The following is a 69,675-nucleotide window of genomic DNA, read 5'->3' on the forward strand; positions in this document are numbered from 1 at the left end:
AATTTAACCAAATTAATATTGAGCTGGCATCTGGAATCTGTGCATGCATGTGCATGGGTTTGTGAGGAGCAGTGATGAAACATAAGTTGCTCTAAACCTGCTGTGTGGCTTATCCTCTATACTAATTCAATATCAGCAGAACACACACGCACACACACATCTCTGTCTGTCCCATCATGACTCATCCGGCTTGTCTCTCTTCTCCTCCACGTTACCATGATGATGACACGTGCAACTTCCTCAATGGAGCACCTCAGCTGACTTTGCCTCTCTGCTCAGAACTGTCAGAGGAAACTGATGGCCCGAACTCACAGCAGCCTCTTTTAGAAACTAGTCCCGTATCCCAGCAGACAGAAGACAACACAGAGACGGATGGAATTTGAGATTCGGGTGGGAATGCCCCTCTGTCTGGCTTTTAAAGATTTTCTGTGTTGCCTTTTCTCTGTCTGCTTCCCTCCTCAACTGCCACCTGCTCACTCACACTGCCATGAAAACGTATTCGAAACAGGATGGAGAATGTAAACCATTATATATAAATATAAACAATTATAGCACAGACACAATGAACTGAATTTAAACAAGTGCTGTGATCAATCATTCCAGGTTGACGTTATCCCTGTATCTTACTTTGGTTCCTTGATTTTAGACATAAAAGAAAAAAGCAACTGAAATAACCAGCTTTCAAGGCTCAGCAGCCAGAGGTTGCTGGTTTACTAAACTGACATTAGCAAACAGAGATAATCAAAAATTGCGTGTCTTTTGTCATGTATTTTCTAGTTTTAAAGGAGGATTTTTGAAAGGACATTAAATATGCACTCTCTGCTAAAAGTTTACCATCCACGAAGTATCCATGCAGTTATTATAGTGCACTTTAGATTTTGCATTTTCAACACGCGATAACGAAAGATGTCAAGTCAAACCGTCATTTTGTTTGAATACAGTAGCGCTGCAAACAGGGAGCTACTATATGAGAGTTACCTCCTGAATAAATATCAGATGTGTTTGGGCAGACGAAACATTATCCAAGGCCAACGCTGAAGGGGAGAGAGGGGAGAGGTGTTAATGTAAGTCTAAACTTGCCACCAAGTCAATTTGCTAGCTGTGAATGGAGATTTGTTTTCTTTTCTCCTTAAGCTGCCTCACAACAGATTCTGCGCTGATACAGGTATCAAGGTAGTTAGCACTGTCTGCTCTGTTAAAGCAGATAAATATGCTGTTCAGTTAGACAGAGATCCTCGGTCTTGTTCAGGTTGCTAAAATCGCGAGTGGCTAATAGTTGTTTGCTTAATTAATGAGCTCGAGCTCAGGTTTCGAAGCAAACAGATACACTTTTGTACATTATATAATAAAATGTAATTAAATAATTCCTACCGAGGAATATGCCTGGTGATTCTGTTTGTGTTTTCTGCTCCAGAGTTATGAATTTTGAAAATGCTGGTAATGGGTCTAAACAACCCCCACGCAAAAATATAACCCAAATGCTCTTTTTAAACCGAAATTAGCAGGAGTGTGCAGGTTTTTTTAAATACACCAAACAAGGTGATGAATACCCTTTTCATCACCAACTGAGCTTGCCTTTCTGTTCAAACACAGGACACACATGTGCCGCTGCAGCGCGCACACACAGGGGAGAAAGAGTGAGCTGTTGGCTGCCGTGCAGACTCTTGTCCCAGGGTTTGACGTCGTGTCAGTGTTGAAGCCTCAGTGTGAGGTGCTTCGAGAGGTGATTGCTTGTTTTTCAAACTTCTTTCAGCCCTTCAGCTCACTCTTGCTGGCCCGGGGGCAGTGTAGCAGCACTGGTTTGTGTGTTCTGAAAGATGGAAAAGCGCAGAATCCCCTGCAATCACCCGGTTGTTGTGTTTGCATCAATGCCAATGAGAACTACTTTGACTGCTGAGTCACTTGGGGGTGAATAGAGACTGTATCCTTCTCTACTGCCAACAAGAGCCCAAAGTCAGCAGGTATCAGCAGGAAAGGGCGAAAGAAAAGAAAATTCTAGCTTTCCACCAAAAAATCAGGCTTCACAAAATTTTCTTTCAAACTACATTTATTTATTTTTTCTGTTAGCTTTGACTCTTTAGATCATTTTCAAAATGATTATTATAACTTCTCCATATTGACTGCTCTTCATTTAGTGGTGTTTTGCCTGTTTTTCTCCTTTTCACAGAGAAATGTTGTCATATAACAATTTTTTCACAAAAGACAAAACAACAAATATCGCTTTCCTCATATTTCCTGGTCCCTTTTCTCTGATTTCTCCCCTTACCTGCCCCTTTTTCTCCCCAATCTGTAAACCCCTCGGCACAGTGTTGTGCTTGGGCACACAGATCACGTTTGCCTTAAAAAAAAAAAAAAAAAAACCAATGCAGTGTGTTGGTTGAAAGTAAAATTACCTAAAATTACCAAAAAAGCTGGTGTGAATGGAATGCGGAGAAGAAAGCTGTGGAATTAAAATTCCCAGCAAACTAACAGGGCGAGTTGTGCTGCCCACACTAATGAGGCCTGTATGGGCAAAAAAAGGAGACAGAAAGACGCTGCAGGTGGGATTTCACCAAGGAAACAGCGTCATCCTTTGAACCTCTCTGACTGGGAGGTTTTTGGTGGTCGTTTAAATTCAGTCAAGCAGAGGTTTTTTAGGAATTGCAGGTGCATCTCTCTAAAGTCTGGAGAGTTGAGCTGGCTGCAATTAGTGTCAGCGCTACTGTAAGGTTTCTTTGATCAGCGTTTCACTGTAATTCATGGATAATGTTCTCTGTGTTTTATGGCTATGAATTCCTAAAATGAGTGAAAAAGGCGCTTGCTGTGGAAATCAAGCGTGAGAGCAAAGCGTGCAGGGACAACGATGTATAAGTAATTCTGTCCATTATCTGTGACATTAAGAAAATGGAGCTCATTATGTCTCATTAGCATACACAGGTGTAGAACTTCTCATTAGCTGCTGTTTAATTGTTCATCTCATATCACGGCACAGCTTGAGACGCCTCTTTGTCTAAGATGTATGAAAAGATGATGGTAGGATTTGCTTTCCCCTTCACAACATATAGCATACATGTCTGTGATGTGCATTGCCATCTTGTGGATTTAAACTGCAAATGCATAATCTCCTGAGAATTGGACGAGGAATACAGAAAACTCTCCTCCTTGTGATGGATAAAATGAGCCAGACAGAAACAGAGCATGAATGTTCCCTCCGTTTTCATATTTTATGTAGTTTCGATCAATCTTGCAACTTTTTTTTTTTTTTTTTTTTTACAAATTAGAAGTTGTTCCTCGTCTTTCTATTTTTATTATCCAGAGAGGGGCTTTAAAAAAAAAAAATGAAATTTACAGATACAAAAATTGACTTTTATTCTTACAACATGCAGCGCAGCAATAAGAGCAAGCGCACTCGTCTCAAGTTTGTGGTCAGTGAGAACAAAACGTTAAACCACATGATGGCAGTGCTGGGCCTGTCCACAAGACTCAACATACTCTGGAGGGGGCGCGCTCACCATTCATAATGAGAACTATTCAGTGTGGGCCGAACAAAGACACTGCAAATAAAGATATCTGACTCTGTGCTTTGTAAGAAACCCCAATTTTCCAACCATGTGAATTACACGTGAAATAGTTTTACCCTGGGTTGAAATAGAGTTGTGTTACTTTTTTCATGTTTTTTTATTTGATTTCAGCGGGGAGTGTAACTTTTTGTTCCTCATTATGTTTTTTACACATTTACTTTGACTGAGGCAGGATTGTTGACTGTTGTGTCTGAGGGACTGAAACTGCTCATCCTCTAGGATAGTTTCTACTCCAACACAGTGTGATCTCAGTGTGAACAGTTGAGTGAGCTAATGCGACAACTGCCAGACTGGCTGAACCTGACAAAGAAGTATCTGTAACTCCTGCCCCTTTTACCACTTTTAACCAATTACCATTTTTAGTTTCTAAGCCTTGAAAATCCAGAGTTTGACTTTGGTCTATGAGTTATTTATCTCCCAGAAAATCTAAGGGTTATCTCTCCTCGAAGTTTCCCAGTTTCATTCATAAAGGTTTTTGGGTCCCAAAAGCAAAGTCCAGGTAGTTACAATGTATTATCCTTATCTTGAAAACTTGAAATATATCTGAAATTGTAGTACGCTTGCAGTTCGTTAAAAAGCTAACAGTAACTTTTCATTCGATGTTTGAATTTGTTTTGTCGTCACTTTTGGAATCTGTTCTGGGATGAAACTTCAGTGATTCGATATTGCATTTAATGGATGTGAAGCAGTCGGGAGACAGATTTAAAATGGGTAAAAGATGATGCAGCAGGAGGAGGAGTGTTGGTCCCCGTCCAAAAACATTGTAGGCTACCTCACAATTCCCATAATGCAACCACAAGCATCTTTTCAACTGGCAGAGTTGTCAAAGTACTATTTAAAATGTCAAGAATGCTCAATAAAACTGAGTACTTTCACCAAAACCGTGTTTCCTACAAAAATGTAATGTTCAGGGAATGAAAAGTCTCCCTGCCTCATAAAGGGAAAGAACACGGACAGAAACACACACACACTAGTGTATACCAGCAAGATATGAGTTACCAACACACACTGACACAGTCAACTTTCTTATTGCAATATCCATTTATTGTTCTCATCACACTAATCTATACAAAACAGAGGGTTTGCTGCAAGAGGATCAAAGGAAAACGTGCTTTCTCTCTCAGAGCTGCAGATCTGAAGGAGATTGGTTCTTTTCACTGACGTGTCAGTCAGCTGCGGCATGTTTGCGCTTTGATTTAAAACACCAGTTAGTGTTAGTTGACTTTAAAGGAAAGTGAAGCTATGGTGCTGACGGTTGAACCATAGGAGAGCTTACGCTGATCTGAGGAGGATCTGGCTTTTTCTCAGAGGGTGCTTTGCTGTTGGTGATTATTTGTTTGTGTCCCCATTCATGAGTTTCTTGCGCTGCAGCAGTTCGTACACAGTGAACAGCGATCCAGATGCCGACTGACTGCACTGCTGAAGAGTTACTGAAATTTTTTCATAAATGAGAAACTTGAACTTGGACTTTTAATTACAAGCTGTCATTGTTTTTTTTTTAACCTTTTTCAATTAAGATAATTTGAACCATTTCTACTTATCCTAGACGGAATACAAAGCAATGAGGGACAAAGAGTGATCATGCAGTACAGGCCGAATTAACATCTTTGTAGGTATGTGGTACAGCAAGTGTCCTGACCCTCCAAGCTACAGTGAAATCAAACTTTCTCACATGAGATAACAGAGTTCAGCATCCACTGGATAAGAAATCAGGATAAAACAGCACGTACCCTCCATGACTATCCTGCAGAAGTACTATAGTCACATGGTTGTGGGGTGTAGGCCATATTAAAAAAGTCAACAGCTTCCAGCTTTGTAGATTTCTATAGAGTTTTAAAAGATGGAATTTTAGATTTTTTTTATTTTTTTTATTTCATATTCAGATTTTTGAAGAAATAGTGGATGTGAATACAATTCCCTTCCTTATTTGTTGCCAAATCTACAGACACACTGGGAGCCTTCCTTCACACAGCTTTGAAGTGAAACTAACAAAAACAGAACACGAGCCATAACTGCCATAAAACAAATCAAACGCAACACACAAGGTAAGATGGTGGAGTTTGTGATCAACTGGAGGTCACCGGCCCGGTGAACTTCCTAACTTCCTAAGGTTAAGACCAGATCACACACACGTGTCAGATCTAAGGTACAATCATTTAGGGCACTGGACACATCATTTTGTTCCTCTATTTTCTCAAATTTGACCTAACACATTGGCCAAAGTATTAGCCCTCATGTGTCTAACAGTTGCACATTAGATGATCATGCAGAGAAATCAGTATTTTCAGTTCCTCTGCATGATGAATCCAAAGCGAAAGCTAATCTTGCTCTCTCTCCCCACGGGTCATCACACTGTGTCAGGCAAAGTTTAAACTAGTCACTCACTGGTTAGCAGTGACTAATATGTCACTGTTCACAGCTTGTTCTGCAGCCCTATAGAAACAAACAAACAAAAATAATGAACCACGTAACTGTGCTTTAACATCTACATCTGTGCTTTAACAACATTTGATGTATGTATTATCCAACATTTCAGGAGACTGTAGTTTTGACAACAAAAAGAGAATTGGATCCATGTCCACTATTTATGGTAATTTGTGAACTAAAGACTGACAGATCTTTTCCAGGCCATTAAGTTTTGAACACACAGTATCTGCAGTGGGAGTAAACGGCTCTCCCGGTATCACCTTGGTCCGGTGATGAAATACAGCAGTTTGATACAAAGAGTTAGTCATGTGGACGTTTTCCAGATGATCCAGTGTTGGTTCAGAGCAGGCCAGCAGTTTCACACACACTGCTCTCTCATCGCCGTAAATACTAGATTTCGCCCCTTCTCCACACTTTGAGTGTTGGTGATGATTGTGTAAAAATCACACTCTCAATACAAAAAGAGCTATGTACAATATAATACAAACAAGTTTCATTGTTAGAAAGTGAAGGGGGAGGGATGTACAGTAACAACCAGGGTCAGGGTGTGGATGTGATTGTACATGTGTGTGCTTTTGAATTCTATATGTGTGCTCTTTCTTCTTGTCTGTGTGTGTGTGTCTGTGTGTTTGTCTGTGTGTGTCTGTGTGGTCCAGCAGAGGGAAACATTTCACAGCACAGTGATAGTCAAGATACCAACGCCACAGAAGAGAAAAAAGTCAAAACAGAAGTTGTAAAAAGGATGTTTGGCGACAAAGAAGAAGGAAGGGCGAGTAAAAAAAACACTGGTGGGAGTGTGCAAATCAAAAATCAGCAAAACTGTCACGCCACGAGTAGCGCTTATGGCAACCATGTTGTATGTACATGTCAGTAGATAAAGCTTTGAATAAAATCCCAGCAAATAAACACAATAAATACATAAATATAGGAAATCTTTTTCAGATTCGGTGAGAAAGAAATTACAGTCCATGGTAAGTGATTTCATGGTGAGTTGTTCCAGCATGAAATAAAGCAACCAACCACAAAAAAGTCTGTTGGTGTCACAGAGAGTGTTTTGTATGATGGCTCCTTGTCTCAAAAACAATACAATTAACAAATATTTGCTCCTGAATGTGATGCGCTCTATTTGGCTAACTGTTGTGCCACCTGCAGTTGGGACCTCGGCTTTTGTCTTATCAAATGTACTTGTATTTCACATCAGGTTTTTGTGAAGCCGCAACAGTCTGAGAGAGAAAAAAAAAAACAAAACAAAACAAAACAAAACAAAAAAAAAAAAAACATGGAGAAGATAGCCAAGTGAAGATGTCTGCACTTTTATCCTGTTTGCTTTTGTCTGGTGCTTCTGCTGAGGGTTATGAAATGAATACTTTGATCTGAGTAAACCTCATGTGGAGCTGACTGCTACTGATTACGTGTCTGGTTGTATGTTGCTAAAAGGAAGTTTTTGTGGCGAAACCTCAGCAGCGCACATATCCATCAGCAGACTTCTTTGGTCCAGCATGGCGCCCTCCCGACAACTGACATCAAAGCCGAGTTCAGTGGGGCGGACAGCCTCCTTCTGGGTGAAAACTCATTCATATAGTTGTGAATAACCTGGTGGACATTTTCAGTGGCTGCAGTTTCATGTCATGTCACACCACTGAAGATGGAGGTGAGAGTCAGATGACAGTTTTTACAAAAAAAAGTCTTGAATTAAAATATTCAAAATGGAAAAAAAATAAGTACCTGACTCTGTACTGAATGTTCAGCATTTTACTTTACTGGGTGTCCAGCAAAGAGAAAGTCTTTGAAGTGTTTGCCTATCGGTTCCCCAGGGTTTAGGAGGGCAAGAGGATCGTGTGTGTGTGTGTGTGTGTGTGCACATGTTTGTGTGTGTTTGTGCTGGTGTTGTGAGTGTAAGGAGAGGTCTAGACTTGTGTGGAATAGGAGCGGTGCAGCGTTGTGTACCGCCCAGCCGGATGGGCTGCACAGTGCGGCAAGTGCTGCTCCGGCCGGTCTAGACTTCGCTGGAAATGGAGCGAGACGGTATGAGGACATCTGGGGTGGTGGGGAACCGATAGGGCTGATGGTCATGTGATCTCGGTGAACAGAGATCCCCGCGGAGTCTGCAGGGGAAAGAGAGGAGTGAGAAAGAGAGAGGACGGGGCAGAGAGAGAGAGAAGGCCAAGGAAAAGAGGAAAGTGAAGAAAAGAATAATCAAGAGCAATGCACGGGGATGAGGGGCGAGAGGGAGGAGGAGAGCAAAAAACAGAAATAAGGCAACGGATGACGGAGGTAGTGTGGAGGGACAATGACGAGCAGGAAAGGATTCAAAGTTGCTCAGAATGGTCGGACGTAGGTGTTGTAAAGTGGGGAGGAGGAGGTGAGTGCGGGATGCTGGAGGACAGTGAGGGACAAGGGAGCAGATTGAGAGGAGAGAGGCAAGGTGGGAGACAGAGGAGAAGAGGCAATCAGGTGAGGGTTAGTGACAGCGACGGACCGCAGAGGACATAAGACACTTTCCTAGATACTTGGACGTGGACTCGTGCTCTGGCCCATGCAGCACTGAAGACATTATTCGAGAGGACCTCCGCGATCACTTTGACTTTTTATTGTCATTTTAAAGCTGCAGCTGAGCTCATGGATTTCCTCCAGCCATCTGTTTTGCTTTATATCCAAATAGTAAATTACACTTTAAGAGTGCCAACCAGACTGCTGACTCACCTCAGAGAGATTAAGTAACTCTCTAAATCCCCGATAACAAGGGAGTGTTTAGCATGGGAATATTTAGGAGTGGGGTTATGCCTCTTTGTAAAGCAAAACACTCACATTAGACTTCGGTCCTCTGGGTGGAATATAACCATTGGCCATTTTACGACACTACAACAAATCTCGGCTGCGTTGTTATCGACCTATATCCAGCCCTGTGTGCGCTGAGATTCTAAAGGAAACACCGGGGAGCTTTTGGTGGGGTTGCGGGTGGACGCAGGATCATGCATGTTTGAAGGTTTGTTCTTTTTGTGGAGGACAACAACAGACTCGGGTAAGAGACAAGGGGGTGTGTATCTCTGTTCTTCCTTTATGAGTGCAGCTCCGCCTTGTACGACCCCCCCCCCCCACCTGCCCCCCCGCCCCTTACCTGAGGACCACTTAACTTTTCGAGTGGACTCTCCACACAGGGAAGCGTCACCATGGGCATGCCCAGCATGGACTCAGGTCGCTGGGATTTTGGCGGGGGAATACTGGGCTGCAACTGCTGGAAATTATTGATCACACAAGTCACCTGCGAGTAGAGACCAGGAGAAATTAGAGAGTAGCTGACATTCACCCAACATGCTCATCAAGTTCATCAGAGTTCAGAGTTAAGTTCAGGGTTATTTATCGTTTTATGCTTCAGACTTCTTGTGTTCCCTCACCAAAAAGACGGCGATGGCTCCCCCCGTAAAGAACCCTGCCAGCACATCAGCCCAGTGGTTGCGGTACTCGGCCACCCTGACTACGCCCACCAGCATGGCCAGACAGAGCAAGGTGAGGCTGATGGTGGGTTTGGTCAGCCGCGTGCCCTTGGTCTTGAACACCAGCGTCACGTACATCTGCACACAGGCAAAGAAGAAGACACGCACAGTAGGGTGTGACAAATACAGGGACCACAGGACACACAGGACAAAAGAACATGCAGGCGTCGTGACTACCTGACGAGCGTTTTCAGATAGCACACAGAAAATCTCGTATAAATTATCAAATGATGCAGGTGGAGAAATGTGCATTTCATCTAGGGACCAACAATTGAGACGAGGAAGCATGTATGTAAGATTCCATTGGTAAAAAGTTAATCATCCTGAAGCTTTATAAATAATAATTCATAGATAATCATAGATAATAATTAGGAAATAAAGAGGAGGGAAAGGTTTGGGGGGATGCGACTAACAAATATGGAGGTCCTGCTCAAATAGAGATACTGCTTCAGCACCAATCTGTGATGGATAAGTGGAATGTTTTACCAAATGAATTGAACAACAACAACAACAAAAAAAAAATCTTCTCTCAGTTCGCTTGTATTAAACACTCAAGACAAGGCATTTTGGGAAATAAGCCTAAGAAGTTTCTGCTGGTTAACGCAGACAGCTAAAGTGGCTCTGTCACTACTTAACAATATCGTCCGAGCAAAAAACTGTTTACCACATCGCATCTTTTTCAATTCACTCAGTTTTTGTGGCAGTTAAGCAAACAAGCTTTGACGTGTTATTTTGTGACTTTTAGCTGACAGTTATTACCTCCTAGCTTCCACTTCCTGTTTCCAGGTGTGGCGCTGAGCTAAGCCCGATGCTGGTGGTATATTTACTGAACATGACAGTGATGTCAAACTTCTTCTCTAACTTTTGGTAAGAAAGGACATTTGCATATTTCCTCAACAATTGTACTTGAAAAAGTAATGATTCGAGGAAAAATAAACATGACTTCAGGTGGCAGCATGCGTTTACAGAAGTACAGTATGAAGTATGTAGTCCAGCATGCCCCAGCCTACCACTGTGTACACCGCAGAGTAGACGCTGAGTGCTGCGTCCTTGGACGGGAAGGATTTGCGTGCAGACATGACAATCAGCAGGTTGCCAGTGCAGGCACGGCGCTCTGTGATGTACTGCATGGTGGACTGGCAGCCTAACGCCGTGTAGTTTGGCCGGCAGGCAGACAGGAAGTGAGGCGTCTGGTTTCCCGTCACTACCTGGCCAGCGTTGGCAAAGATGGTTGTGGTAAAGAGGCCAAAGGCATAGACACCTGAGGTAGGCACAGTTATGAAGGAGAGCTGGTTAGTTGAGGGTGAGAGATTGCGGGAAAGGTGTGAAATAAATAAATAAGAAGTAGAAGTAAGAGTTAGAAGAGAGAGAAAAGTTCAAGCGTGTGTCAGAGCATGAAGCAAAGCATATAACGTGTAACAGAGAGCAATTTCAAAGGAAGTTAGTCGGCCATGATACTAAACAGGTTTTCCTTTTAAACACTTTATTAACACCAGAGGTTTGCAGTCGCAACCTCAGCTGATTCAGCATAATGTGCAAATAAGACTTCTCCATTATTTTTAAGTGACTTCCTGTCATGATCACCTCAAGGATTATATTGCAGTTTATTATCTAATCAACAGCTCCATGTATAAACTGAAGTATAATAGATCATGTTCTTATGAATTGAACTATCCATTCATTTTTTTGAACCTTATTTTATTTTGCCTTTCATTTTTCCTGGCAACACAGCACACACGCCCTTTGACCAGCCTGTGTATGCAGAGAGGCTGAATGACACCGCCCAGCTGTGTGCTCACCTAGGAAGCGTATTATGCGTCTCAGCAGGGGGTTGAAATAGCAGCAGTCTGCAGTAACAATAGTCTTCTCCTGGGTTCCCTCTGCCTTGGTGAAGAAGGCACACAGCTCTCCAACAAGAATCTAAACACACAAAGCAAACACATCCATTGCATGTTAACATCGGGTAGGCTGATTTTTTTCCTGTTGTATTAGCAGCTCTACTAGGATTATGCTCCCACCAGCAAAGACACGCCAACACATCCAGTGGTTTCATTAACCACAGATGTAAACAGATGGTGAAGGTCCCAGTTTGTCCTGACGGGGCAGATTTTGGTGACTTTTTCCTGCATTCTTTGCCCAAGCACCAATGTTTTAGGAATTGCAATGTTAGTTTTCTGGTCCAAATCGAGACTTAATTGTTGCAACATTCAAACGAAGCATATATATATACTTATGCACACAGAATTCAGTATTAGATATTCATTTATTATTAGTTGACCGATTAAAACATTTCCTTTAGATGAGCCTCTGCCCTCTGAGCCTCAGGGGTGAACTCCAGTCATCAGAGAGTCTCTGCTGTTATCGTCCTTCATTGGTCTGACCTTGGGCTGGATTGTAACAAAAAGTACTTTGAGAGATTAAGTCTTGCTCAGAGCTATCAGCATGACTAATGATGTCAGGGCTCACAGTGCAAATCAATCTAATGAGACATTTTGATGGTCTGTTTTAGTAATCGTGGACTCCCTGTCAGTGGTTGGATAGAGATGTATGCTTAGTATAGCCTGTGATCAGAAATCGCAGCTATTGTTCCCGGGTGCTCACAGTAATATTGTTTTCTTTGTGAGGAGTGTCAGGCCTCTGGCAGGGGTTCCAATCATGTGAGTGTGCTTGGTTTACTCCCTGTGAGGCTGAACAGCGGTGCCTCTCCATGCCGATGATCTCTTAATGGAGCTGGTACTGACTAAAACTCCCCCACTGAATAAAAACCTATGACAGAGATATTTTTAAGTTGAAATCATCCTGATAATTTCAGGCTCTGCTGTGACAGAAGTGGAACACCAGTCAACACTGACCACGCTCCTCAAACCATTCAACTTCATCATTATCCCGCTCACATTTAACACAGTCTGTCCTGTGCGACAATGCTGTCTGACATCTGAGGAGAGAGAATCAACAGGAAATGAAAGCACGACAGAGTGAAAACCGAGTGAAACAAAGAAAGTCGAGAGAGGCAAAGATGAGAGACCTGACTGAAACATGATCCTGATCATGTTTCAGTAAAGTCTCTCACCTTTTTGCACTTCCAAGTGGGTCCAGCTAAGTCAAATGAGTTAATAACATGCAAGGGCCCAGTCAGTGAAACGGTGCTGTGAAGTGCATGGCCAGCTGAGAGCGTTCTTCCATTAGTGAAACAGGATTAAACACTAATATGAGCATGAAATCAAAGCTGAGGGGGCTTAATCAGTGGCTTCAAATCAGAGACATTAGGGGCACCGTCACACTGTTGGCAACCATTTCTGGGGCAATTAAAAGACACATAGTGGCAGTTTCCATGGGGGTTGCTGGTGTGTTGAGGGTGTGAGCCTGTGCTAGACCCAAAATGTGAGATAATGCTGCTCTGCATTCATTCATTGTCATTCACAGACAAGTGCTCTTCAACACTTTGCCTCAGGCAAATCTGTAAGGCTGTGGGTGGTAGGCCTATTTGGAAATGTACAATACTGCCCTTTTGTAGACTATTCTTATGAATGCTTCATCTGTATCTATGATAGGACTCTTCAGAGTGAGTCCCCCAAACTGTTCAGAATCAACTGACCCACATTCTCCACTTTTATAGCTTCAGTTTGATTTACAGTCATTGTCCTCCCATTTCCAACCACAGTAATCAACATGACAGAGGCTGTGCAGCAGGTCAAATTGACCTGCTCACATAGGCAGCTTTAACTTGTCATCAGTTTTGTTGCAGAGACAAACAAGCTGTTCCCTCTCTCTACAGCCTTTGTACTATTCTAAGCTAACCAACTGCTTTGTATTTATATTGGGGAGTTGTATCAATCATCTTATCTATCTCAACTTATCTCAAGAATCCTACAACAATATTTGCAAATAAAAGTTATTTCTTTAACTTATGTTATAGGGGAAAAGTGCATAAGAAGTGGGTGGGATAACTGTGTTTCTAACAATTTAACTTGATAATCGATCATGAGCATTCATTAATTAAATTTCATCTGTCCATTATCCAGACTGAATCATTTATGCTTATTTGATTAGAAAAAATGAGTTGGTTGACTGATGATGAATTTTAACAATGTAAAAGAGTCGACAGGCAGTGATGTCTGACAGTAGTTGGATGAGAAAGCGGAGCTGAGGAGGAGCGAGGTCTGGATCTCGTTTGCTCTCTAATCTGTCCTCATAGGGTGGCACAGTCTGTCAGTCACAATGTAGCAACTCATCCCCACATCATGTTGTGGTGAAGACTTGAAACTACGGACTGTGAGCATAAACCCGTTTGGAAAACATTTACTGAGCTAGAAAATCACGAGAGGAGAAGCGACATCTTCACATAGACTTCAATAAAGTCTGCTCACCTACTGATGGTCATGAAATTGAATATAGGTTTAGCTCACTTGTGTTGAAGTATGAGAACAGTCTGTCAGAACAACCTCGTTCTTGTCTTGAAGTGCCGATGATTTATTTATTAGTTTCCATCTGTAATCCCGATGATTCTTAAAGTGTGCTTTCACCTTTGACTGCGGCTGGGACGAACGCTCTGCAGACAGCACAACACAAATTTACAGCTCCATTCTGCCCTTGGTCATAATCGAAGGAGGTTTTATGAGGGACTAAGTGCAAAAGTGTGAGAGAGCGTGAAGAGTATGGAACCAAAAGAGAGAGAGTATGGGCAAGGTAGAACGGTTATTGTAATACTGCAGGAGTGAATTATTCATGCACGGACGGCATGCACGTGAATTATATAGCGCATTATTTGAACCAGCATTTCTAAATGATCTCTCTCCGCTGCAGTGCGATGTGCTCAGGCTCAATGCCTCCGCCCTGGCTGGCCCCTCAAGGATTCACTGTTAAATGTGATGAGGTTGTCGCTGCAGTTTAGGGACGAGCAGATTATAATCCCTCCAAATTAAACCGCACGCTCACGTCTACAGACACTGATGATGCACAGGCATCCAGAAACATGTCACCACAGGACATACAATGATTTCTGCTGTAATGCCGTGTCCCTGGAGGACGAGTGTAGACCAGGAGAATGCATTACATGCAGACTTACATGTGTGATATTTGTGGAGAGCACCAGAGGAGTGAAAGGACGAAACATTAATACAAGCATGAGATATGATTAACTCTTCCTCTTTTTGTCCGCACAAAGATTCTGCTCTGCGTGTGTAAGTAATGAGAGCTCCATTTGTGTCAGCTAGTATTAGTCAAATGTTAGTGTGCATTCGGACTGCCCCTCTTATGAATGCATGTCCACTGGAAGACAATGAGATGAATGAGGAAACTCGGAGAGATGACAGACGAGTGATGGGAGTTGGGGAAAGAAAAGAGTACTAACTATTAGAGGAACACCATTAAAGAGGACAAAGAGAAAGAAATAAACAATTTTTGATTAAATAAATACATGTATTATCCATTGTAACATTTAAATTGAACAAATGAAGCATTACAGTGGAATGCGCAAATTGAGGCACTGGAAAAAAGAGAAATGGCAGCATGAAACCAGCTTCACTGGTGTTTCCCATAATTGTTCAAAAGACAGGAGATGGTGCAGGAGACAAACAAGCTGTCGTGTCATCGTCATGTGGTAACGATGTCAATAACACCATGAGAGACAAATCAGGCTTCTTGGAATTAGCCTGAGCGATAGCTCTGCAGCAGAGCAGCAAGATGCAGATTGTTGCCATTAGTGTTCCCTTCTGCAAATAGCAAGTGACACTCTTCATCCCGTGCTTGTGTAAAAAAAAAAACAACACAAAAAACTAACAGAAGGCAACAGATGGAAACACTGGGAAATACAATGTCTGCTGAACTCTGAGCCATTACTTAAACGCACAAATGCTGCAGGAAGCACTTATACTTGGTTCTTACATAAATGTTAATCCTAAAAGTTAGCCCACATCTTTGAAAGCTTACTATGTCCTTCATTTTTTATGAGTAGTAAGGCTAACAGTTCATGGTTTATTGGCAACTGTGGAGATGTGAAGTCTTACAGACCCGGAAATTTTTTTTTAAAATATTAAGTTTTTCTTTGAAGTATTAAATATTGATGACTAAATGAGCTAAAGTCTAGAGGGGAAAAAAATATATGTATTTATGAACAGTTTAAGACTCAAAAACACAGAAGTACACTGGCCCTGAGAGATCAACACCTTAAACACCCCCCCCCCCCAAAAAAAAAAAACAAAACAAAACAACAAAAAACATGAAAACAAAGGCAGACATACAATACATGTGCAGAAAATAATCACAGTACATCCAAAGCATGTGGAGCAGACATATGTTCAGGGCAGCACGTCCCATGAAGGTTGAATTCAAATCACAGCAGCCAGGGGTTGGAGTCCAACCTGTGGTTCTTTGTTGTGTGAGCCGGGCTGGGACAGACTTGCTTGGCTGTATTATATTTCATGTATTACAATGCATCCATGGGCACTTGCTGTTCAATGCTTTGAACTTCAAAAGCCACAAAGTATTGACCAACTCGTGTGTCCCAGCTGGGTTCTTGCGTTTTTTTTCTTGTCTACTTCTCTCTACACTTTCATAGTGAGTACTGCAGCACACGTTTTGGCAGTTTGATACAGTTTCATCACATTTTACAGAGGAGGGCCAGATGGAAGTGAAATAATTTTAATATCCCAATATAGAAAAAAACGCAGATCTTCCCTTCTACCATCAGAGTCTCTGTGTGAAATTACTCCGGTCTCTCAAAAGCCTTATGTAATGACTGCTAAACTTGAAAAAGCAGGAAAGATGATCACTCAAAAATGAATTATTTAGCAGAAACTTTTTGTGTTGAGATTCTCTCACATCTCCTGAAATGAAAGTATGCCACAGTTTATGTATTGTACAGGCCAACTGCAGACTCATTTCTGTGACACACAGCTCTGCAGCCATAAGACCTAATGTTTCTGACAAGACTGGGGAAGTTATTCATGTGTAAAGTACAAAGAGAGGCCTAGCTGTCACTGATGTCGTCATCTACTGCAACCTCAATCTCTGCCATGCTGAGTCTATGTGAGATTTGGGCTAATGGATGATATGAAAGACACTGCACCTGTCTGGGTGCATCACCATCACCTTTCCTGCCGTGGCTCTCACCAGGATTTCAACTGTGGTGCGGCTCCGAACAGGAGACAGAGCAAACACAGGCGCCACATCCCTCAATCCACTGACACGATGCAGGACATGATCTTACCCGTGGATGGACGGGCACGCACAACACTTAAATACAAACACAAGGACACTGGGCGCTTCGAGCCTTGCCCCATCTACAGAAACAGAGGAATGCGGGAACGCGAAACCGCTCATGCATACACATGTGCACACACAATCCAATCATATTCGCACACAGCAATGCTGTTGTATCGAGCAAAGCACGACCACACATAATAACCATTGTTAGCCTGTTTAGACTCAGCAGCATAAACACTTGGCTGTCATGTGATTTTGTTACTGTATACACTAAAGAGCACAGATTTGTTCCATCTTACAGACACAAAACCTTGTCATCCTTGTGTTGCAGCATCACTAATCCCTCCCTATTTTTCTTATCTCGCTTCTCCTCTTTCACCTTTCACTGTGTGTGTGTGTGTGTCTTTTTTTTTTTTTTTTTTTCACTGGTGGGCAAAGTAGGTTATATATTCTATGTCTTTCTCCTTTCGTTTTTATCCAGTTCAATTTCATGCCCCCATTTTCCAAATCTGCTCTGTTACATTCCATAAAATCAGCATTCGCGGGACTGCTGGCTGTTTTATGTATTAATTCTGTTACTGTTTTTCCCCTCTCTTATCTCCCTCTGTGTCCCATTAAATCATTTGCAAACCAAGATCCTTTCTGTCCCCTCCCACTTACCGTAAGGTCAACTAAAGGATGTCCCCAAAATCTTATCTTCCCAATTAAGTAGTGACATGAAAATGGAGGTTTTAACCTTTACCTACCACATCTGTGGTCCCCTGATTATTGGCACCAACATCATAGAAATCATTAGAATCTTTCAACTGAAATCAGTCTGTGATATTGATAATAAGATTTTTCTGTACATCATACGTGTTTGTTCTTATTGAACACTAGACATTAATAATTAATTGTTGACCCTCGTAGGTCTTTGTACGGCTGCATCTGATGGTTGTGCAGATCCTCTCTGTCTGCACCAGCACAAAGACATTAATATTGACTGACCATTTTCTGCAAATGTGCATGTGAAATAATGTGAGCGTCAAGCTTTACATGTCAGTTATTGTTACTGACATGGACATAGGTCAAGGTACACCAGTTTCTGTCAGAAGAAGCTCATGGACAAGCTGGAAGAATAAATGGATGCACAGACAACTATCACCGTGCCAGTGGAAACTGGAGACAGCGACAGTCAAGTATCTGTATCCTGTCTGAGTGTTCAGATTTGACTGAGTTATGAGAAGGAGAATGACTTTCTACAGCAATTTGGTGTTAATGGCCTTAAATACAGCCTCCATGCTGATCACAGCTGCTACAACTGTGCTGGTCAGCAGGACAATTCCTCAGGCTGAGTAACACTACTCTCTGTTGTCTGTACACCTGCAAGCTCACCCGTCCCTTTCGCCCCACACAGTGACGCTCCCTCACCCCTGTGGGGATGCCGCACCTGTACCCTTCCTCTAAATGGCAATTATGTTAAAAATTTCACAGTTATTTATATGCAAATCTTTGTTCGAAATAAAACATATTTTTAAGAGAAGGAGTTTAAAAATGTATTTCCACGAGTAATCCTTTTAAAATCCTGGAAAAACCTCACACCTCGGACAAAACAAATAAACAAAAAAAAGAAAAGAAAAGTGAATGACTCCTCCTGATCATTTTCTACAAAGGACCTGGGTGAGTGTGGCTGAGCTGAACACAGTTACACACAGGGAGCGACAGATTTGGTTCAGTGGCCATATGCAAAGATGTAGGACCAGCGGGCAGCGAGCAGGGACACACCCCTGTTGTGAACGCAGATTGGGCATTGGCATTCATCGGGTTTCTCCGAGGGGCTGAATGAAGCATGGCAATCCACCAGCTATGCAGGACCCCCCTCAGGAGTCTCTGTTCTCTGCCTGACTCAAAATGGGATCAAACCTGAGAAGCAGAAATGACAGCCGCTGTTCAGTCTAATCTCATTTCACAGGAATGGGTGACTCCTGCTAAAAGTACTGGATAGACAACAGGAGAGCACAAACACACGCTCTCTGTGTGTCTCTCTCTATCTCCCTCTCTTGTTCAGTGCATACCTAATCAGATTGATGCAACAACTGCCTCAGGCCCGCCGGTAACGGTGCATGGAGCAGGCAGCAATACAGCACAGCTGACTGAGGTGATAAGCTGATAGAGAAAAGAAGAGGGAGACGGTTTCATAATGCAAATATCAAAATGATATGGTGACGCAATGCTTTGCTGGCTTTGGAGGGATTATCACCCTCAACAGTTAGATGTGAGCTGCGATTGTGTTCCCAGCAGAATGGGAAATGTGCAGACTGTGGTAAATTATACTTCTGTATAGATATCAGCAACACAGATAGGTACAGCAGATATATCTAATGTGTCTAATGTGCAGCGAAGAAAACAAGTCGTACTTCTTTCTTCCATGAATAGAAACTATACAAGACGCTGTCAGGACTTTCCCTCCCTAAGCGGCTCTTTCATCTCGTCTCCTGTGTTTTAACTGATGTTTTCCTCATCTTTTTTCGTTTCCCCGCCTTTGCCACTGCAGACTGAGGAATAGAAGTCAAGGGGGCGTCACCTAGACACATATGGTCCCATGGCAGCCAGGGTCACAGCAACTGATGCGCCCCTCCTCCACGGCGTTGCCCACCCTGCCATCTGTCTCATTAACCTGGTTAAGGAGCATACTGGCCTGGAATATGTGTGCAGGTCTGTGTGTGAAAACAAACATGCGATATAGTTGTGAAATAATGGAAAGAGAAGATGGACAGCACAGAAGAGCAAAAGGCAAAAACTTAAGAGAAAGGAGACAGAGTGAGTGAGAGAGAAAGAAAAGCATTGATCCATGTCTGTGACTGTGGGGCGGTTGGTTCTCCTGGTTCAGTTCAATGCCAGAGTGACATCATGACTGAGGATGGGAGGACGGGAGAAGTTTCAGATGAACATGCATACAGCTCATGTACATGGATGCAGCTCTGAGGTTTAAAACATAAGTACACAACGCCAGGTTTGAGACAGGTATGGCGAACACTGTTAACACCAGCCAAGTTCAGCAATATTCATCTGTTTAGTGATACCAGGAAGACTTACTTACCTGTGAGTAATTTAGAGCCACCCATCAAACTAATGTGTTTGGTATTGGACTGTGGGAGGAAAACGGAATAGCAAGAGGAAATCAACACAGAAAAGATGCCCAGGGGTTGTTAGGTTCAAACCCAGAACCATCCTGCTGTGAAACAGCAGTGATAGCCACTGTACCACCGTTGACCCTGATTTTTCATCAAGTTGACCCATGAATGAGAGAATGGTTTCACCAAGCTAATCGGAGTCTAAATAACTTGAGCTTGTGCAGCCTCTTTTCACAGTAGTTTCTTAACCAAAAGGATACTACCTGCCCTTGATGTTTGTACTGACTTCACCTGGAGCTCAATTTGATGAGTCAGAACAAAGCTGAAGGTTGAGATTTATGATTTATTTATTTTGTTGATATTTATTAAGCTAAGTATTCACATCTCAAGGATTAGCCTTTTATCTCAATATGACTTAAGTCACATAAAAGACTCTCCTGTTCCTCAGAGGTAAGGAGCAGGGGAGTCTCACTTCACAGATAACATTAACTTGGAGCTGAGACAAAGATGAGTGGTCAGAAAGGACAGGCAATAGAAAAATTTTAAAAGGTGGACGAGGTGTCGGGGGACAGAAAGGTTGTGGAGGTGGTGGAGAAGGAGAAGGAATGGAAGTCAGGAGAAAGACACAAAAACCAAACTGGATCAAAAGCAGGATTTGCAGGGGAGCATGAACACACACTTACACACACTGTCAGATTGAATCTGTATAAGATGAGTGAATTCATCCCAGACTTAACTGGCTTACAGGCTCCATTAGGCAAACTTCAAAATGAACTAAACAGGACTGTGGTTTTTTTTTTTTTTTTTTTTGGGAGAATTTTTAGTATTCCTGGAGATGCAGCAGTTGCCTCAAAATAAAACCTGACAGTATTCTAGCAGCACTGATCTATTAATAACCAGGCAGATGAAGTTCACTTGTTTTCCTCTTTACATAAATCCATTATTATGAAATGTCATTTACATTCTTGAAACAAACAGAAATGTGTAACCATTGTATTCTGTCGTACATGATGGCCAGAGATCCAGCACAAATCGACATTACATTAAATTGACACAGGATGAACAAAGTTATAAGTTGAATTTAACTTCTTGCTGCTTCTCACACTGACCCTGTAAAGGAATTAGTGCAATACATTTCTGGAAGTGAATATGTCATCATCATTACTGTAAATGCAAAATGTAGTCGTCATAAACTGCTGTAGACTGGGTGCAAAGCGGTTGCCTGAGTGATCTACGAATTATTCAGTGCTCTCCTAAAGTCATCAAAAAAAAAAAAAAAAAAAAAAAAAAAAAAGAAGACCTCACTCACTACTTGATTGACATGAGGCTGCAGCTTGATAATGGTTTGAGGAAAAGGCAGACTGTAAATTCACCATTGTGTATATCTGCTTTAATTTAGTTCAACGCAACAGACAAAATTGTTTCAGCATCAGTCCGGAGAACGTTTCCTCTCCTACTTCACAGAACACTTTGAATAGGCACATGATGTGATTTTAGGAGGGAAATATGTTTGCCAACCACAGGGTACCAACAGGATTAGGCTCGCTACCTGGAACTATTGCCTGCTTTATTCAGTAATTGTTGTTTGCCACAATTTTGTGACTTTGGCACTGAGAGGGTTAATGCTGTGAAAGTATCAAAGGTCTTCTGCTCACAGCCTGTATTCAGAAACAGAGCCTAAAAACCAGCTGTCAGGACGACTGCAACTTTGTGATGTCAAAACAAATAAGACACTTGCAGCAGCCACACCCCTAACTGTGTTTTTATGTTATCGCTCAAACACTTTGGAAAGCCAAGCAGGAAAGAGGATCAGCGTGTTGTTGAATGTTGTTACTAGAGCCCGTTTTTTGGTACTTAAAATCACAAATATATCTTTTTTGATGTCAGCACTTCAAATGGAAAAGTGTAAAACGTGGACTTTAAACCTTTAAACTAATAAAAGTCTCGGTCATGTCCCTCCTTAACCTGGTGGGTTAACGTGACTTTGAAATCCATCTGAAAATAGCACGAATTGCTGGCATGAAATGATGATATCCAGTGAGGTATGGTCACTTTATATACACATACTGCACTAAATGTGACCAACAAACTTTGATGGGAGGATGTCTGCTCCTTTGTGTCTCCAAGCAGAGCACTGGCTTCTTGTGCTGAAACGTCTAAAAGTGATTGATGACTCTAATTAGATGTTAGCCCCCCCAGTGGGAACGAACAGAGATCTAGAGTGCCCTCTTTTGGACCTGGAGGACTTTGGCGCTGACCCAAACACACCGGTGGCTTATTACCTCCAGTGAATCAGCCAGGCAGGGTCTGCTTCATACTGTCACTTCACATAATCAAGTTCTGCCCGCACAATAGCAATAAAATGATGCCTTTTTCTTCCTCCACTCCTCTGAAGAGGTGTTGAAAATCAAAAGACAGCCTAATTGTTTGAAACACAATAGTACAATCACGGTTGCTTGGCAACAAAAAATGCTGTAATGACTCAAAATTACTGATCTAAAACCATATGACAGGTCACCGTTTTTTCTGTGCTCAAGATGACCTGTCTTTTGTGCTGTGCAGCCACTTCATCACCAAAAACGAGCCTCTGATCTGCTGCTCACGACTCACAAATGAATAAAGCTCCTCTAAAAACCAAGCGGCAAATGGCAAAGCACATTGGCACCAGACTGGTTCTGCCACAGAGTTACTGCTGTGATTTACCTTCCCGCTTGTTACACACACTGAGGCCTCTGTCAGCACAGGTTAGAGCAGACTAGCTGGTGTAAGTAATGTTCTCTGACCCAGATCAAAGTATCCCAAAGTAATTTATCTGCAGCCAGACCGGCTTTAAAGGTCCACTTGCTTTGGTCTTATGAGCAGAGCTAAGTACTCAAGAGTGCAACTACTGCATATATCAGCAATGTTGAAGTATAATAATGTGGTGATGCAGATTTTTTTTTTTTTTCACTTAATGGTAAGAAACTGCTTATGTAGATGAATAATTGGAGGGGGGGAGAAGGGTAAATCAGACATGTCATTTTAATTTAAAAATAAAACATCTTATCTCAAGAGGATGTATTTCTGACAGACGTTGCTGACGCAGCAGTCAAGCGTATATGTGCCTTCCAAAATTGTTACAATTCTCTATCGAATCAGTTTTATAAAGCAACTTTATTTTCTATGACTCAGGTTTGGCTAGGTTTGTAAAAATGACCCAGTGAAAGATCAAATAAGGTTTAGAGTAAGCAAACATCGCGATTAGGATTGAAATGGCAGCGGAGGTTAAGGGTTTTGTCATTACAGTAACAATGGTGAATACTTGAGGTTAGGGAAATGTCAAGGTCATACACAAAAAGGTTTGTTCTCCTTCTTACTCAGACTCTGTTGCTCTAATGTCCCCTCACGTCGTTCTTGACTCATATCATACTCATAACGGCTAAAGTCGTTTGCTGCATAGACGCAAGAGAAAAGACAAAACCCTCAACTAGACCACCACTTTATTTTGACTCCTCTCCAGTTTGAAATCATTTTCAAACAGTCCCTAAATCAATACTGTACACATTTGCCCAATATCTTTGTCAGTACATTAGTTAATGTATCTGAGCAGACTATTCGTGACCACCTCCACATTCTCACATGAACAAAGTATCAGTGGTTCCTCATGTTTAACTCTGACCAAGGTGGACTGTAATTGTATAAATATGTGACTTTGCATTCTCATCAACACTCTGTTTTGTGCTGTGTGCGTCCATCCGTTTGCAAAAGCACGTTTGGTAAATACACAAACACCATTTTGTCACTGAATTATTCCTATTTTCAGATTTCCACCAAAATACACTTACATTTCTGCCGACTTGAATGGAGAAAGTTTAGGACTCATACGGATACATCCAGTGATTTAGACGTATTAAATTACTATTTGTGTACTTTTGGCCTAATATAACCTAATGACACAAATGGCCAGGGTGCACTGTGTCTGTGAGCCAAACTGCACTCTGTGGATACACACGATAACAACCTGCAACCACCCTCCTCCGACAACTGCAAACTGGCTTTGTGTGTGTTTGTGCTGCTGTAAGAGAACCTGGTAGGATGGTACTGTCTGTGGCTTCTTTTTGGGGATGTGAGCTGTTCAGGTTCGAGTCTGTGCTCAAGAGTCGGTGCCAGGTGTTATGCATTTCACGCTCGCTGCCTTCCATCTCACTTGGGGCTCAACAGCTAACCTCGCAAACACACAAAGGTGCATAGTTGAACACACACCACCGCAACAACAACAACAACAACGACAAAATACAACAAAAAATACAAAATAACAAAAGATCCTCCCCCATCAAACTTCTTGCCTTTGTACACATTGTCTCTTTTCCTCACCTATCATCTCAAGTTTTTCTTCCCCGACAGCTTCTGCTGCCTGCCATTATTGCTCTGTCTCGACTCAAACTCTCTCAAAGCTCTTGTTTCTTTCTGTTGCTTTCTCCTTCATTTGTCTCTTTGACTCTTTCTTCTTTCTCGCCTTCTCTCTTTTTCTTCCTCTAATGACCTGTCTGCCCATTCCCCATTACAGCTGGGGATTTGGATTAAGTTGATTTTAGTCAATTTCTTTTTACCACCACGCACACACAAACACAGACACCTGCCAGTCCAGAATGGAGGGGGTTACCTCCATGCAGCTTGACAATCTGCTCACTATGGCAGTGGTGCAGTCACACACATCAGAGATGATTCATCAGAAAAACGCACAATCTAAGAAGTCAAATAAAGAGAGGACAACCTGAGATAAATGCAATCGCCTAACTTTGACAACTTACTTTCTATGAAGACTCTTTCAGACTTTTTGTGCACATCAAAAGGCTCCTCCCTCTATTGCTTGACCTTTTCTTCTGCACTTATTAACACAAAGTCTTACCGTGACTGTGGGGATGGCTGTGACAAGAGAGTAGATGAGCACCGGGGGGATCTTGCTGGTGTCATCTGGACCAGGGTAGGGCTTGGAGAAGGTCTTGTCGTAGCAGAAGAAGCCCTGGATGTGCACAGGAAATGTATCCGTGTACTCGAAGTAGTAAGCCAGCAGCACCGTCCCAGCCATGATTACCAGCTGGAAATAAAACATTATCCCACCGTTAGGAAGCCAGAGGACGAGAGGTGAAGCAGAGGAGGGAGAGGCGGAGGTGGTGGTGGAGGAGGAGGAGGAGAGGAAGAGGGGAGAATCAAGTCCCTGCACCCCTCAGCCACAGAGAGATACATAGGAATTACAAACCAAACGAGAATGAGAGATTCAGTGTTTGGAACAAGACATAGGGTGAGAGAGAGAGAAAGAGAAAGAGCATGAGAGAGAGAACGATAATAAGTCAAGTGAGAGAAAATGTAATCTGCACGAGAAGGATTTCTCTCTTCTAGGGAGGAACAAAAAACTGAATAAAAGAGGGTTCCGCAGCACCACAAGCAGAAAAACAAAGAATTGCCTAGGAAGCCAGTGAGAGAATAAGAGAGCAATAGATAGAGCGAGATAGAGAAAGAGAGACAGAGGAGGTGGGAGGGAAAGAAAGGGAGAGCAGCCTTCATGCTGCTAGCACTCATGAAATCTACTACCGTTGAGCTGAGGGTGTATTTGTGGATACTGTGTGTGTGTGTGTGTGAGTGTGTGTGTGTGTGTCTGTGTGTGGAATACTTGAAGGTGCGTGGTATGAAGAGGTGCACAGGAAAGTGACTGTGCAGACATACGGTGCTCACCATCAGCTGATCAACTTCCAAACACTTTTGTATTTGTGAGGAGTGAATTCAGGTGAAGAAATCATCCGTTTATATTAATTGTGGATGTTAAACATGGCAGCAGAAAGGGAACACATTTACACATCGTACTAATCAATGAAAGGAATCGGTTGAAAACTATTACAGTATAAAATTAGTGTTTGAAATGTGAAAATAATTCAATGAAAACACAATCGGTGAATTTGCAGAAGTTTCTGTCTTTACCTGATGAATTAATCATTCATTTTAAAAATTAAATGTCAACCCAATTTACTGAATAATTAGAATGGTCCAGCAGCATTTTTCCACCACTGGCCATGTAAAGTATTTCTATTGTGTGTATATCTACGGCAGTTTTCTTCATTAGCCACACAGTCTTCGGTATTGAAACCATCTCCACTCACACAAGGGGCTCGTAGCGATCAATGGAGCATGTAATCAAACCTTTCTGTTTTTAATTTTAACCGACTGGTATCACCCTCTGTTTACCTTTCACTCTTCCAACACAGCAAGAGTCGCCTGTATGGACAGGCAAATATTGGAGGCCCTTGGCAGAAAGGGCCCCTAGTGGCCCCTCATTGTACAAATGTAAACCTCCAAAATGACACAAAACAGTACAATGCTGCGGAGCCCTAATGATGTGCGCTGTAACTGGTCTCTACCCATCGACCAACACAACACATTCAGGGAGCATCCACAAAATGCAGCGCATTTGGAGATGCGGGGTGGGAGGCTTCTTCGGCGAGCTTCTTTGTCTGTGCCTGCATTTGGGAATGCCACTGCTGGCATCAATTTAATGATAATGCTATTCCAACTTTGAAAGAATTTAATAGGAGCAGCAACAAAAACTCGTTGTATTTATGTACTGGCAGAGCACTGCCACGGACTGGATCAGACTCCCTGATGATGCACGTACACACAAAAGTGCACCTTTCATAAAAAACACAATAGCAGCAATTAACTAAGACCTGACGTTAATTTCCGGGCCAGTTCCATACAGCTGCTGACATCCTGATTGCATGAAACCACCATCAGCTCACAAAACAGACAAAGACTGGGCTGTCATTTCAGCTGTATGTTCCACTTTTTCATCAAAAACTAACGAGGCTTTTTTTTTTTTTACCTCAAACCTACCTACCTAACTTCCTCTGTTTGATATGCCGAACTGCGAAAAGCTTTGTTTTCAGTCACTCCTGCATGCTGTGTTAAATTTATGCCATTATATATTAATACGACGCTTATAGCTGCTGCTGGAAGGGAACGGTCTAATTCCAGGTTGCTGCTGTTTCTATTTGTTGCTATTCAAATATGGCTGGCGGACAGATCACATTTCTCTCAACTTACTTCTCTTTAGTTGTGTCTCTATTGTTATTCCTTTGCCTCCTTTAGTTATAATGGTGCATGATGAAAGCAGTTTATTTGCTTTTTTCTGATGTGAAGCTCAGTGAACTGGAAGGCCTCTTCCACCTCCTTGCGGTTCACAAGGAAAAAACAAAACAGGGCTACAACACAGCTGTAAATGTCCATAACGTTCTGAGGGAGCTACAGCCAATGGGGAAACTCCCACCCAGTCAGGTGGTATTCAGCATACCAATGCTGGATAAATGATCAGTCAACTGCGATCAGTCACTCACAGACATTTGTCTCTCATCTGTCTCTTATTGGCATTCCGGTCTGAAGAGGAAAAAAAAATAAGCAGCAACTCTTCCTTTTTGCAAACATGTTCAGGCAGAAACTTTAAGAATTAGACAGAACGACAGACAGGAGAGGCTGTGAGCGGCAGTTTGCACTCTGATCACAGAGCAACACTAAAACGCGCATGCATCTTGCATGCATTCAAATACACAGCGACTATACTGTGCATACAAACCCCCACCAACGCACACACACAAGGAAACATGCATGGACCGGTGTTTTCACAAATGTTCCCTTTGTTTCACTATTTGTGTGGAATCAACCTTCATCTGTGCGTCCCCTGAGGGAGATGTGTTTTTACTCTGTGCGGTTGTCATGGTGAAGAAATGGCCACAGAAGCAGGCTTTTAATATTTCGTATTTTGAGTGCTTCCACATTAAAGTGTTTTTGAAGGCCAGTCTTGATATCAGGTTACATTGTGCATTATGAGCCCAAATTTTAGAAACTAGATGAACGAATGCTTCTGTTTCTATGCGCTTTTTGCGTTGATCTGAATATTGGTGCAGGGAAAGGTTGCACACATATATACATTCAGACACACACACCTGATGGGAGCATTTTGGTGGGTTTGCTTGAGGCAAGAGGGGGTGTTTGATATGTGTGACTCATGAAGCCTTCCCTTGTTATTTTGTTTGATAACGTGGTGCTCCTCCCCTGCATTTAGTCAGCGTATTGTGACTGGATCTGACTCACACTTTTACTGAACTAAAGGAACACCGCTAATTCACAAGGCCGCCTTACCCTTCTGCAGCGCACTAATAGCTAAGCTGTTGACATGTCACCATAATTTCCTCTGAAAACCATGAAAAGGACAAAAAAAGAAATTCAAAAAAAGAAATCAACCGTTTTTTTCCTTGGGCTCCTACACAGTCGCAGGCCAGGATTCAGACTGTTGAACTTTAACCGGAATATCTGAAGGTTTCTCTGTGACTCATCGTCTGTGACTTCGACTTCTCATCACCTCATTTTAGAGCAAAGAAAGAAAATCCTGCACACTGCTATTGCTCAGCAACACAGTTTATTGACTATCCCAACATCTACATCTCTCGAGACCTTTCTCAGAAATATTTTAGATATAAGTGCTTATTACGCTGGATAGTGATGCCTCTGCTGGAGGTTTAGAGTGGCCAAAAGGCTGATCATCAGTGTGCATGATTTTCTTTCTCTACAGGCTGAAGTGACTGAGCAACACACTTAAGATATCTGGATGAGCAAATGTCTTCTGTGCTAAAAGAGGATGCTATCGTATGCGAGTCTGTATTTATGCGGCTTTAGACGGAGAGAGCTGCCGTGCGCCACTTTCACCACACCACACACAAAGTCCAAACTAAAAATGGGTGATGTCCAGAATATCCAGCTGTTAGCACATTGCTTTGCTGAACCTGTGATGTGGGTGACAGCAGCTTATTCACACCCTGACAACTTCTCTGCTCCCCCTTTAGCACCCCTTCACACCATTCTTGCCACTCACACTTGGAGACTGCATTTTCTTATCCTTCCTTTATTTTTCCCCAACCTCTCATCAAAAAAAAAGAAAAAAGAAAAAAGGAAAGGCTTCATAGTGAAAAACCCACCTCACTCTGACCTATTTCAGCATGTAGATTGAAGGGCAGATCAATTGCAAAGAGGAGCTGCGGTTTGTCGAGATGAAAGGTCACATTAAGGCGGGTCATGTTGGGAGCTGTCACGGCGAGACATGAGGATGCTTGTTACGAGTGTGTGAAGACTGAGGAGTGTCTTCCTCTATTCTCAGCCTTTTTAAGGATGTCCTCATCTCCCTCTGAGTTTGAATACTTTGAAAATGTATTTCAGTCCTGTCACGTTATGGCACCATTACCAGACTTCGCCTCATAATGGGCTGACATAAAACCACTGCCTCGGTTATTCTGCGCATCAGGGTGTATTGAACAAGCTTTACTTTCTTACACATGTTGTGGATAAGTGGAACAAGTCAAACAGGAAATTGGCTTCTCATTGATTTCTGTGAGGTACTATTTAAAGTGTTCATCAGAGATAAGACATGAGCTAATCTGGTTCTCATGAGTGATCTATTATGAATGAAAAGACAATGGACATTAATTAGATGCATCAACTTAATACTGCACTATAATCAGTTGGGTAATTTCATTTAAAATATGTAATTGTATTGCAGAGGGAAACTTGATTTACCTACAGTTACACTTGCACGACAAGCTTACTTATTTGATAAGGTTTTGCATAAGCCTTCAATATTCAGAACATATTTTCAAAGCTCTCAAAAGATAATGCTTTTTTGGAGTTGAGGCTTTTGTCAGTGCGGCTTTGTCAAGCAAAAGATGATGGATGTATTTTTGTATTAGGGTTCATGTCTAAGTCTTGGTGATGCCACATACAGCACTTATTGTTAGTGTTTGTCTGTAATATGTCTTATAAGTTGTCATTGACACCCATTTGAAAATGAATTTCCAAATGGGTGAATAACCCCAAAGTGGGTGTGTCCACATGTTCAACTCCGAGCTCAGATGAATATCACTTTATTTGGAAAAAAAAAAAAAAAAAAAGAAATTCCACATCACAATGTCTGTACAGGCCCCTTCGTTTCAGAAACAATTTCCTGAATCAAAAAATGATTATGTTGAATTTTAGTAATGGTTGATGACTCACAGTGTAAAAAAAAAACAAACAAAAAACTAAACAAAACAAAACAGTTTGCACTTAAATGACAGATCAAGCTACGAGAAAAGAGAAACTTGCAAATGTTTATATAAATAGATGTATCAGTTGTAGTAACACGATGCAACTGCTGTGAAACATAAAGGATATCATATCATCAGCATAAGAAAAGTTATTGTCAGCTGCCTGCTGTGATGGAAAATTCTGGTTTTTAACCCGTGCTATGTTTTGCATTATCTGATACTTTCATACTCTGCGTTGTATTGGTTCATATAGATATATGCTGCTTGCTTGAGCCGTGCTGTGACAGCACTGTGAGACACAGCGGAGGGTCCGATTCACACAGGTTAGAGTGTGCCATGAACAAAGAGGCCCTTGTGATGGGTGCCATGACTTTGTTGATTACTTGTGATGGTCCTGTGAGATCTGTAGGGAGTGTTGGGCCTTGGTGGGGGTTGTTATGAAAGCAACCCGGGAACGCTGGAACACCGGATAGCTTGACTATTGACAGGAACACCCCATGTTTTGTCTGACGCTTGTTTTGAGAACCTATAAGAATTGTAAGTTTTGCTCACTCACCCGCTGACTGTTCATGTGGTCGTATGTGTTCATGAATGCATATTAAATCTCAAGAAAGACAGCTGACATCTGAAGACTTTCTTTTAAAGACCACTTTAACTTTTTGCCACCACACAGCAAAATATTTCGCTTTTTTTAATCGGATAAAATACATTGGTTGCTAGCCCTTTCTGTCCAATAAAATCTATCATTCTAAATCTTCAAGGATTGCACGCTATCAAAGCCAAGGGATCATTAAAGTCATTATTAAAGGTTTTAAAGGTCTTTGGACCTTTACTTACCTTTGAGAACTACATGAAAATCCAAACACTAATTATTACAAATGTTAACCTGATGATGACACTAGATGCAGTACCAGTTCTGGAGACCCTGACAGCCTCTACCAAACTGAAGAAATGATTTTTCTATGTCACAATATATTGCAGCAGATCAATGACAACAACCTATAAACATGTTTAATACCACGATTACCATCATGCGCTGGGTGAACTTCGTGGTCCAGATCATGGTGATGCAGGGGTGGCAAAGTGACCCACCTCTGTGTGTGGCAGCAGCAGATATTCAGCAGTTATTCTCTCTCCCCCTCCTTGATCTGGGAGACAGCCCTGGCTGCAGACAATCAGCTGATTGCGGCCACAGTTGGCAGAGGTTTAATGCACAGCCACCTCACTCTGGGAAACAGTAACTCTGCGCTGACGCTGCTGTCTGTTGTGGCTGGTTTGGCAAGTTATCAGGAGCCCCTCTCCTTTGTGGTGAAGGTAAGTTTTCTTTGGAGCATTATGAGGTGGCACGTCTGAGGGAAGTTGTGTGAGGATGCATGTGTCCCTTCGTCTTCCAGCTCTGGTGCCATTCTGTCACCATCATTCCACAGTCTTCTTCATCCACTGTCTGTGTGTGTGTGTGTGTGTGTGTGTGTCCAGCTCTTTTCTTTTTGTTCTCCCTCTGGATGCAGTGCTGCAGGCTTCACTGCCAGTAGCACCACATTAAAGCAATTTCTTACCTCCTGGATTCAGTATAACTTGTGTATATTTTTGCCTAATCATCCAATAGTATTTATTTTCGACATTACTCCAATTCTAGGAATTTATTTTGTTTACTTCACACTAGGCTTTGCTTCCTTAGACTGCTTATTATTTATTGTTTTTGTTTCTTTGCTTTTGTTTTAAGTTTCCTGGCTAGGCCAGTTGTGGTGGGGCACTTTACTGGGGTGGGCATACTGTATGTCCCCTGCCCTTCAGGTCAATCTAATCCTGTTCTCGTGGTGTGTGGGTTGTTCACTAGAGGTATTTTGTGTTGCCCCCTTTTTGGTTGTCAAGCTTCCCTGGCTCTGAATCCCCAGCTCAGCCACTGAGTGAGCTTAGCAACCTGAATTTAAGGGGCCCTTCCCTCAGGGACTGTCATTATTGTCGAGCCTCTTTCCCATGGTCAACATACATTTTCTTCCCTTTGTAACCTTTTTATACTTCGTATTATAATAATATATAAAATAAATCATGCCTTTATTTTGGACCTCAGCGTTTTATCAGAACCTGTGTGGCTTTAGATTGTCAGCTTCATATGTTCTGAATTTCCCAGGGTGAAATTCCCTGGATCGCGTTATCAGCTATCTAATGAAATAAACCGAATAAAAATGATATAAACTAAATTTAACTACCCCAACACTGCCACATGGGACGCAACAAGACCAGGGAAAAACAGCCTAATGATGACTTTAACTTGAACAGCCAAAGGCAGCACAACATGATCAGACAGAACAAGTAGCCACCTGTTGACACTGATGTGCACTGCTGATGAATCAATGCTGAATTACTGATGCAAAGGGAATATGTGGAGTTTGACAGTTTGCGTGTCCCATTAGCGCTGAGTCCCCAAAGCCTCATTTAGCTCAGTAAGAACAAAGAGGGAAGCCATCTGCTAACAAAGCTTTGTTCATGTTAAGACCTCACAACAGACAAACCAAGTCCAGAAAATTAGCCTCAAGTTTCACACTGTGTTTCTCTGAAAGGGCACAGTATTCAGGAGGCAATCACCCTCTGAGCACCGTCACATTCCCAACGGCACTCCAGGATGAGATTTTGCCCTTTTCCTCACACAACTATCCTGTTTTACCTGATATCTGTGTGACAAAGGAAATGTCAGCGTGTCCGTCCTCTCTGTGCAGCCTGGATAACTCCCCTGCCTTTAGAAAGAGCACTGCTCAGCAACCCAGCCTCTTCTCCTCTTCCTCCCCTTCCATTGCAATGTAACCTCAGTTGTTTCAGACATTCTTCATTTCGTCCACCTGTCCCTCTCTCCTGCAATTAAACAGACTGAATATTTCACATGCGACTTTCACCGTCGGCCGCAGAGCTGACACACTGGGCCCAACCGTACTGACCGGGGAGGCCAAGAGGCAGCAAGAGTTTACAACAGCGGTGACATCAACACAGCACTGACAGATGCAAAGCATTTTGAGAACACTCTGGGAAAGTTCTGGGAACAGCTTCAGTCGATGGCGTGTGAAGGAGCCACCACAGAGAGCTCAGAGCAACTCCTGAAAATACGATCCCTCATTCTCTCTCCCTCTCTCCCCTCAACCTGGATATAAAAACATGCTATCCTTGCATGATCCAAATCACAATCATCCCCTTTTTCTTCATGGACGAAGCTCACACTGGGATCATGAATGTCGCCATAAATGTTGGACCGCATAAATACTAATGTCTGTAACTGCACAGGAGGCAGCACACTAGCATGATGACAACAAAATCAAACTGAGGTTATTTTATTGGCTATGTTTACCATGTTCACATCTATTTGAACTATTTCAACATGTTACAAAACTAAAACCTGGCCAGGCTCACATTTGTTAATAAATGAAAATAATGCCCAGTTTAAAATTTGACCACTGATGTTTTTATGATTCATCCTCTGAGAAGCAAGACATTGCTGATATATTTCCTTCTGCAAGCCACAGGAAAAGACGGCACGTCTTGAGGACAAGTTGTCCAGGATCAATGAATGTCCCCAAGCGGAATCAGAAGACAAAGGAAGTCTTTCCATGTGGGGCTAGATGAAAGGTCGCAAGCTCACCCAAGAGCTCATTCATCCCATCCGGGGAAACTTGAATTAATCAGAAATTGTCACATCGGTTCAAACCAAAAATATCACCTTCATGCTGGTGCCAGGAAAGAAGTCTCAGTAATCCTCTGGGGAAGATGAATTCAATGCAGGTCTCCAAGCTCAGGTCAGACATACTGTACCACAAATGACATCAGACAATTAATGCCTTACATTGATCACACTGATTATGGTGTAATAATATAAGACATATATATATAGAGACTGTACTACAGTAGAGACTGTCCTACACTCGAGATATTGTTCAATTATTGACAAAAATCAAAGACAACAAAATCCAACAATCAGGAAATTTCTCCTTGCAAAAAGGAATCTGGTGCTTATGTACTTTTTGTTTTTCTTTCAAATGAAAAATAACTTTCTGTGTACTTTACATCTGCCTCTCAATGTCACTGAAATGTTTGACTGAGTTTTTGCTGGAGGTACACTGCCCTCTTCCTGTATGCCACTATAATCAGAAACATTTACCACAAATGGAAACACTGTGGGTGCAGCTTTCCTCATCTGATCGTCCGCTCTGGCCATCATCTTTTTTAAGTAGAAGAAGAGGTAGATGGTAAGATTTATTCATACTCAGATTTTGCGCTTTCAAAAAATAGTCTTTCACACGCTATGTAACGGCCGCAAAGTTCAAACAAGGGTCAGTGTCTGTCTTTCTGTATTGCTCCCTTTCTCTCTCGCTCTCTGGAGATCCCCCTTGTATCCCCAGACGCTGCTAAAGCTGTGTTCCCTGAAAGAGCAGTTTTGTGTTTTACGGACGGAGAATTTAGAGCAGAAGAGCAGCGAGGCACAGGGGTCCACCGTCAAACACATGCTGTCCATTAAGAGGCCTGGCATCAGCACACGCTACAATGCACCTGGCCAGCATGACAACAGTCCGGGAGGAGGAGGGGCCCAGAGGAAAGGAGGGGGCGGGCCAGAATGAAAGAGATGGGAGGAGAGGGGGGGTTAGAGTGGAGAAGAGGTGAGAAAAGAAAGGGGAGTTTGGGGGGGTTGGTGGTAAAAGGCAGGTGCAAAAAAGCTGGACCACCTCTTCCTCTTTTCAATGGTCTTCTTTTGTCAACTGATATTTCCACATGTTATTTAGCCCGAAGTGATGCTCTGTGCGAAAAATTACCACTGTGTGCGTTTGATAGCCAAATGTCTTTGGGAGCTCAGCCCACATCACGGTCTGACTGTAGAGAGGTTGTGGACATTTGTGTAATGTTGAATCAGCCTGCTGCGATCTGATCTGTGTCGTTTGTGGCCCATCAAAAAAAGGACATAACTACATTTGATCCCAGATTTTTCTGTTGGTTTGTGCCAGTTAGGGTATTTAAGAAAACCAGTATTTTATAATCAGTGTGAAAGTTTTGACTCGTAGGGATGCAAGCGCCACCCGAAATGCCCTTGGCATGAGGGTTTCATATCGTTGTTTAGCTGTTCGATTTGTGTCTTCACCGTTTCAGGCTTCATTTTTACCCCTCTTCTGTTGTTGTTCCCATCACAGAATGCAGCTCAATATAGCCTTAAAACCTACTGAACACTACCTTGTCAGCTTCAAACAGCAGACACCCTGCTAGAGAAAGTCTGGAGCAATTTATGGCTAAGGAGACGTTTATCGTCCTCTGGATTTGGCGGAGACCAAAAATGCAGGTCTTAGCTTATAAAGCTGGACTTTACAAGGACAATGACTCAAAATGAAGGCTTATGTTGCAATGTAACCAGTGGATAGATAAATAACTAAATACGCTCAATAACCGCATGCTAACAAGTTCGTAACATCAAATTATATGATGAAGATTTGTATGCCAACACTGTTTTTGTGTATAAATTTAATGCATGCATCCATTTATCGAATTAGTTCTTCATTATTTAAAGTTTCTTGTGTAACACCAAAATCTAAATTGGAAACATGATGTGCTTTGTTTTCATAAAAGGATAAAATGAGAGCCATCGACTGTTCTAGAAACTGAACAGTCTGGGTCTGTAAAGAGAAGCCACTGCTGAAGAGCTTTAAACCTGCTTTCTATCCAATGACCATCAGTGGGTGACTCCACTGGTTGTTAAACTTAGATTGTACTGAAGTCAACGGGAAAATGTCCCTACTTCACTATTGATTTACTATCCCAGTAAACATTTTCCTAATGGGTTGATGGTCTCAGTCTCTTTAATTAAGTCCTCTTCAATACAACTCGATGTTCACTTTTAAACGATGGCCCCATTCAGAAGAAAATGGAACACAATGGACACACACTGGGGGCGTGGCTACTGTGTGATTGACAGAGTGTACCACACACACAGTGATTTGCCTGACAACATAGCAGGTTCAGATTCAGCCCTCACTCCTCCTCCGCTCCACCTTCTTTGTTTCTTCTGGTTTCAGGTTTCAGGCTTCTGGTTTACCAACTCAGGGCCTCAAACCTGCTCCCAAACCAACGGGCTGACGTTATGGTAGGTCAGTTGATTCGATCCCAAAATCGATCCCAGAGCTCAGGAAATGACTGAAATAGTCTGTAACTTAACTCCACCTGAAACCACAAAGTGTTGTTTTACACTTTTATATATATACACACACACACATAAAAAAAAAATCTGATTTGATAAAAAATTAAATAATAAATAACATGTTAATCAGTGAGCTTTCAATGGATTTAGTTACCTTTACCAAGTAGGGTGGATATCGCCTTGTATTTCCAGTACTGATCTTTTCATCTCAGTCAAATAATTCGTTGTCAACAAGTTATACAAAAAAAAAAATATATATATATAAAGGCCATAATCATTTAAGAAGATCATGGCAAAGGGCATTGTGCCAGGTTACAAAGTGGGTGTGGCAGACCTAATGCAGCTCCTCCACTTTTCTCTCCTCTGCTTAAAAACGCTAACAAACATGTCAACAACTGCGAGTGATCAAGCTATTCAGTGTTGAGGTGAAGAGACACAACATGTCAGGACTAACTGCTCAGTGCAAAAGTAGTATAAATGACTGAACCACTGTTGTATCGGCTCTCCTCTGCAAAAACATGTATCATCTTTGAATACTGTGACCTTTCATTGTTTTACAGTCAGTTGGATTTTTTTTTTCCTCAACCAGGTTTAAAGCCAAAAACCTCCTACCTACTAGCACACTGCCAGTGAAACAAATATCAACCACCCACTTACTTTACTCCCACTGTCTTATCCTGATTCCTCCGTGTCTCTTCCATGCCTTTCATTAAAGTTCCCAAATGGTGAAAGCAGGACTTTCATGTGCTTTTTCATTATAAACTAGTTCTAGAGTCATTATCAGTACTTCGAAAGTATCAAAGCGCTCAGTCACCAGATGAATGTTGACAGCCTGCAATCAGAAAAAGAGCTGTCAAGATTTCTGTACATTTGTGATGACACAACACCAGAGTTACCTCACGCAACCCCAACATAGCCCCGTCTAGAATGCTGAGGCTACAAGACTGACAGAACGTCCCGTTCTTGCTTGAGTTTCAAAGGAAACATGAGACAGGAGATATTAATCTATAATGAGATGGTTCAGCACAGATGTATCTTCTTATGAGTATAAAAACTTGACACCATTTGGGAACTGTAATACGTCAGACTTTTAAACAAAAGGAAAACATCTTGATAATCATCCTAATGTGGGTTAGTCTGTGCGTACTGGAAACTGAAGGCAGTCACTGCCAATTAAAGCTGCTCAGCAGGAGACCGACTGGTTCACTGAGCTGTATTGAGCTCTAATCTGTCTTTGTAAATAGAGCAGAGGCTCTCTGCTGGGACTCCTCTTTCAGCTGGAAGCCTTCCTTGGTTTAGGACTGCACCTTGCAGCCTCTGACCTATGGCCCATTTTTGCCCTTGTTTGTTTGTTTGCCATGCAAAGTGGACGGAATAATGTGAATTCATATTATAATGTAGTATCACATCTGCATAGCTAAACAGAGTCAGCACTATACTGTTATAAACCAACTAAAGATGCTCAACACCGAAGAGAAGAGAGATGAAGCTACTGACTATTTGGTGAACACAGTGGAACATTAAAAAAAATATTTGCCTCAGGAGTGGGTGGAGATGGAAGAGCTAAAATGAACTAAAATAAAAGTTACTATCGCTCCGGATACAGATTCTTGAGGATTCTTTTGTAAAATTCAGGAGAGATAATTTGTTTCTTTTGATCAGTGTTTTGACAAATTAAGCGTAACACGTCTGTCCCATGATTGTCTGTCTGCGTCCCATGCAGATCTAGAGCCAAATGTGGATTACAAATTCAAAACTGAAATCCCTGTGCAACTGCACAGAGAGCCTCCATCAAATCAATATTTGAAATCTATGTAATCACTTGACAATTATGGAAGTAGTAGAGGATCAGTAATTGACTTCAAGCCTGTTATAAGAGTGAATGACTGAGCAGCACTATTGATCTGTACACACAAGCTTCCCATTGATTTAGTCCTAATGCATGTGATCTGCCCAGTGTGGCTCCCTGAAGGCCACTGTTTTAATCAATATTTGATTTTTACAGGTGCATTTACATGTTCTTATGGAGAACAGCGCAGCTTTTATGTCAGTGTGGTTAACCTTTCCTTAACAGATGTATTTTTAATGCCTATTGCTAACAATGGGATTTTTAGGTGTTTTGGCTTTGCAAAGGGATGTGTGATTGCTTTTGTAAAGTAATATATATGATGGAAACAAGCATAGTGCCATTCTTTCCACATTTCTTTTAACGTGCACCATCACTCTCCGTATTGATATCTTGCTCAAATGATGACAAACAGCTACATTAAAACAATAATGTTGAAGCTGCCTTGCAAAGGCAATCTATAGAAGTACTCTGACAGAGCAGAGCATGATAAATAGGTTTGGGAAGCTGAATAAACGGTTTCTATGAACAAAATGACCATGAAGGCTTTGTGATTTGTTTGCATGAGAACGAAAATGAGAGGAAGTTAGAAGAGTGTTTTATAGACTATAAAAGTTTAGATGGAGTACTTAAGAGTGAAAAATGTAAGGAGTAGTAGCTGGAATAAGAAAACAGCAGAGCCAATGGTGCATTCACTGAGCTAAAGGAGTTCCAGCAGCAGGAGAAAGAAAAGAAAGAGGGAAAAACAGGGTGTTCATGGAGTAAGTGAGAGGGCAGGAATGGGGAAGGATGAGATGGGGTGAGTGGATGAAAGGGAAGAAAGGGGAAAGCTTGCAGATGGGAAGGCTGTTTTGGGCAGCATTTCTTTGAGGGAATCTGTGTTCATGGGCAGGTGAGGCGAAAACAGACATGGAAAGAGAGCAGAGGAGAGAAGGAGAGTGGGAGCTTTTGTGCTGTATTTACTTGGTGGGGGAAAAAGGGCTCAAGGGAAAGTGGAGTCCAATGGGAATCAGAGAAAAGGCATGAGAGCAGCATTGCTTTAATCAGCCTCCAGTCCGCTCCTTATTCTGAAAAAACACCTCTCATGTTTGCTCTCATTTCATTTCCTGCCAGCTGTCATGCAGGCTGCCATACAATGGTCTCTCAGCAGATTCACCACTGTTGGGGATCCACCTCTCTGCATGGCTTCAATGCAGTCAGATACACACCCCTGCAGCGCACACAGCACCACAGGGAAACCCTGTGCATGCACATTACAGAGATTACACTGCAGCAAAACAGCTATTACTGGCCCACGACCTGCCATGAGCTCCAAACCCCTTTTTCTACCAAGTCATACAGCATGCAGTTTGTGTATTACTCTGTCCCCATGAATAAGTAATTGTAGAGAAGTAACCAGAATACCGAACAGCAATTTAAAGAGCAGAATTTGGTTGAAGAATTGTTGCTGGTTTTTTTTTTTTTTTCCCCTGGCTGAAAGCCACAATGGATGAACGTAGCCAATAGAGAGTTGCCCTAAATTATCATTTTCCAGCCTCCGTCCTCAGATTTTATGAAAAATAAAACAAGACAACAAAGACTCCAGTCCTTCCTACAAGTACTACCTGTGTGACCTGCTCTGAGTCATGGAGCGCTAAAGTTGAAGAACTATTACACATGAATAAGCCAGTGCTGCTGTAGTTGCCACCATTGGAGTTTATTTTGACAGTTTCACGTACTCTGCTCTGCCTTCACGCCACATTTGTCCTCCAAACGTATTAATTGGCAGCTGAAAACGGTCCTCTCCAATACACCATCAAGTCTGAATAAAACTATTTTCCACACTCAGCACTGTGACATCACATGCTGTTAGTTGGCCCATTGTTGATACAGTAAGTAGTGATCATTAATTATAATAGACAGTACCAGTGAAACTGCGCTCTAATCAAGTAGATTTCCTGTGGCCTCCATTTAGATTTAACTGAAAAAGAAGACAGATCCAGATAAATCTGAAGTTTCTGTAATACACAATGCGCTCAAAGGTTTAAGTTGGGCTGCAAACTCTGACCCTCACAGAACTGCTAACAGGCTTTCATGAAAGTTAAAATTGTTTTTCCCCCCCCAATAATCTTGGTTCAGAGACTACTCTTTTCAAAAGCTTTCTAAAGCTTTCATAATTGTGACTAGTTCACTTCTCAGCTTGCAGTAGATAGATTTATCCATTTATGGTGTAAACAGCATAGTTATGCACTGCAGAAGCTAAGTGGGGAGAAAAGGTATTTGCAGGTGAAAAGATAAAAGTTTGAGATGAAAAACAGAGCTTTGTTTACGGAGGAGATTTCATCCAGAAGAGAAAATGACGCTGATTATTTAGTCGTATTGTGCGGCCTCTTAGACTTAATATGCATCACAGCATCGATTTGAAGCTGCCAAACAGTATCGTGCAGTTCATCCTGGTTACGATGAAAACCAAAGAAAAATCTGCTCCTGTCCCATCCAATATTAACTGCTTGATCACACATTTAGAGACGGTGCATATATATACGTTTTCCAGTTGTATGTTTGTCTGATTTGCGGTGGATGTGGATTTTACACTGATGTCACTTTGAGAACGGTTGTGCAGCCACTGCGACATTTTGTAGATGTGTGATAGTGTGTGCGGGGAGGGTTTGACGCTACCAAGGCGTTACCCACCACCAAACACATTGGCCTATCTATAGAGGCAGCTTAACACATGCTGATGTGTTCACTGTCTAATTTCTACATGCTCAGGTGTTAATGAGGCTTGCGAGACTCTGTTCCCCTATCATGCAGAAACTCATGAGAGACATTTGTCTTAACTCAAAGCAAACAAGATGTAATGTTACATCAAAACTCACATATATGGATGAAGTTCGAAAAAAAAAAAAATATATATGAAAGAGCTTGGGGAAAGTGGATTGGGCTCTGCTGAGGGCGCTTCAGCTGTGTTACAGCAGTGCCCTCTGGTGGAAAAATTGCAATAGGTGATTCCTGTGCTTTCTTTCCAAGTAGCGTGAACATCAAATTCATGCTGTCCAAACCCATCTCAGCGTCTGTTGAAAAGGCACTGGAGAGATTGATGTAAAACATCAAACCACAGTTCTTATTTTTAAGTACATCTGTAAACAGAGGGATAAAGGGGTTCATTTAGTTTGTAGCAATGGAAGAAGTGACAGCCACATTAACCAATGTGAGAGCACACGCAAAAAATGTTCTTTACTGTTTGAGACATCTTTGCAACTTTAACTAAAAAAAAAAACAAACAAACAAAAAAATGTATTCAATGTGACTATTCCCTCCTTATGGTTATTTACAGGGATTGTAAGAAAATTACTGTGGTGAAGAAGGATATGAATCATATTTTTAATGTCAGGCCAACTTCAGATTGATTTTTTTATTTTGACTTCTCCCTGACTCATACATAAAAAAAAAAATGCAGCCACTCTACAGTTCTTGACGTGCCGTGCTGAGTGGCATAGCTTGGCGCCTTGGAGATGTTCACGCCTGATTCCTGGTTCTCACTGAAGTATTAAAGATTAATTATATTCTGCATCATGTCTTCAGAGCGCCCTGTGTGTGACTTGTGCATGAGGGATTCTGCCACTGAGCATGGAAACTACATTATATAAATGTAACTGTAAGTGCGTCATGTAACACATTTACTGTAATAGCTGCTGCTAAACAAGGAAGATATAGATATATACATTTATTAAAAAAAGAGTACATTTATGTTGATTTTTTCTAAACATAAATGTAAATTCAAGGATTATAATTTACTCATAATTTAACTCATCACCTGATAATTTCAATACAGTCCCTTACAGATTAATAAAATGAAGACACAAATTCCAAATTCACACTGATAAAAATTCCAATTATCTTTACTTGTAACTGGGATGAAGGCCTAAAAGTTAAACCTGCAGGGAATGGTGTGTTAAAATTGTTATACAGGCCAAAAGGTCACATTTAACAGAGTCACATGACCATGGCAGCAGCCTGTCTGCAGCAATGTGTGAATGTAGCTGTGAGAAGTGTTTACAGTGGTGGAATGGAGCTTTATGTTCACCCCTCCATTGGTTTGGATAAGTGTCTAATTAGAGATGTCTCAGCACTGAAGCACACAGATGAGCTTTAAACAAGAATTACTGTTAACGGCAAATTTACCAGCATGCCCCGAGACAGTAAACATTTTTTGAAGGATGAAGGAAATTGAGAATTCTCAAGAACATGTAAAAAAAAAGTGAGACTGAGTGGCTGAAATGTGTTCCCTGGGTGAGAATTAATTTCTTTGAATCATCTGACTTTCTAAAAAAAATGGAAGGGAAATTATAGGTTTGTACACAGTAAAACAAGATTAAACACAAATTAATGAGCTGTGGTGTTGGTATCTGTTCAGCTGTGAATGGCTGGAAGGACTCGCCTCAGAATGAAGAAGGAAAGATGAGCCCTGGCAGGGGAATAAGAAAGGACAGAGCAAAATGGAAGGGATGGAGGAGATGTGCCGGACAAGATGGCTGGGTAGGTAGCACTGATAGAAAAGGTTGTGACTTCTGATTAGGGGCAGAGAGGATGAAAGGAGTCAGATGAAAGCGAGCAGAGACAGCATGAGTATGGCTGATTGGTTTCCATGGTAACTGCTGATGAGGTGTGGGGCAAAATAAAAGAGCAGATCCCTCTGGCGTGGTATGGATTACTGTACTGTTACACACAAGTTGGGGGGTGCCTGATAGGCACCAAACCTTTCTCAATCCAGACAAGACTGAATCAGTTCAGTTTTTTGACCTACATTAAAAAATTAGCTTTCTTGCCAAAGACAGGACAGTTGGTTTTCCTCGTCTCTCGTCCGGTCCTACAACGTTTACTGAACAGGCGTAAATAACAATTTTATCATTTTTTGCAACTCTAGCAAAATCACAAATAAGCTCATTCCCCAAAACGTGAAATGGTTCCTATTCCGTCAGGGAGCTCCTCAGATTTGCAGCTCTAATACTGTCCACTCCTGAATGGCTGCAGGCCATGAGCCCATTTCTCTAATATTAATTTATTAATAGTTCAATGACAGTGTTCTTCATGGCTCACAGCTCAAGAGCTGTTTTTACTCACAATGTTGCAGACATTTAAACATCATTTGTCTTTATTTTTTTAGGTGAATAATTTATAATAATTTCAATTTAGTTTGCCACTTTGAATGGAACAGACCTCAGCCCAGCATACACACAGATAACAGATGCACCCATCATGGGAGAGGCTAACCTGTCCTGCTAGCTCACATTCATGGCTGTGAGGATCTTGCATAACTCCTGGTCATCACGGGATACAATGAATGGCAAGGTAATTAAACCTAGATCCACCTTGCTGCAAAAGCACCATCCAATAAAACGCCTTACAGTCAATAATATCATTTGGTTTAAAGACAAGAGGGTGACAAAGTGTTCTCACATGCAGGCGACGCTGTTTATGAGATCTGGATTGCTATTGGCTGTGTGATTATGGATGCATGTGTGGAATTGCAACAATGCATGCTGAGAAATGGTTGGATGACTGAATGTGGGGGGAAAAACGTGTGAATCAAGGTGTCTGTGTGAAATTTCAACTGATAAGTGTTCAAAGCAATTACATTTACAAAGACACAGACAGAGACACAGAGACACAGAGAGAGAGACAGAGAGAGACAGAGAGAGACAGAGAGAGACGGAGAGCGAACACTCCATGATGGTGCTTTCTAATTAGCAACGGCATCAGAAATCAGATCGACTCCACAAAATCCAGTTAATACTGTGACTCAGTGTCCTCTTTCCAACTTGCCCCAACATGAGACTAGTTTCCAGATGAAATTCAGATGGAAAAATAGTATATCAGAACTGTTTACACGAGGCATTACAACATATTTTGCGTGGCCACAGAAGATTAGGTTGTAGCTGCATACTATATGCTGTGGCATATAGTCTTCGGTCAATTGAATTATCCATTAAAATATACACCAAGCAGTATATATAATCCAGAAGTACAATTTACATGTTTGTTTTAACTACAATAAAATGAAAATAAAAACCAGTCCATAGAGCTTAACATGGTTTCGGATTGGAGGCTACACTGCAGGTAAGCCATGAGACAGACTAATTAGTTAGCATGCCAGAAAAGGCGAGTCGTTTTCGATTCAGCTCTTGGTGAGAAAAGTCAAGTTTGATGCTGAACAAGTACAGTCTGATCTGAGGGTTGTTCTCGTTAGCCACAGCATAAATGGCTTTCCACGGGAAAACAAGAGCAAGTCCCTTTCTCTCATTCTATGACTGCCGAGATCACAAACTCGTTGCTGTGCAAACATTTTATGAAACATCTAGCTTTAGTCGTCTTTTTGTACATCATCAAGTCTAGCGCTGCACAGGGGTTTTGGACACCACAAAGGCATTCAACGTTTCATCATGCTGTTGGTTGTATGATATTAATTGAAGGTGTCCTGGCTTTACTTTTAGTACCCTTTAAGTGCTGCTGTGTCGAGACAAAATGTGAACAGCACATCGGCAGAGCAGGCCCTGGAGCTGCAGTGCTCCGCGCGTGTCTGCATTCAGGCACAGTGCTTCAGTAGGTCACCCATCTTTCAGAAATGTACAGCACACAGCACAATGTGGGTAGCTCTGCATGGAAGATGAAAAATGCCTGGACACACCTGAAAACCAAATCACAAATATTGTATTTAGTCATCAAGTGTGTATTTAATGCAATTTCAGAGGGGTGACTTTAAAGTGAAAAAGCTTGCAACACTAATTGTGGAGACTGGATTTAAGCAAACATCCACCATGGGACAAAAAAAAAATTAAATATAATAAAATAAATAAATAAATAATAATCCAATAAGAAAGACCAATCAAGGCTGGCACCAAAAATTAATTAGTCCCTTTCACTCATGTTACAATGCCCAACAACAGTTTGGTCTCAAATTTAATTTCCTCTTTCATCACAACTGTCAAAGAGTCAATTTTATTTAACTGATCATTTAGTAGGGATTGCATGATTTAGAGCATGGCCACTCTCAGTGACAGGTGGAAGAGCTTTTGCTTGCCTCAAATCGTTCGCTGAAGTCCTGGTCCAAAGGAAATGGACCAGCTCTCCCATTTCTGGATCACTTTAGAGTTCAATGGTTTCAGGCTCGGCCAAGACGGGGATGCAGCTAACTCTGAACTTTCAAAATGCTATCAATAAATCTATGAGTGACAGATACAGAGACTAATCTGTAGTTCAAGTCTTTGCTTTTTAAAGCTAATGTTAGCTTAATTAACTGGACAGTATGTTTTTTGGGTTGATATGAGAGGCATTTTTGTAAACTTCAAAGTTAAATCAAGAACTCATTATTTCTAAAGCATTTTAGAAGGCCTGCTGCTGTTGTGGATATACAGTGGGCGGGGCTTAGAAAATACTCACCCTTTCGCTACCCTTTCTTACAATATTTAAATTACCCACTTGTAATGATTCATTTTAGCCAGCATTTCCATAATGCTCCCTCTCTACAGTAGGTCTCATTCTGTAACAATGGAAGCAGAAGAGAATCCTGCTCACTGCCCTGCATTACAGGTAGCAGCTGCTGCCCTGGATTTCCCTGACTGCTTCTGCTTCCCAGTGCAAATAGGAATATTCTTCCACTCTAATCATACACACGCATAAGCACAGAGAGATGTTGGGTTGGCTTGGGAATTGACTCAGACCTGAGGGATGAGAGCTGATGTGTGGGAGGCATATGGCGGAGTGGCCTAATGGAGAGCTTTTGCAGTGAATTATAGCCAAAGGGACGAGTGTTTCACAGACAGGTTCGCAGGAGCAGGGAGGGCTCATGGAACTATTGTTTCCTGGCCCCATTAGGGGACAGTCAGATAGACAGGTACAGCGTATTGGGTGGAGGGTTAGGGTTAGGGTTGTTTAATCACCAAAATGGCTCTAAAAGTTCTGGGCATTCTCGCCATAGAGCAACAAACATGATGATATGAAATAAAACAAACATTATGATCCATCAAGTATATTAAACAAAGCAGTCAACGTGACTGACCTGTTTGAAACTCTTTGCAAGATAGTGGAGGAGTTACTGCTTTGACAGATCAGAGATAAGACATGTTGCACACTCCCATGAACACTTTCATCATACCAAAATAACACTGAGTGAATTTCTCTTCATCATTGCATTGGCAGCAAAACAAAAATAATAAAATAATGTAGTATAATGTAGTATAATGTAATAATATAATGTAGAAATTATGTTGGACTATTCAATATGCTATCATTTGTTTTATTTGTTTATTTATTTATTTGCATGTTGTCCTCACATTTTAGCTGTTGATATTTTCATCCAATTGACAATTAAACATAAGCCAGCAAAAAAAAAAAAAAAAAATCATCCGTAGGAAAACAAATTCTAAAGTCAAAGAAAATGCAGGTTTTTGAGAACTAGTTCTTAAATTGTACTCCCAAACTGACTCCATGTGTGTCACGGCTGCTGCTCCAAATGAACGTCCCGCTGACATGCTATCAGCACAAAGGTGGATCCCAACATGTAACAGGACCAACAGGTAATACCCCCATCATGTCATGATGCAGATGTGTAAATCTATGTCAGAGCAATGATTTGAATGCATGGGCTACTCAGGCTGAAAAGCTGAGGGTTGGCTTATTTGCTGCCAATAAGTCACTGGACTTCTCGATTTGTCAAATTGGATTAGCAACAGTCTAATTACTTCACCAGTTCATACTTTTCTCAACGCGGTGAGCACTCCTGGACTCCCTTTGCCCTCCGAGCCATCTGTGTGACTGCTGCGTGTCACAGACAATACAGAGCACATTTGCTGATGCTTTATGTTTGCCGTGCTTTCTCAGCTAGAGACAATGACCTTTCGTATAAACAGCGCAGCGCCAAGGCTGATAGCACAACTGCTGAAAGTCCACTGCCTGTGCTGTGACATCCACAATCACCTAGATGAATCATGCATTTCACAAATATGCTGGAAAAACGTTCCACATGCCGCATAACAACTGCTGCCACTTTACATAGGCTCGGCTGCCTCTGGTGTCGGGGCAGGGCACGATGTGTGACACCAAATGGGAATGTCAGCGATGGAGTGTGCTGTTTGCTGAGATGTACTAAACACTACTGTTCACCCTGAAATATTTAACAGCAAGGCTGTGAAAGTGTCTTGGACTGAGGGCTTACAGTGATATCTTAGAGCCACGAAGGCTTCTCTGCACTGACTGCACCGGTGATCATAGAGATAAATCATGATGAAAGCCCAGGGAAACAGCAAACTGCCAGCAGAGATATGCGGACTTGTGTCCTCTTTTTCATTCAGTCACTTTCTTTATACCTTCTGCAGCAGCAGCAAATGAGGGCATTCATGTTTCTTACCTCCACAAACAGAAAGCAGGGAACGATGGAGCTGCTGCTCTTCACGCCGGGCTTTTCCTCCACTGCCATTCCTCTGTTTCTCCGAAGGGCCCACTGACTCCGTATCCTGAAGGAAAGAATAGTCAGGTTAGTATACCTCCTAACATAGCTTCAAAGCCGGAGTGTGAGATTGAGTGGAATTCAATCAGAATGAATAAGTTTTGGATGGACCCAGGCTTTTCCTTCGTGTCGTATCTCATCTTCTTCTCTCTTGGCACAATCACATTGCCATTCTTATTTATGCAGCGTTTCTGTTATACCTTGTGTGAGGTAGCTCTGCTTGAGTGCCTCGCAAGGTGGTAGGTAGACAGACTCAGCAGACATCTTCCCAAAACTGGTGCAAGTTTATTACACATTGGTGGCCAGCATGTGCAAATAAGAAAAAAATACTAAAATATTTACCAAAAAAAAAAAAAAAAAAAACTAAGAAAAACTCCAAAGAAAATAATTACAAAATTAGACAAATTTCCAAAATTGAACTAACAGCACACACTCACCACAGCACTGCGTACCTTCTCTCTCCAGCCTCTGCACTCCACTGATCTTATATCCTGCCCTCAATTAGTCCACTTCAGCCAGTACCACACAGCGCAGGTTAACTCTCACAGTAACCATGATCCCGAACTGAAAAACAATAAAACATAATTAACTTCATATCATTTACTCCACTACATAACTCCCTGTAAAGTAAACAACAGCATTACTCAAACCACAACAAACAACATAAATACTGAAACAAAAGAAAATCCTTTCCACGTGGTTCAGCCCAATGATGTCAGGCATGACATCACTCTTACGAAACCCAGGAAGTGCTCCCTAACACTCCTGTAAGTTGGATCTGAACAAAAGGAGCAAACTATTTAACGGTTTTCAACCTGCAACCCTGTGCTTTGATATGAACAGTAACATAACACAAACAAACCTCGGATTGCAAATGGTGCAATGTTATGGCAGCAAAATGAAAATAATATGGTATACTGTGAACATATAGGGACAAGTGGGGGGTGCATGCAGTACGCTATATCCATTAATATTTAACACATGCAAAACAAGCTTAATTCTTTTTTCGCACTGCACATTATTCAGTTTACTGTTTTCAGTCATTGGTTGGAGTTTAATGTTTCATACCCCAGTATCCTCCCAAGTAACAGCAAAACAAATAAACAAATTCAGCGAGCTGTGTCACAAGCTACTCCGGGCTGTGCATTAAAGAGACCTGTTGCTCTGTGTCTTCACTATGCAAGAATTTAACAGCCATGCAATAGTACTCTAATGTTTGCCAAGTTATTACATTCCATTGTATTAGAGGTAATATGAAATCATACATTGGCACAGCTCATGTACTAGCCTTCAGAATTATGTTGTTACTGGAAGTTAAGAGAAGATTGTTTTAGATTTGGATTTGTCAAGCTGACAGACACCAGCAAACCCGGGAACTGGTAATACAGCATGCTTGTAGCACAGAGACAAGGTAGTGCTAGGTGTCCACAATGGATGTTCCAGAGACCAGCAGCATCAGTAGCACCATTTTTAAGATGTTTAAGATGAAACCATGTAAACTAAGATTGACATGACCACTGTATCATTTGCATGCCAACAGATTACCTAGTGGCACCTTACCCATTAACACAGTTAACTGCTTTAGCAAGCTAAAGCAAAATAATAATAATAATAAAAAAAAAAAAAAAAAAAAAGTGACACAATTAGTAAACAAATATGTGAATCTTCCAAAATTATGAAACTACTCCTTCATAAGCTGCACCATGTTGTATTTATTTTTCTGAGACAACTAGGCTATAACACAACAACGTGTTTCATCACTATTCAGCTAAGACCACGACTGAAAATATTGCAGTTTTTACCGCTTGCAAATTATAGCTGTTCTGCTGAAAGGTGACTAACTTAGCTCAGCAGAGTTGCGGTAATAATTTCTCTCAGCCTCTGGCTCTACAGGAATTCCCATTATTATATGAATTACCTGAGTTTACTTCATCAGACAGACACAAAATCTGCAAGAGAAACAGAGAGGTATCCAAATGCTTTTTGGAAATTCTGTGATTAACTACCAGCCTAAAAGGGCGTAAAATTAAGATTTTGCAGATAATTATTCCTGTAAAGCCTTCCAACATCAAATATTATCAACTTCACTGTTTCTTGCTTCCTTCTTTTGTATAACTTCAGTGCTTTATGATTGAATTTGAATGGCCTCTGGTTCAGCTGGATACATTTAGAAAGAAGATAGGTGAGGAGAGGAGAGCTTTTTTTATTTTTTATTTTTTTTTTGGATCACACCAGTTGACAGGTTGACCTCTATTCTGCTGGGGAGCTGTGTGTTATGTGCTGGAGAGCTATCCTGCTCCTAATTCCTTCTACGATGGTGGAAAGAATAGGCCTGAGGGATGAATAAGGCATGAAGCCAAGCTCTTAGCAGCCCTCAGAACAGCACAATGTGCCAACCAAGACTTCTTTTAGAGAGGGTTGGTTAGACTCTGGGTCTGTGTGCATGTGTGCAGCTGTGTGTGGCTGTCAGGGTAAACAAACAGAAGCCCCAGGTAATGGAAACCAACACAGAGAGAGAAAGACTGGCACAGATAGACAGAGGAACCGTTCCTGTTCCATTTCCTCTAGAGGCTGTTGGGAAGTGTAACTTGTTTCATCCCCATAGCTGGTGGCAGCATGAAGAGGCTCTCTCTCACAATTTGGGCCACCAGCTGAGAAAGTACAACTGCGAGTTGTGAGTTGGTGGTGGCAGATCTCCTCAAGATGAAACCGTGTACTGGGAGAAATCCCTGTTATAGCCAGAGATGCAGCAAAGAGGCTTTTGATTATTAATATTTCTTAAGTGGGACACCAAGAACTTTCAACAATAATGTAACAAAAGTTGCATTCCCAGAGGTGCATAGCGTGTCCCCACACATATTTGATAAAAGTGGGTTTTTCTCAGAAGCCTTTGTTCATTCCGATTAGTCTGAAATCTCTCCACTGCTCAGCATATAGGACTGAGCCAGGGGCTAATACACGTCATGCATCCTTTGAGAAGCATTTAAAATCCTTGAACTGCAAAACAACTGGTTATGTTACACTTTAGGTTTTTACCCATTAGTATAGTACAACTTCTATCAAAGTGCCTTTAAAGAAACTCGCTAGCTTCCAGTGGAAAGAGGTCAATCATGTATCTTTTCCACCATAATGAGGGGGCATAAGCAGGTTTTTAAACAAAGGTAAACTTAATAATAACAGCAGATTAAATCCAATTCCACTTCCACTATCTGGCCTCAAGAACACGAATAGATGCAAGGAGCTGTGCACTGACAGAGCGGAGAAAGAATGAGCTGTGATGGTTTGCACAAACTGGTGAGCTGAGCCGTCAGATATCATCCCAGCTGTTGCTCCTGTAAAATTTTCAGAGCCTCTGTGGGAGGCGCTTTGATGAGTAATTGTGTGCTTCAAACTTATTTCAGGGCAGCAGTTCACTCTGTCTGCAAGTCTGTCCTACAGTTTTGGAGCCTTGAAAGATGTTACATCCAGAAGTTGAGGGGATTCAGCCCGGTGTTGTTTGTGTCCAAAGCTTATAGGTACCTGCATGCTGCATTTTACCCGCTTACTGCAAGTCTTGGTGGTGGAACAGGGGTTGTGTTAACGCACCCACAGAGAAATATCCCCTGAAAACCTTGTTTTGCTGTTTTCATTCATTCATTCCTTTCCATAAAAACTACGCAATGTGCTCAGCTATAAAGCGGAGACATTGTCAGCAACGACCTTGCAAACACATGGGATTGTGTATCATATCAGAGAATTACTTTGTTAGACCAAAAACAGAACGAGACAGACAGAGTGAATAATTAACTTACACTCATCAGGTGGACAAAAATTTGCTTTGTCCACCTATTTATCACAGGGCTAATACGGTGTACAGAAAAACAAGATGATATTGCTTGAAAAGGAGGGAGCTTAATATTAGCCATAGCAGCTCAAGAGGAAGCTATGAGGTTCATTATTTCATCAGAATTGTCAGACTCCCAGATTTCAGCTCACCAGTGGCCAGTTAGCAACCCATCTACTGAGACACAAAACCACAGGAGCTGTTGAAATGATGGAGCAACCGGAGCCTGCATTTCTTCCACTTGTGGCTGCGTGAGAGCACAGAGGCTCTCTGCAGACCCCTCCCACCCTGGTCAGAGTCTGTTCCACCTGAAATCCAAGACTAACATACTTAAAACCAGTTTTTATCCTTGGGCCATTAGAATCCTAAACTCTTCACTCTGACACTGATGCAATCCTCACCTGTTAAATTGTGAACTTTTTACACAACTGAAACGACTGTGAAAGTACTGTATACATCAACTACACTGTGCAATATGTGTTTACATGTTAACAGTGATCATGCTGTGCAATAACTCTGAGCAATTGCTAGATCATGTTAAGCTACAATTCAATTTAACTCCCCTACGCAGACCCTCCCATTGAGCAAAATGACGATCTTCTCACCTTGCACTTATGTGGATGTGTGTCTGTGCTGCCCTTCATCATTTATTACTGTGTATTCTCTTTATTTAACTCTTCTTTTATAATTATAATAATTATAATATAATTCTTTTATAATACTTCATTTTGTACAGATTTTATTTACTTTTTTACTTGATTACGCACTGTACTGTGGAAGCATGTGTGATGACAATAAAGGAAATTCTATTCTATTCTTTTCAGAGGCTAAATGTCTCACACGTACGATGTTCCCAGCCCAGTCTGTCCACTGGACACACAGAGACTAAACTGGTATCAGACCATTTAACCTTCAGTAAGAGCACGAAACGACCACCTCACTGTGTAATCGAGTGTCACTGGGATGAATGTGCTTTAAAGACTGAATATCAAATCAGTCTTTTAATACATATTAGAAAAAATATCACAACATGTTGGTAAGTGATGGGTTACTGTGCAACACTCCACTGACACCTGCACGGGGTTGTGTGCATGTGAGAGTGCATGAGTAATTGTATGGATTGAAGAGGGAGTCCAGATGGTTTTGATCTGATTAGAGGGGTCCAATTGAAAATGCCACTAATCTGATAGTTTATCTATCAATCAGACCAAATCGAACCGACCTGTCAGCTGAGACAGAGATGGGTGGGCAGAGAGATGTGTGTGATTTAAAGAGGGAAACAAAAACTCAGAGCCAAGGAAACCCAATAACACAATGACACAAAAGTATCCACAACTCACCGATCAAAATGAAAATGTGAAGGAGCTGAAATCAAAATGGTGGAGAGGAGAAGAAAAGCGAGCTGCAGATGGGAAAGTTAAATTAGCAACATAACACGTACACACTCACACACACTAGACCCATGCAGACATAGTGGATAGCAGGACATTTGAATCCCCTGCTGCTCCAGTCAAAGTGTAGAGACCCAGGCAGCCATATGTCCTCCTCATTCCTGCCTCTGCAGTCCACCACCCTGCCCCAGGACACACAGTTCACACGTCTGTGCATGTAAGCACACACACATGCACACACAAAAGAGTAATTGGGCACAGAATCCTCCATCATGCTTGATGGTACAGTCATTTCTGCCATGCTAAACAATGCTCTTACAAATCACAAATCTTTTTATGTATAAATCCAAATTGGCGCAGCAGTAACATAAGAAAAGGTGCAGCAGCAATGCAGCATTAAAATGCCAACTGTCCGTCAGTCTTTCTGCTTTTTCTCTGTTCAACATGCAGAGAGATAACTCTACCATCAGATCACCACCATTCATTTGATTGCAGAGGATTTTTTTGTATGGAGCACTGATAGATTCATTTGAATCTTTTACCGGCAGCCTAGAGCTATCAATGTCAATTTGAGCAAATGCATCAGTTCACATGTTGCTTTTGTGTATATATCAATGTATGTGTGTGTGTGTGTGTGTGTGTGTGTGTGTGTGCAGTGTGACCATCTTTTTGCCCAGCCATGATCACACAAACCTCTTTCAGCTCAGATGTTCAACCATAAGTCACACTCGCCATAATTCATGTTCACACACAAACAAACACACAAGCTACAAATATGAACAATGGCCAGATTCTGACGCCTGAGTCACAAACAACAAAGATTCTACTCCCAAAAACATCCCACTGAGTATATGGTAACCCCACTACTATTAATAGAACAAAGTAGAGGAGAGTAAAACCGTAATAGGATTTACCCAGCGCTGGATAATTAGGGCTTCTGTTTGGGGAATACCACTGCAAAACACAGAATACCACAGAGAGACACTCCCCCCGCCAGACACACATACACCCACAGACACACTCAAAGATCTGTATAAGATGCACGCAAAAAACAATCCTCTGACATATACAGCACAGAGCATGCAAAACAGTGACTTCCGCATCATAACTGTTGTGCTGTGGTTATTGAAATCACCAAGAGAGGAAACCTGCCATCCATCCGTCCATTCATCTTTCCCTCCGGTCCTCCTCACCTCGTTGCCAAGCTGCCAGTTGCCGTGGCACCAGATTCCTATGCAGTAGCCATGTCAGATCAGATGATTGTAAAGTGGTGTGAAAATCTCCTTCCACACAGCTACTCCTCTTCTTCTCCTCTCTCCTCTCCCCTGCTGCCTCCTGGTCCACAGTGAAGCGTGAGAGTAGACACAGAGACAGCAGCAGCAGCAGCAGCAGCAGCGTCTCTGTCTCCAAATCTTCCACACATACACGCACACATGTGCACACACACAGACACACACACACACACACACACACACACACACACACGCACACACGCTCACCCTTCTTTTAATTAGCTTGTTCCAACAACCAGCGATGACTTATAAATTAAGTGGCTGAAATTACCTCCTGTGCAGCCTCAGTCCAATGAGGAGACACAGAGGAGAGCGAGAGAGCGCAAGAACATGTGTGTGAGGGAGTGAGAGTGTATCTGTGTTTTTGTGTGAGAGACAGTGATCGAGAGAGAGGAAGAGAGAGAGCGAGGGAGGAAGGGAAGGCATACATTATGTGTGTCAGCTCATTTGTATTCTAAGCTTGTTTTGCCTCTCCATCCCTCCCCTTCTCTCCCTCTGTCCATCTCTCCCCTTATCTCCCTCCATCCGTCCATCCACCCCACGCTCCCTCCGTTCTCCCCTCTTTCCCTTGGTTTCTCACTTTCCTTTCGTCCTCTTCCTGAATGGACATCAAGGACATGAACCTGACCCAAACATTAGAGGCAAGGATGCTGCAGACTAAGAGGATGGAGGGCAGGAAAGGAAAGAAAGCTGCACATGTGTACATCTGCTCAGCTGCCTGCCTGCAGCTCAGCACACTCTGGATGTAGGTTAATGATACATGGCTATTGATCTAGCATTCGTGGAGAACATGTAACATCAAAGGTCAGAGCTGGTAGCAGAGACGGTGAGAGAGGGAGCGAATGAAGGGCAGAGAGGGGCAGGCTAGAATGGCTGGACAGTGTGTGTGTTCATCCCTACACGTGGAAATGACAGTGTGTGAGGTGAATGAAAGTATGAAGTTCTGCAGAGCTGTAGCTGAGAGCTGTGAACACATTGTGACAATCTGTCAAAACATCTTTGCCAATCAGGTCATGACGGGATATAGAGGAGACAGAATTAGCTATTAAAATAGTGCATGGGCTCACATCGTGAAAGCGGCGAGGGCACACTCTGTTGTTAACAACAATACCGCTTCTGACACACCTTTTCTCGCTAGAGGGACAAGCCAGTATAAATGCAATGGATGGAAGGTTTTTAACTGGTAATGCGGGTCCGGGTCTGTAATGATTTGGACGGATGTTGATGGTGCCCAGAGGATGAATCTGAATTATTTGGTGGGTCCCCTGATTGTTCCTCCTCATTCGCACAACTTCGAGGTTGATCCCTCTGGTTTGAGATCTCCGTGAAATGAAAGCATTGTCATGTGACTTCATGCAGAAGCTGAAACGCGTGTCCCGAGGATGACCTGTGATTCTTTATGTTTTCATCGGGTTTCATTTGGATTCATTTTTTTTTAACTTATGACCAAATATCAAATCTAATGACATTCCCATCTGTCTTTGCTCTCTTAGATGATGGGTTGTGACGTAAGACATCAAAATGCCAACATTATCTTCCATGTTTACCGTTCATGGTATTAGGCTAAAAGTGCAGCCTTACAGCCTTGTGTTCACTGGCCACAGTAACCACGGAAAACACAGTCTGTGTGCTCTAATAAACTAAACATAAAATATTTATTAGAGGGTGCAGTAGGTGGTCTGCTTGGCTGTACAGGTGTACTGCACAAGATAAGATGTGTTGACTTTATTAAATGCTTGGCAACATAGAAAATAAAAATAAAAAATGAAATAGCTTAATCATTCATTTAGTCAATCTTAGAGCACATCTGCCCTGAGTTTCAGGATGAATGAGAAGAAAGAAAATTTAAAATAGAAATCCTGATAACAATTAGTAAGAAGCTTTGGTGAACAAAAATGATAATTTCATCTGAGAAAACAGTTATTTTTCCAAATATGCACATACAAAGAGAAGGACAGGTGGGGTTAGGATGCAGCTCACAGACACCCGGAGGTGCTAAATGAATCAGGAGGTTAACGTCATGGATTTTCTGTTCGCTAAGCTGCTGGTGGCTTCTGCGTTCCCCACTCTTCATTAATATAGCATTACCTCACATTAGTAGCCACTGGCCTTTTTTATGTGCACAATGCCTCTGACCTATATTTTACGGGTGATAACACTGAAAGACAGAGGCCAAAAAAAAAAAAAACACCAAACACCGCTGGTCACTTCTTTTTTTCCTCTTATCTTAACATTGAAAAAGTTTCACAAAGGAAAATACAAAAAACTCCAAAGAACCAATCCATGCAGCTGTAATGTGAAGTTCAACCACCAATCCAAATCTTTCATCTGAATCTCCAAATAATCTGTTGATGAAATTCATCACCATTCGCTCTCATTTTACCCAAACCAACGTTTCACCTTGTCCCGTTTCCCCTCCTCCATTGCTGAGTGTGCTGTCCTGCTTCCTATGGGTCTCAGTGGGATTGTCATGGAGGTAGATGAGATATGACCCAAGCATCGTGGAAATGAGAGATCTGCCTGTTATGGGGCCGTTATGGTTTATAGCACAGTGGATTGCTGTCCCATGGGCCTACTCTCCTCCCGGCCATATAGCTTGCTCTATCTCTTTGTTCACCCCCCCCCCCACCCCCCGACTGCTCACTCTATACTTGGGACTGCAATGGAAACCCTCCAGACTCTGCTCATGACCGATGGAAAGCAAACAAAGACAGTAAGGGATGCAGAATAATGGAGATCATGGGGCAAAAGAAATAGAAGGAAGGAACAAAAAGAAAGGCTGTTCAGATCAGCTCAGGAGATCGTCCTGCACAGTGCAAAATTCCTGTTACCTTGGAAACCTCGCCCTTACGTACAGAAGCATGCTCAGATAAACACATTCCGTCCATAGCATGTGAGATGTATGTGTGCATTAACACATTTGCTCAATCATGCACATTGCAGAACCATAAATCCATTAATGCTTGTATGTTTACTCTGCATGCGTATATGAACACAAGCATCCACGGGACCAAGCACTTTCCTTTACCTTCACTGCATCCTGGTACTGCACACGTCACATTTAAATAATTCAGATGATCAATTCAGTGTCAACATCTGATGTGCAGTCATGCAAGACACTGTGTCCAGTGTGATGAGTGTGCATTTGAGGAAAGAGCTGGAAAACAAATGTGCTCAGAATGAAAAGCTTTAAAGCGGCATAATGCACTGATGGAAGCAGTCTTTCATCAACAGCCCCATCAAATTATCTACAACACCATCAAATGTGTCATTTTTATGGATTTTAAATTGTTTGTCATTTAACAGGACTAATTTTATAAAGCTCTAATGTTTTCATATAATTTTTATGATGAATTTGGTCATGCATATTGTCATTTTTACTCGCAGCAGACATTTCGACCACTTGAACTATAACACCTGTCAAATACTTTGATCTCAGCCATTTATCTCATATATATACATCTCACAGACTCTGTATACTGTAGATACGGATTGAAGTAGCTTGTTTGATTTCAGAGGTTTCAGTGGGTGGCCTTAAAGCTCAGTGTGTGTTGGACCACCTTCACCACCATTTTGGTAGTGGCTGGCTCCACCCAGCTCTCAACTATACCAAAAATGGGGCGGGGCTTGAGTGGGGCAGCAGTTTGTGTCTATCAGTGTATGATCAGTCATCACTCAAGGTGATGATACAGGCTGCAATACAATTTAAACTGATGATGATTTATAAACGCTACCACCCTTGCTTTTGGAAGCCTCAGCCTCCGAGGTGGTGGCTTGGTTATATCTCATTATTTTAATCAGAGGGTAGGTGAATTTTGTTACTATCATTCAAGGCAGGCTGGTAGATTTTCCACTCTTCATTCACTGTTTATACACGAGTGGCGTCAGTATAATGATTTAACTATCGCCTTGAATGGAGAACCCTCCTGCAAAGTCATACACATAGATTTCATACATGAATGGTCCAGACTGCATGTGCACACAAATCTTAATATCCACTTTCAAGCCCATCATATAAACACACCGCGCACAGCTTCAGAAATTAACTCATTATTACCCAGTGATGGGAATAGTAGCATTATAATACATGGCATTACGAACAGCGTTACTTTTTACAGCAACGGGTATTCCAACGAATTGCTTCCATCATTCCAACTCTTTGACCATTACTGGTACCATTATTTAATTTTTAATTTAAATTTTTTTTTTTTTTTCTTGCTTGGCTCTCTAAACGCAACCCCCGGTGCGCACGTGCGCACACACACACACACACAAATGCCCCAGTGTCATTATACCAAGGCCTCCAGCTGTAGCCTACCAAGGCAGATCATTAATCAGCTAACAAAGAACCACATTCCTGCACTGTCCTTTCTCCTTTGTCTGCACCTTCCACTGCACCCTGAATTGATTCTGCCATGAAACAGCCAAGTAAATCTGAAGCGCTTATTTTTGGTAATTCTCAATCTAGATAATGCCAAAAGCATCGTGTTTATGTGCAATATAACATATTGTATATGCAGCATTATTTCCATGTATGCCAACGTTTCATTTCAAAAGCAAAATAAAGGATCCACTGGCAAAATAACACTGAGGACAATAGCAGTTTTTAACTCATTTATTAAAGTATCTACTTTACATCAGATATCTGACTTTTCTTAACAGCTCAAGTGTCAGCACAGAATACCTTTTAAGAGTAGATGCCCTTAGTAGTCTTATTTAACAGAATTCAACTATTCCACCTCAGGAGTTTTGCGTTACGTCAGGTGTGTGTTGTTACATACTGTAGAGCTGCACTGCTTTGGGCTTGTCATAAGGAATTTTTGGCAATCAGAAAAAATGCCATTACAGAGCCACCATCAACATAACAGCATGTGGACAAGGTTCTGCAAATATTAAGGGGGGGGGTTAGGGCTACAGCAGGTGTTCCCCCACTTTCATGGCGATTGGAAAATAAATTCCATTTCATGTGACTTCATTTCCTGAGCTGCGTTTGGCTATTATTACCCCCATCTCGCGCCTTTACTCAGGATCCATAGGAGTGGTCCCTTGTTCATGTCGGCTCGCTATAAACCCCTCAGGCACAGAGGGAAATGATGCACGTTATTGTGAACACACCAGATGGGGTCCTGAAGCAGGGAACATGAGGGAGAGCAGCAGTCTTCTCATAATGAGATGTAAATGGATGCGACCCTAGACTGGGGGCAAGGACGAGAGGGGGGCTCATTTCAATGGATGACAGTGCAAAGTAATGTAAGTGACAGGTAGTAAACCTGCATGGGAATAAATCACATTCCTGAAATTAGTCTGAAGACATGCCCTTATTGGATTGAGACCTATTATCAGAACCCACCAGCCAACGATAAAGCAGCTAAAATAAATATATTTACAATGGCGGAGGATCCAATGACTGTGTCTAATGGGAAAGCGCTGCCTCCAGATGATGAACCCACGTGTTATCACCTGACAATATTGTTCCACAAAGCATTTTGGCTTGGTTTTCTGGCCACTGTGTTGTTTTGATTTTTCTTTTAGGCAGGCACTACAGTTATTACCCAGGTAGAAGTGGCAAAAAGAAGAGAAACGGTGCATTTTGTATGACTTTTATATACTTTTATTCCCTTACATTTTACATTGAAAATGTGAAATATTGAAATTATTATAATTTTTTTTTACTGTTAGAATTTCATTATCAGTGAAATTAAGATTTGTCCATATATATATATATATATATATATATATATAGAGAGAGAGAGAGAGAGAGAGATTTTTGTATAAATCTGATGAGTTTCACGACTGTAATGTATCTTTAATATACAACAGTAAATAATGATATACATCACCACATCATCTCATGATAAGTAATAAATGAATGATTTATGCTAACATGTCAAGATTACCATTTTGTATAATGATCCATGTGTGTAGCTATTCTTCAAATGACTGACTAATGAGCAGAGAGTAATCCAATCTTGTAGCCTAAAAAAGGCATTGCAAGGCACGTGTAAAACTTTTACACCCCGAGTGTGCTGTGACATTTATTAGCTGAGAATGAGCTGGTTCTGTTCCATGGAGCCATGTTGCACCTCCGTGTTTCTCCAGTAATCTAGAATGGACAAATCAAAACGGACTTTTTTCTATCCCTTCCACGTGCTTGAAAAAGGGAGCGGTGAGATGTGAACGCCGTTGGTGCTCGGTTGGTTTCAATCTGTATTGCTACTGCTGGGTGCCACTAAACCCTACACACTGGTCCTTTAACCGCAGCACAAAATCCCAGCCCCACTTACGCACACACACACACACACAATCATCACACACCAGGGTAAAGACACTCCTACCTCCCAAGATGTGAACTTGCTCACTTTGTTCTCCCAAAAGTCATCATAAAAGGCCTCCGAGCTACACAGGAAACAGCGACATCTGAGACCACTGCCTGAACTCATGCGGTCTTTTTGTACCACGACTCATTAAAATTTATTTTTTTATATTCAGCTGCTGTGAACTGTACCATTTGCAAGTTGTGAGAGGTAAGTCACTTTATTCATTCCTCCTCATAGCTGCTGAATAGTTTTGTGAACTGTGATGTTACATACTACATCTGCTAAACCTCTTCAACAAACAGAACAAGTTAGCTGAGACAGAGAGAACAGTAGCGTCTCAAACTTTGGACAAACTCAGACAAGTTTATTTCAGATAATTCGAGCCTGGAGGAAAATGAAGCAGTTCAGTTTGTAATCTGATATTTCAGAGTCAAATTTTTATTTATTAACATGTCTGTTTTTATAACAGAGAGGGGAAACACGAAATGTTGTGTCAAAGAGCTAAAACCAAATGAGCAATGAAGGCCTGGCAGTTCAAATGAAACTACAGTCTGCATCTCAAATAGCTGTTTTATATGCAGTCCAGACCACACAGTAAACACCGAGTCTTTCATGGGTGACTTACAATGCATCCCCAGCAGTGGACACTGAACTAACAACAAAGACCTCAGTCCTGGCAGCAGACAGTTAATTTGACCCTACTGCTAAGGAGACAGGTTGCTGCAGGACACTCAGAGGAAGCCATTTTAGTCTGGTAGCTTTTATTAAACAGGGTGGCAGAAGTCCAGACACACCACAGCCACCACAGCCATCACAGCTGCCTATCAGCATCATTGTCATCATCCTCATCAGTCTGTCCCTGGCTCTCTGTAGCTCTTTATATGCACTGTACTTGCTGCTGACACTCATTTGACTGCTTTCTCCTCTGATGTCTGTGCAATAATCCATCTGTTGTGGCTGAGATTATTGCGAAAGAAGAGGCTGAGGCGCTTCAGACGCAGGATCCTTTTCAAGTTTTCAGTCACACTTTAGCAGCAGACTGGCACAAAGACATATTAAATTATGCACCAACAGCAATAGCAGGTGCTGGCAGAAAAAGAACTACAAGCTACAAGAGAGAAATGTCTGCAGGGTGGGACTTTTTCATACTGTGACAGTTTTAAGCTCCCCCACCCAAAAAATAAAAAAAGAGAGAAAAAGAAAATGGGCTGATATCGAACAAAATGTTGACATTGAATCATGTAACGTTAGAAATGTTTGGGACATTTTGAACAGCAGAGTGAGGGACACAGGGTGTGATGAAAGAGCGTGATGTTTTACTGTCCATGCTATTAGACACCTCCAGTGTAATACAAGCTCAAGATCGCTACAAACTACTGGTCAGCCTCAAATGACAAAATTTTGAGTCATTGGCGCGATGCCCTATTAGACTGCTTAACTAAGTACATGGAAGAGATTGGGTCAGCTCTGTTTGAGAATATAACAGTTGGAAAGGGATATTGTTGATCAGTGTTTTAATTTTTCACCAGTGGGCATTGGCTTAGAGGATCAAACCTTCACTATCATGTCAGGAGATCAGCCAAAACCTTGCAAAATACAAAATAAGTTTTTGGTCAGACAACATGGTGCTGTAATGCGAGGACGTTTATCCTCTTCAAGAGTGGTGGTCTAAACACTGGAGATGTGTGTGATGATGCCTCAGCTGCATTTGTGTGTATGCCTCTCCATGTTGGAGCTATGTGCAAGGATATGAGAGAAAGGCAGAGGAAATCAGCAGCATGCTGAGGGTCTGACACTTTTACAACTATCCAGATTGGCACCCAAGGCTGCTGAGACTCGCTATAAGACACCCACATGCTGAAGCGGAGCAGCTCATTAGGTAGGCCACACAGCGGCAGGGGCGGAGAATGCAGAGAGGATGGGTAGGAGAAGGAGTGAGATGAAGGGAATAGTTCTTCGTGCTCCATCTGGACAGAATCTGTAAAAATGCTCCTGCAGTGTCAAGCCTTTGCGCAGACAGTTCAAAGTGCTGGTGACACGGAGGAGGGGTTGAGGTTAGCAGGTCGCTGTGAAGTCCTGCGAGTAGTGAAAGTGATGCAAGCTCTTAGCTATCAAACTGGAATTGCCCACAGTTCTTAAATGTATAATTATGAAAATTATTGCTGGCCGAGCACTCTCACACGCTGAGTTAGAGTTTGTGTGGACATAGGGTTCAGACCAGTCGGGGATAGAATAGACTGAATAATGGCTGTGCGGTAATGAGGCTTGAGGTCATGTACCAGACCTTCAGAATCATGCTTACAGTAATACAGTACTTGGAAAAAACCTCTTGGTCAGTTGTAGAAAGGTCTGCCGTCGCCCTGTTAGAATTATTTATTATCGACTGAGAATTCTTTGTTTGTGAATAATAGTAATATTTATTTGTGAATTTATGTAGTTGCTAAGATATTTCATTTGGACCAAAATTATCAAACAAAGCAAATCAAGATTGCCATCAATTGCTGCTATGCTGCTGGCTGCCGCAGGATAATGTGTGGGACGTGTTATAGTCATCACTTGTTAGAGCCCAAATGTGCAAAACAGCAACAGAAATCAAATTGAGTTCATCTCATCTAGGAAATATGGGTTCTTGTTCTTTGTCAGCTACCTCGCTTCTCCACCCTGCTCGATGTGTTCTTTCCTGGGTTGGCAGTATTTCTAACACAATTACACAGATGATCCATCTGTATAAGCTGCATAAGCTGACCGACAAAGAACACGTTTCACTGCCTCAGATACTTGCTCTCTTTTTTTCTCTCCCAGCAGCCATACAGTCATTTCTGTCTTTTTAGCTTTTGTCTCTTCCTTCCTCTGCATAATTTATGACCCTGTCTGTCTACTAGACCTATTACTCTCTCATCAGGTGACCCAGTTATGAGGGGAAAGCCCGGCACCACAGACATAGTCAGAATGGGCTCCATAAATCAACATTTATGGAAACATTGTCTAAACATCCAGATGCTCAATGTGCAATCAAAGCCACTTGAGCTCAGTGATAGAGTCTTTCCATTAATGGACTGTAGCCATCCTCCCTTTGGGATTAGACATAAAATTGAGTCATATTACTGGAATGCAGTGTTTCCAAATCAAGGTTCAGAGACAATATATGAACCGGACAAGTTTTCTGCCTCAGCATGTTACCGCCCTCACAATGAAGAAAGACAGTTTTGCCCCTTGAGTAAGTGGAATCCAGAAAGAAAAGTCAGAATCAAGATTAACTTCCTGATATCTTCATGCGTGGTCCAGGGACAGATAGAGGCTGCATGGGTTTTCACACAAATGAGACCAATTTCCTTAATCAGCTGCCAGAAACAGGACATTCACTGATTTGATGTGGTTTGCCATTTCCAGAGTGAATAATGGGTATAGCTGTGTGTCATCAGCATAATTATGATAGCCTAAGCTTTGTCTTCGAAGTAATTGTACAGCACAGGATCCAGCAATGAACCCTGAGGGACTCCACAGAATAACAGCTTGGACACATATGATAGCCATGGACGTAATCTACATTTTTAAACAAAGTGAATTCTGAATGATAGTTCTTTTCTCTCTTCTTACTTTTAATTAACCTAATTCAACTTTTGGCTGGACAACCCCCTCTGCAACAACATGTGTCTCTAGAGCTGTATTTAACTGAAGCCTAGATCTAAAAAAAAAAAATGTTTTACAGTCTGGTTGCCTTGTTTTTGTAAGTTTTAATGAGCTCCGGAACAGGAAGTGGCACGACTTTCTCAAATAAATCTCCAGTTTCTTGAGGGTAGGAGCTTGTGTGATGGAGCCTGTCCCAGTTAAGGCCATGATAACGTGCCCAGGCCATTTGTTTTATGTCTTAAAAGAGACAGCAAGGCCGATTAAATGAAGTGGAAATGCAAATGAAGGAGAAATATGAAGGGATCTGAGGAACACAGATGCAGACAGCTATTTAAAGAAAGTGCATCTGCCGAGGCCAGATATTCTTTGCCAAAAATAGTTTTTCCGTTTTCCCTTAAAACACTTTTTGCCGACAGGTGCTTAATCCATTAAGCATCAGCATTTGTATCAATCCGTAAAAGAACATTCTGAGAGATTATCATAATTAAAGACTAAAAGAAAACTGTGGCCACCAGAATTTCTACCAACCCATCAAACTCTTATCGAATTATAGTTTGAGTAGAATTCTATTATTCTAAATTCTGGTTTCTATTTATATTTGGATAAAAAATACAAATCAATCCCAGCGACAAATGGCTTGTAAATCCACATGTTCAGTGCACCACGCTTGAAGAGGACCATGTGGTTCTTTCCTATCATCACATCTGGCCTCTGAAACATCCTTTTACTATCATTTAATAATAGTTAAATTGCTTGTATGGTTTTAAATGTAACTAGCAGAATCAACCAGCATTCATGCACTTATAGCACATGATGTGAAAGATAGTCGCAGGACAGGCTCAGAAATTTGAAGAGGATTTATCTACTTTCTGCTTCTCTGACATCTTGACCTTTCCTCGGTTAGATTTTGGCAGTAAATCATTTCAGTCCACGATTTCATGGGAAAGAGCTAATTACAGGAAAACAATTACATTTTCCTTTTTACTGCATGGCACAGCTGATCATGTTTTCTGTTGGAAAATGCAATCAAGAAATGACAGAAACACAATTAGACTAATGAGCAGAATGCTGCCATATGCTCACACTGTAGTGCAACTGAACGACAATAGACATGGAGAGTGGGAGATAAATATTCACTAGAACTGATCATCTATACATACCAGACTTGAAGGTGCATGAATGCATTGGGGATGTGAGGTAGTGCTCATTAGTAATGTGTAACATTTGATGTGCGAACACACTTGTTCCTTTAAGCACCTTTAAAGTTTAACTGGTATTATACATTGACCTTCAGTGACGCTAATCCTTTTTCGTTCATTGTGAGCCCATTACATTTTAAATCACTGATCCCTCCCTCCATCCTCTTCCGTCTCTCGGGGAAGGGCAGTGTTGAACATGGCGTGAAAAAGAGAAGAAGAGTAGAACAGAACACAGCGCTGTGGAGTAAAACCTCTGGTTTGTCTCGCTGCCTGGAGCGATGCCGCTCTGTGTGGAGTTAGTCCACAGCCAGCAGCAACATGTAGGCATGTTTGTTCACGGATTGCATTTCTCTGTGTGTCTCCAACACTTCATATCCATCCATCCTCTACCGCTTTTCATCGTTTCTGGGTCGAGGGACTTCATATCCCATGTTGGATAAAAAAGAATTGAGCGGTGATGCCAGGAAGAGTAAGGACACAGCTCAATCCGCAGCTAGAGTGGGAGGACGGAGAGACAATGCTGCATAATTTCTCCTCACATGTGACTTCTCTATCAGCTTATGTGCATGCTGCATGTTCTCCCTCTGGGCTGGTGAAGTTCCAGCATGCCATGTCCTTGTGGGTACTCTGTGGGCGGATCAATGCGTACACATTTTGGTGAAATCATATGTTTCCTTTGGAGAATGTGGGTTAATCATAATGTGTAGGCTGCAGCAGCTCTTTGATTTCCTTCCTTTAACCCCACAGAGCGGTATTGGAGGCTTGTACAATCTGAGCTTAAATATTAAACTCCGACATCAAGCAAACACAACATGGAAGATTAAAGCCGCAGCTACTTTGCAAACTCAAGTTCTGTGCAAGGAAATGCACCCTGTCATATGATAAAACAGCTGTGGACCGTAAACAGAGGATTTTGTTGTGTACAGCTGATTCTTTCTTCTTTGTGTGCTCTTGGCAGGGCCAGCTCAAAAGGCTGTGGGCTAACCCAAGCAGGGTGCCTGTACTGTGGTGCGAGAATTAAATATAGCCATTGTAGTTCTATTCCAATTTTGCTTCGTCATGGCTGATTAGAGGCTACAGTGAGTCGTTATCATGTAGTAAGAAAGCGAGGCCTTAATGCTATGTAGCAATAGGAGGACACCAGTTAACCCAAGCGTGATGTCTTTGGACGGTGGGAGGAAGCCCACACAGGCACGGGGAGAACATGCCCCAGGCTGGGAACCAAACCAGAGACCTTCTGATTATAGTTCTGTGATTTAGCTCAAGGAAACTTTGAACCCAGGACATTTATTTTTCCTGTCTTTCGTGGACAGGTGCACATTACTTTCCTCAAAAGTTTTAACTCTTTAAAATATTGCCCTTTCAAAGAAACGTTTATTATGTATTAAAAGTATCAAATGTTGTTATTCACTACATAAATATGTGTTAGAATAGAAATATAATCTAGTATTTCTTATATAACCCTGAGTGGTAGTAAATCTGCCCACGGGTTCTTTATGTCGTGCAGCTGAAAAAAAGGGCGGGGAGGGGGGTGTCAGAGGTCAACACAGATGTCAGCTAAGTGCCAAATTAGCTTGACCAAGGTCCTCAGTGAGTGACAGCACATTTTTTGCCCATGTTTGCTCCAACATACAGCAGATGCCTGATTAGGTTTGCTCTAATTTCTTTATGTATTTTGCCCAGTCTGTTGCTCCTATAACTCGTGACTTGTTGCCCAAGAAACTTTTTAATACGATGGTAAATTAATCATCATTTCTTTCACTGCTATGTCATTTGCGCAAATAAATTGCAGTGCAACTTTTTATGTTTCCATCCATAAGGGAATTACTTTGCACTCATAACAGAAAATATTGACTACACTTGTTATTACAACTTGATTGGAGAGCAGTATGGTTTTAATCTAGTTAGAAGGAATGCTATATTACAGCTACTATATAGATAATGAGCTGCATCAGAATTCATTTTCTGCTACGTTGCGTATTGATTGTCAATTTAGAGATCAACTGAAAGAAAATTAACAGGCTGTTGTGTGATTAATAATTCAACAGTGAGGTCTGGAAGTTTAACCAGCTGGAGTTGTTCACTCCGAGAGTTCAGCTGAGTCGCAGAATGATTAAGAGGCAAGTATTGGATCGGTATCGTAATTTTTCTTTTTTTTTTTTTGTCCTACAGAGGTCAGTTTCTTCTGACCGAAGCAAAACCAAGATTGCTGTTGGAGATTAACACACGTATTTCTCCGGGTCGTATCATGGCTGTGACATGGCTGATCACAGCCACCGCAGACAAAGCTGTGGTTTCACCAGACACATCACAGCAGCTCTCTACACTGTGCCAACAATAAGCGCACACCCAGTTAATGCACTGAATATGTATAAGTGCCCCACACGACCCCACAGAAAAGACCGATCACTATCAAGGTGAGTCTAACTGTTCTTTGGTGTGCGTTGTGTGCTCACAGACTCGCTCCACTGTAGCTCCCTCCATTACATAATATGTATTAATCTTTTAATATTGATAACTTGGTAATCTTTGGAAACAGATTTAAAAGTTTTAAACTATTGAAGAAATGGCTTTTCTGGGGCTTTTCTGCCTCCCACATTGCAGCACTGAAGGATTTGCTCAACTAAACACACTGCTTCTCTGAGCTGAGATCATTGTATGGTTCTGAATTGACCTGTTACTGACATATTATCTTTACCTTGGCCTTGGTTCACTTATTGGGCCAAGTATTATTTGCCATGGTTGGAAGGTCATAACAGAGAAATGGCCAAGACACGGGCTGCAACAGGAAGGGCATCTGTCTTAAAAATTGCAGCCGAATCAATTATAAAAGTCACTTGGGACAGACAGGAAAAATACATTTCCTGGGTTCAAAGTTTCAATCATTCATTCATCTTCTACCACTTTTGTGGGGGCTGCTGGAGCCAATCTCAGCTCTCTCTGGGTGAGGGTGGGGTCACCCTGGACAGGTCACCAGTCCATCACATGGCCAACACACAGAGACAGACAGAGTCCAACAACCACTCACACTCACACTCACCAGTTAACCCAAACATGACGTCTTTGGGTGGTGGGAGGAAACCCACCAAGCACGAGGACAACATGCAAACGCCACAAAGAAAATACCCCAGGCCTGGGAATCAAAACCACAACCTTTTTGCTGTGACGCAATAGTGCTTTCATTTCACACATTCCTTCAGAATCTCTACAGGGTACCAGTTGTCGTGTGTCATCAAGTATCCATGTGTCTTTCCACCCATAAAACAGAACAATGTGTCTCATCATGCTGCTCTAAATCATCTCTGTAAACCAGAAATATGCTTAAGCACCATTTGAGTTTGAAGCTCGGCATATCAATGCAATTCTTGATTTTCTCATCTAAATCATTATGAAACTGCACTTTACAAATTTCATCCATCACCATTTTTAAATAGTTAAAAAAACAAAACAAAACAACAACACTAATTTGCCTTCTTGCCAGGAGTTGCATAACAGTATTCATCCTATTTTCCAACTGTATCTGTCCACTAAATATTAAGCTGAACCCAGCAGCCAGATGGATAGGATTAGCATTAGACAGCAAACCAAGGGAAGGTTCTTTCTCGAAGTGACAAAGCAGCTCTAAAGCTCACTGGTTGAGGCTGCCTGTGATGGAGATTTTGACCAAGCCAAAAAAGCAAAATGATGATAGGAATGACAGGATTTACACATACACTGTTTAAAACACACTTTTATTGTCTTGGTAATGTAAGAGCTATGAAACTTATTCCAAATGTTATACTGCTATGGCACAATATATTTTATTTCATTTCGATTCATTACAAATCTTCCTCTTTTCTGAATAAGGGTTGGGGATACATGCATATGAATGGTTTGTGTGTATGCCAATCCTTCATAAATCTGCCCTCGAGAAAGACTGATCTCTTCCCTCTCCTCCCCCACAGTTCACTGTTGACTCTAATAGGATTGGAGACACATAGCCCGCAATTGATAAATGTTGTCTCTAGGAAAACACAGAGCACATCAGCGCATCAAAGCATGTACTCTGAGGACAGCTTCTCCAAAGTTGAAGCGTGCATTGGGAGCAAGTGACAGCAGGGAGAGCGGGAGATATACTCAGCACAATGTGCAACAGTGAGCAACATCATATTTCACTTATGTGTTATTGGAAGAGAGGGGAGGCATTAAATACTGAAGGCTCAATCACCCTGTTGGGAAACATGGGTGTCCCTTCTCTTTAATTAACAAGCAGTTGACAGCCAAACAAGGCAGCAGAGCACACAGCAGCTGTCTGAAAAGGCCTTTTCTGGGGCTTTGATGCTGATTTGAGCCAATGGTGAAGTAAGTTACACTGACATCAGACTGCACGCGGGCCTTTGAAGGCTGCAGACACACACGATGGCTCGCAATCTGCGCCGCAAGATGACAGTGGAACCAAAATAAACCCATTTAATAATGGAGGAGGACCTCGAAGGCTGAAATTAAATCAGAACACTCACATTATGCAAAATAGGAAGTGCTAATACCTGCGTGTGTAATGTGATATGATGTAAATCTACAGGTCTCCAACATTTACATGCACACACACCTGCGCAATGTGTGGCTGTGATGCCTTTGCCAAGCAGTGCTGATT

At 41.8% G+C, this 69,675-nt stretch overlaps 1 protein-coding gene across 1 annotated transcript; it reads right to left on the reverse strand.

Moving 5' to 3' along the window:
* Positions 1-7,983: 7,983 nt before the first annotated feature.
* Positions 7,984-24,889, reverse strand: plppr2a (phospholipid phosphatase related 2a). The gene is made up of 6 exons (XM_029508321.1): positions 24,686-24,889; positions 11,281-11,401; positions 10,492-10,742; positions 9,383-9,559; positions 9,122-9,249; positions 7,984-8,092 (listed from the first exon to the last, which is right to left on the reverse strand). Exons 1-6 carry the CDS (start codon positions 24,887-24,889, stop codon positions 7,984-7,986), a joined length of 990 nt encoding a protein of 329 aa, XP_029364181.1.
* Positions 24,890-69,675: the final 44,786 nt, after the last annotated feature.

Source organism: Echeneis naucrates, chromosome 8 (assembly GCF_900963305.1).
Source record: "Echeneis naucrates chromosome 8, fEcheNa1.1, whole genome shotgun sequence".
Classification (NCBI taxonomy): Eukaryota; Metazoa; Chordata; class Actinopteri; order Carangiformes; family Echeneidae; genus Echeneis; species Echeneis naucrates.

Coding starts and splice junctions, on each gene's coding strand:
- plppr2a (XM_029508321.1), bottom strand. CDS start 24,889: ATGTTTTATTTCCAGCTGGTAATCATGGCTGGGACGGTGCTGCTGGCT. Junction 9,250..9,382: donor GAGCCATCGCCGTCTTTTTG/GTGAGGGAACAC, acceptor CTCTACTCGCAG/GTGACTTGTGTGATCAATAA. Junction 8,093..9,121: donor GTGGAGAGTCCACTCGAAAA/GTTAAGTGGTCC, acceptor TTTCCCCTGCAG/ACTCCGCGGGGATCTCTGTT.